Here is a 64,619-nt window from a genome sequence, read left to right on the forward strand (position 1 = left end):
TGAGCGTATAACGTCCGGGTAAACCATCAAAATGACAGATTATTGCCCGCAATAGATTTTTCTAGACTCGTGTATTGTGTCCTCAGGTGCCCGGTTAAAAATTTTGACTGCAATATTTATTGGTTCTGGGAGCGTGATGTAATGTCGCTAAGAAGTATATTTACTGACGGTATCTCAAAACAAATAATATTAAACATTGTGTGATACATTTTATATATAAATAATAATTTACGAAAAGTAAGGAAATGAATTCAATATTTAGAAACATGGACAAGAAAAGTTTACCAAAATTATTCAATAACGAAACATTACTTTGTTGTCAGTGATATATTGTATATTATGCTTTTTCGATATTTAAGTTTAATCGCGATTTGGTCCGAAAGAATGTTTCGTCATAAAAAATAGGGGGGAAAAACTTTAGTATAACGTCCCACGCTTTCGGGGATAAAATGGGTATGGGCGGATAGAGGAGATCCTTCAGATCAAGAATATATATAGATATTGCCGCGGGAAACCTATGGTTTTCAAGATATTTGGGTTTAAAGTTGAAAATTTCGTCTATTTAAAGTACGTATTTTTTCGTTATAGAATGAATTATACAGTTATATTTTTAACTTTTATATCCACTAACACTTCACTAATTCGTTTTTACACATTTTTTTATATTATATCATAAAAAATTGCTTTATTTCAATATTTTAATTATTCTTCAATTTTTGTGATTTTCACAATAACAAGATGGTTGCAAAATGTCAAATAACCAGTGTTACCTTATCGACATCTTTTGTAAGTGAACTGAAAGAAATGAAAACAGATTATACCCCAATTAAAATATGTTGAAATTCCACTCATTTTTAAAATAAAAACTTGAATAATAACTTTTATAATTTATCCTTTTCCACAATTTAAGCACAACTCACTAAACGCGTTTGAATTTTATTTGGCATATATGAAGTAATTAGCAAATGGAAAAAACGAAACGGTACTTTTCTTCAAACAGTAATTATATCCGTTAGAGAGCATTGATGTTAAGGATTATGTTATACCCTCTATGACAATATTACTTTTTCGCGTAGAACTCCTTTTTGCGTTGGCGGCCTACCGGCCGCACTTCAAAAAAAATAACCCTGGTCGATCCAACACCCGGGTGTACTAAGGTCTTTTTGCGTGGAACTCCTTTTTGCGTTGGCGGCCTTCGGCCTCGCTTCAAAAAAAAATAACCCTGGTCGATCCAACACCTGGGTTTATCAAAAGAAGGAAACTAAATGATTTATTAGTGTCCATCAACAATTATGATTCCTGTATCTAGAGTATAATATCTGTTTATTTTATTTTTCTTCGTTTACAAAATATATTAGTATGGCAACACTGATGTTTTGACATTCACAACCATTTTGTTATTGTCAAAATTGATAAAATTGAAGAATGATTTAAATATTGAAATAAAGCTATTTTTTATGATATAATATAAAAAAAATGTGTAAAAACGAATTAGTGAAGTGTTAGTGGATATAAAAGTTAAAAATATAAGTGTATAATTCATTCTATAACGAAAAAATACGTACTTTAAATAGTCGAAATTTTGAACTTTAAACCCAAATATCGTGAAAACAATAGGTTTCCCGCGGCTATATCTATATATATTCTTGATCTGGAAGATCTCCTCGATCCGCCCATACCCATTTTATCACCGAAAGCGTGGGACGTTATTCTAAAGCCGACCCAAAAGGGGATTCAATTCAGCGAGACAGGCACGATTATCTGTAATAAAGGAACCTTTTTATTATTTTGTGAATAGAAAGAATTGAAGATACATATGTTCATTAAATGTGAATTAAAGTTATGGGGTCGGCTTTAGCATACCACCTCACGAGTTCAGGGTTAAAATGGTCATGGGTCGGCTTTAGTATACCGTCCAAGGCTTTCGGGGATAAAATGGGGGTGGGCTTTTGTTTAGCATCCCACGATTTCAGGGTTAAGAGGGGAAGGTTGGATAGAGGATATCCTCCAGATCAAGAATATATATAGATATTGCCGCGGGAAACTTATAGTTTTCGAAATATTTACGTTTAAAGTTGAAAATTTCAACTATTTTAAGTACGTATTTTTGCGATTTAAAATGAATTATACACTTTTTTTTTTCTTTTTTATATCCACTAACACTTGACTATTTATTTTTTCGACATTTTTTTTATTAGATGCTGCAAAAATAGCTTTATTTCCATATTTAAATCATACTTCAATTTTATTAATTTTGACAATAACAAAATGGTGGTGAATGTCAAAACAGCAGTGTTGCCATACTAATATATTTTGTAAACGAAGAAAAATAAAATAAACAGAGATTATACCCTAGATACAGGAAACAACGCAAAAAGAAGTTCTGCGCAAGAAATCTCGATACACCCCAGTGTTGGACCGACCAGGGTTATTTTTTTGAAGCGCGGGCGAAGTCCGCCAATGCAAAAAGAAGTTCTGCGCAAAAAAACCTCGATACACCCCGGTGTTGGACCGACCAGGGTTATTTTTTTAAAGCGCGGCCGAAGGCCGCCTACCCATAAGGGGTTCTACGCGAAAAGAAATTGTTACATCCAGGTGTTGAACCGACCAGGGTTATTTTTTTTGAAGCGCGGCCGAAGGCCCCCAACTCCACAAAGGAAGTTCTACAAGAAAAAGTAATATTGTCATAGAGTGTATAACGTAATATTTAACATCAATGCTCTGTAATAGTTTATTTCTCTAGGTTTTGGATTCCTGTATTTGGGGTATTATCTGTTTTAACTTCTTTCAGTTCAATTACAAAAGATGTCGATAAGGTAACACTGGTTATTTGACATTTTGCAACCCTTTTGTAATTGTCGGAATTAATAGAATTTAACAATAATTTAATAATTGAATTAAACTATTTTTGCACTATATAATGTAAAATAAATGTGTACAAACGAATTAGTGAAGTGTTAGTGGGTATAAAAGTGGAAAATGACTTGTCTATTCGTAAGAAAATAAAACTTTATTTGTCTTACGCTGGGCAGAAAAGGTATGAAGATGTCGATAAGGTAACACTGGTTATTTGACATTTTGCAACCCTTTTGTAATTGTCGGAATTAATAGAATTTAACAATAATTTAATTATTGAATTAAACTATTTTTGCACTATATAATGTAAAATAAATGTGTACAAACGAATTAGGGAAGTGTTAGTGGGTATAAAAGTGGAAAATTACTTGTCTATTCGTAAGAAAATAAAACTTTATTTGTCTTACGCTGGGCAGAAAAGGTATGCGTAAAAGGTACCCACAAAATAAATTGTTGGAAAACATAAATGTATATACTTTTTATAAAAACCAATTTATTTTATATTCCTTAAAGCACATTAAATATAATATATTGTATATACTTCTTATAAAAATCAATTAATTTGATATTCCTTAAAGCACATTAAATATAATATTTGGTATATACTTCTTATAAAAATCAATTTATTTGATATTCCTTAAAGCACATTAAATATGTAGATATAAACAAAACCCAACATACCGACGAATAGAAAATTCATTAGAAAAAGTCTGTGTACATACATATATTTCATAATCTGGAGAACTTTCTCTATCGGTACATACCAATTTTAACCCCAAATTCCGGGGATGCTGTTCTAAAATGTACCCCTCTATTTAATTCTAAGGTATCGAAAAGGCTATAAAGTTTCAATGTCGCAAACAAGATAAAGCAGTTGAAGGGCATCCCAATTTCTATTCCAGTGACGCATTGGTCGTCTATACACTGTTCACCTGAACAATACCCCATACTTCTATCTGCAGTTGCTGTTAATTAATGTACGTGGATGGACAGTCTACCCAGATTTAAGTCAGTCAACAGTCGACGGTTAGCTGTGCGCCACCTATGTTGTTGTTTTCCCACTAAAAGAGCTGTATCGGCGGGGTCTGACCATAAGGAGAAAGGTGTTAGATGAGTGGGGTCCGTTGGGCATGCAAAGAGGTGGTGTCATGCGGATACTCTTTGCATGCTGGACTTATGTATGATATGTCGGGGTCGATTCTGCATAGGTATGTGTTTAACCTGCTACAGTATCCAGAACGAAGATACGCCACCTATCGACAAGCTTGCCTTGTTTGGAACAAAATCTTCTTGATGCATATTGAGACACTACACTCTATGATGAACAAAATACATCAAATACACACGTTATTTGCTATAATATGGGCAACCTGCGTCTAATCTCATCCAAAAGATCTTTGGCAAAGTGCAAGGACTACATGCGTAAAGATATTCTACATTGTTTGTGCGCTGCTAATCAAAATCCGCAAAATTACGATTCTTTTGGCACTGCGATCTGATTGTACGGGCGGATAGAGGATATACACATATACCTGCCTCTGACTTATAGTTTTCGAGATATTTGTATTTAAAGTTCCAAAATTTGTTAAAGTTATGCACGCCCTACACTATGTTTAACACCCTGTCGACCCATTTGTCAACTCATTTGTACACATTAAAATATATCCATAATATAGATTTATTGTGCATTTTTAAAGTAAGTGAATATATTATATATAAGAAATTTGTATTTTTACATTAATGACAAATATCAGTATTGCCACATGCTGTGTTGTGCAAAAATTATCAAAAAATGTTTTGTTGTTGTTGTTGTAGCGGCAAAATTTTGTCGAGTTGACAGTCCTTGGCCGGAAAAAATCCGGATCCGTTCCGGTTACGTAGATCCGAATGTTATGGAAACGGCAAAAAAAAAAGATTTAGTACCCCGCCCTCTCCTCATATAACGGTTATGTTGCAAACTACTAAAACAGAGATGTTGTGGGACAATGGTGCGCTCCGTCAGCGACATTAGTTCCAAACTCTTGACGATGCGATGAGACGATTAAGTCAGCTGCATGCCGCAGTGCATAGCTCCTCTACTGATTCCAAAAGTGCATCATGTGGCGCAATCTCGGAGGACGTAGCTCCTCCAACCAGGTTATGATTATCCATGAAGCGCTCAAAATGTGATTCAAGTGACTTGAGCTCTTGTTGAAAGTGAAACACATCACGACCTTCTATGGCACCTTCCGAGAAACGTGTATGTATGTGCTTTATTGCTTTCACTGTTGATGTACGCTAATTGAGCTCCGCCATGAAACCCCAAAACCGCAATTACAAAACGAAATTAAAAAATATTTGTCCTCACAGGAGGCACCAAAATGAGGAATACTTAATTTACCAGCGGGTAGAGTTCTCAATGCTTTATTGGGATTTGTACAATTGTGAACGGTTTGTTTGACACCAAACTAGAGATGAGTATAATCAGCACCGAGTTACAATCAGAGAAGAGTTCGTACACACATACATGTCCTCCGACATTTATAGGAGTTCAACGGAATTTAAAATACCGTAACTTTAGATATGCGTAAACAAAGACAATTGTAAAGGGAATGAATGATAAACGAGAAATGACAAATATAAAACTTAGATAAGACAGTATTGCCAGATCAAACTTGACATTATTAAAAAAACTTAATCTAATGTAACTAATCCTAAACAATTAATAGCAGGTACCCTAAATACTGTTTTACTATTTTTATGGTAATTCCTTATAAACAGAATATGAGACCAACATACAAATTTAATACACAACGCGCTTTAGATGTCGCGTGTGTATAGCCATTAAATTGATACTTTTATTCAACAATCCACTGATCGAACTTAAGAGTGAGTTATTGGTAGACGATTTATCAGAAATCCATTATGACAACCGTGACGTAGAGTGTAGGCAACAATCAATAATAATGGTTTGAAGATGTTGTTGTCATGGAAACCGTTTACAATTCTTGAACATTTTGCAGGAAATTTTTAATATAGTGGATTGATATACTTAAATTTTGATATCAATCTATGAATATAGTGAAATATTCATATTTCCGATAATTGCATGTCATTTCTTTGCAAAACTATGTGACGTAGAAAAGTGAGAGTGTTTGCAACTAGAAAGCATTTTCATGAGCGTATAACGTCCGGGTAAACCATCAAAATGACAGATTATTGCCCGCAATAGATTTTTCTAGACTCGTGTATTGTGTCCTCAGGTGCCCGGTTAAAAATTTTGACTGCAATATTTATTGGTTCTGGGAGCGTGATGTAATGTCGCTAAGAAGTATATTTACTGACGGTATCTCAAAACAAATAATATTAAACATTGTGTGATACATTTTATATATAAATAATAATTTACGAAAAGTAAGGAAATGAATTCAATATTTAGAAACATGGACAAGAAAAGTTTACCAAAATTATTCAATAACGAAACATTACTTTGTTGTCAGTGATATATTGTATATTATGCTTTTTCGATATTTAAGTTTAATCGCGATTTGGTCCGAAAGAATGTTTCGTCATAAAAAATAGGGGGGAAAAACTTTAGTATAACGTCCCACGCTTTCGGGGATAAAATGGGTATGGGCGGATAGAGGAGATCCTTCAGATCAAGAATATATATAGATATTGCCGCGGGAAACCTATGGTTTTCAAGATATTTGGGTTTAAAGTTGAAAATTTCGTCTATTTAAAGTACGTATTTTTTCGTTATAGAATGAATTATACAGTTATATTTTTAACTTTTATATCCACTAACACTTCACTAATTCGTTTTTACACATTTTTTTATATTATATCATAAAAAATTGCTTTATTTCAATATTTTAATTATTCTTCAATTTTTGTGATTTTCACAATAACAAGATGGTTGCAAAATGTCAAATAACCAGTGTTACCTTATCGACATCTTTTGTAAGTGAACTGAAAGAAATGAAAGCAGATTATACCCCAATTAAAATATGTTGAAATTCCACTCATTTTTAAAATAAAAACTTGAATAATAACTTTTATAATTTATCCTTTTCCACAATTTAAGCACAACTCACTAAACGCGTTTGAATTTTATTTGGCATATATGAAGTAATTAGCAAATGGAAAAAACGAAACGGTACTTTTCTTCAAACAGTAATTATATCCGTTAGAGAGCATTGATGTTAAGGATTATGTTATACCCTCTATGACAATATTACTTTTTCGCGTAGAACTCCTTTTTGCGTTGGCGGCCTACCGGCCGCACTTCAAAAAAAATAACCCTGGTCGATCCAACACCCGGGTGTACTAAGGTCTTTTTGCGTGGAACTCCTTTTTGCGTTGGCGGCCTTCGGCCTCGCTTCAAAAAAAAATAACCCTGGTCGATCCAACACCTGGGTTTATCAAAAGAAGGAAACTAAATGATTTATTAGTGTCCATCAACAATTATGATTCCTGTATCTAGAGTATAATATCTGTTTATTTTATTTTTCTTCGTTTACAAAATATATTAGTATGGCAACACTGATGTTTTGACATTCACAACCATTTTGTTATTGTCAAAATTGATAAAATTGAAGAATGATTTAAATATTGAAATAAAGCTATTTTTTATGATATAATATAAAAAAAATGTGTAAAAACGAATTAGTGAAGTGTTAGTGGATATAAAAGTTAAAAATATAAGTGTATAATTCATTCTATAACGAAAAAATACGTACTTTAAATAGTCGAAATTTTGAACTTTAAACCCAAATATCGTGAAAACAATAGGTTTCCCGCGGCTATATCTATATATATTCTTGATCTGGAAGATCTCCTCGATCCGCCCATACCCATTTTATCACCGAAAGCGTGGGACGTTATTCTAAAGCCGACCCAAAAGGGGATTCAATTCAGCGAGACAGGCACGATTATCTGTAATAAAGGAACCTTTTTATTATTTTGTGAATAGAAAGAATTGAAGATACATATGTTCATTAAATGTGAATTAAAGTTATGGGGTCGGCTTTAGCATACCACCTCACGAGTTCAGGGTTAAAATGGTCATGGGTCGGCTTTAGTATACCGTCCAAGGCTTTCGGGGATAAAATGGGGGTGGGCTTTTGTTTAGCATCCCACGATTTCAGGGTTAAGAGGGGAAGGTTGGATAGAGGATATCCTCCAGATCAAGAATATATATAGATATTGCCGCGGGAAACTTATAGTTTTCGAAATATTTACGTTTAAAGTTGAAAATTTCAACTATTTTAAGTACGTATTTTTGCGATTTAAAATGAATTATACACTTTTTTTTTTCTTTTTTATATCCACTAACACTTGACTATTTATTTTTTCGACATTTTTTTTATTAGATGCTGCAAAAATAGCTTTATTTCCATATTTAAATCATACTTCAATTTTATTAATTTTGACAATAACAAAATGGTGGTGAATGTCAAAACAGCAGTGTTGCCATACTAATATATTTTGTAAACGAAGAAAAATAAAATAAACAGAGATTATACCCTAGATACAGGAAACAACGCAAAAAGAAGTTCTGCGCAAAAAAATCTCGATACACCCCAGTGTTGGACCGACCAGGGTTATTTTTTTGAAGCGCGGGCGAAGTCCGCCAATGCAAAAAGAAGTTCTGCGCAAAAAAACCTCGATACACCCCGGTGTTGGACCGACCAGGGTTATTTTTTTAAAGCGCGGCCGAAGGCCGCCTACCCATAAGGGGTTCTACGCGAAAAGAAATTGTTACATCCAGGTGTTGAACCGACCAGGGTTATTTTTTTTGAAGCGCGGCCGAAGGCCCCCAACTCCACAAAGGAAGTTCTACAAGAAAAAGTAATATTGTCATAGAGTGTATAACGTAATATTTAACATCAATGCTCTGTAATAGTTTATTTCTCTAGGTTTTGGATTCCTGTATTTGGGGTATTATCTGTTTTAACTTCTTTCAGTTCAATTACAAAAGATGTCGATAAGGTAACACTGGTTATTTGACATTTTGCAACCCTTTTGTAATTGTCGGAATTAATAGAATTTAACAATAATTTAATAATTGAATTAAACTATTTTTGCACTATATAATGTAAAATAAATGTGTACAAACGAATTAGTGAAGTGTTAGTGGGTATAAAAGTGGAAAATGACTTGTCTATTCGTAAGAAAATAAAACTTTATTTGTCTTACGCTGGGCAGAAAAGGTATGAAGATGTCGATAAGGTAACACTGGTTATTTGACATTTTGCAACCCTTTTGTAATTGTCGGAATTAATAGAATTTAACAATAATTTAATTATTGAATTAAACTATTTTTGCACTATATAATGTAAAATAAATGTGTACAAACGAATTAGTGAAGTGTTAGTGGGTATAAAAGTGGAAAATTACTTGTCTATTCGTAAGAAAATAAAACTTTATTTGTCTTACGCTGGGCAGAAAAGGTATGCGTAAAAGGTACCCACAAAATAAATTGTTGGAAAACATAAATGTATATACTTTTTATAAAAACCAATTTATTTTATATTCCTTAAAGCACATTAAATATAATATATTGTATATACTTCTTATAAAAATCAATTAATTTGATATTCCTTAAAGCACATTAAATATAATATTTGGTATATACTTCTTATAAAAATCAATTTATTTGATATTCCTTAAAGCACATTAAATATGTAGATATAAACAAAACCCAACATACCGACGAATAGAAAATTCATTAGAAAAAGTCTGTGTACATACATATATTTCATAATCTGGAGAACTTTCTCTATCGGTACATACCAATTTTAACCCCAAATTCCGGGGATGCTGTTCTAAAATGTACCCCTCTATTTAATTCTAAGGTATCGAAAAGGCTATAAAGTTTCAATGTCGCAAACAAGATAAAGCAGTTGAAGGGCATCCCAATTTCTATTCCAGTGACGCATTGGTCGTCTGTACACTGTTCACCTGAACAATACCCCATACTTCTATCTGCAGTTGCTGTTAATTAATGTACGTGGATGGACAGTCTACCCAGATTTAAGTCAGTCAACAGTCGACGGTTAGCTGTGCGCCACCTATGTTGTTGTTTTCCCACTAAAAGAGCTGTATCGGCGGGGTCTGACCATAAGGAGAAAGGTGTTAGATGAGTGGGGTCCGTTGGGCATGCAAAGAGGTGGTGTCATGCGGATACTCTTTGCATGCTGGACTTATGTATGATATGTCGGGGTCGATTCTGCATAGGTATGTGTTTAACCTGCTACAGTATCCAGAACGAAGATACGCCACCTATCGACAAGCTTGCCTTGTTTGGAACAAAATCTTCTTGATGCATATTGAGACACTACACTCTATGATGAACAAAATACATCAAATACACACGTTATTTGCTATAATATGGGCAACCTGCGTCTAATCTCATCCAAAAGATCTTTGGCAAAGTGCAAGGACTACATGCGTAAAGATATTCTACATTGTTTGTGCGCTGCTAATCAAAATCCGCAAAATTACGATTCTTTTGGCACTGCGATCTGATTGTACGGGCGGATAGAGGATATACACATATACCTGCCTCTGACTTATAGTTTTCGAGATATTTGTATTTAAAGTTCCAAAATTTGTTAAAGTTATGCACGCCCTACACTATGTTTAACACCCTGTCGACCCATTTGTCAACTCATTTGTACACATTAAAATATATCCATAATATAGATTTATTGTGCATTTTTAAAGTAAGTAAATATATTATATATAAGAATATATTAATGACAAATATCAGTATTGCCACATGCTGTGTTGTGCAAAAATTATCAAAAAATGTTTTGTTGTTGTTGTTGTAGCGGCAGAATTTTGTCGAGTTGACAGTCCTTGGCCGGAAAAAATCCGGATCCATTCCGGTTACGTAGATCCGAATGTTATGGAAACGGCAAAAAAAAAAGATTTAGTACCCCGCCCTCTCCTCATATAACGGTTATGTTGCAAACTACTAAAACAGAGATGTTGTGGGACAATGGTGCGCTCCGTCAGCGACATTAGTTCCAAACTCTTGACGATGCGATGAGACGATTAAGTCTGCTGCATGCCGCAGTACATAGCTCCTCTACTGATTCCAAAAGTGCATCATGTGGCGCAATCTCGGAGGACGTAGCTCCTCCAACCAGACGATTATGATTATCCATGAAGCGCTCAAAATGTGATTCAACTGACTTGAGCTCTTGTTGGAAGTGAAACACATCACGACCTTCTATGGCACCTTCCGAGAAACGTGTATGTATGTGCTTTATTGCTTTCACTGTTGATGTACGCTAATTGAGCTCCGCCATGAAACCCCAAAACCGCAATTACAAAACGAAATTAAAAAATATTTGTCCTCACAGGAGGCACCAAAATGAGGAATACTTAATTTACCAGCGGGTAGAGTTCTCAATGCTTTATTGGGGTTTGTACAATTGTGAACGGTTGGTTTGACACCAAACTAGAGATGAGTACAATCAGCACCGAGTTACAATCAGAGAAGAGTTCGTACACACATACATGTCCTCCGACATTTATAGGAGTTCAACGGAATTTAAAATACCGTAACTTTAGATATGCGTAAACAAAGACAATTGTAAAGGGAATGAATGATAAACGAGAGATGACAAATATAAAACTTAGATAAGACAGTATTGCCAGATCAAACTTGACATTATTAAAAAAACAACTTAATCTAATGTAACTAATCCTAAACAATTAATAGCAGGTACCCTAAATACTGTTTTACTATTTTTATGGTAATTCCTTATAAACAGAATATGAGACCAACATACAAATTTAATACACAACGCGCTTTAGATGTCGCGTGTGTATAGCCATTAAATTGATACTTTTATTCAACAATCCACTGATCGAACTTAAGAGTGAGTTATTGGTAGACGATTTATCGAGAAAACCATTATGACAACCGTGACGTAGAGTGTAGGCAACAATCAATAATAAATGTTTGAAGATGTTGTTGTCATGGAAACCGTTTACAATTCTTGAACATTTTGCAGGAAATTTTTAATATAGTGGAGTGATATACTTAAATTTTGATATCAATCTATGAATATAGTGAAATATTCATATTTCCGATAATTGCATGTCATTTCATTGCAAAACTATGTGACGTAGAAAAGTGAGAGTGTTTGCAACTAGAAAGCATTTTCATGAGCGTACAACGTTCGGGTAAACCATCAAAATGACAGATTATTGCCCGCAATAGATTTTTCTAGACTCGTGTATTGTGTCCTCAGGTGCCCGGTTAAAAATTTTGACTGCAATATTTATTGGTTCTGGGAGCGTGATGTAATGTCGCTAAGAAGTATATTTACTGACGGTATCTCAAAACAAATAATATTAAACATTGTGTGATACATTTTATATATAAATAAAATTTACGAAAAGTAAGGAAATGAATTCAATATTTAGAAACATGGACAAGAAAAGTTTACCAAAATTATTCAAGTAACGAAACATTACTTTGTTGTCAGTGATATATTGTATATTATGCTTTTTCGATATTTAAGTTTAATCGCGATTTGGTCCGAAAGAATGTTTCGCCATAAAAAAAGGGGATTCAATTCAGCGAGACAGGCACGATTATTTGTTATAAAGGAACCTTTTTATTATTTTGTGAATAGAAAGAATTGAAGATGCATATGTATATTAAATGTGAATTAAAGTTATGGGGTCGGCTTTAGCATACCACCCCACGAGTTCAGGATTAAAATGGTAATGGGTCGGCTTTAGTATACCGTCCCAGGCTTTCGGGGATAAAATGGGGGTGGGCTTTTGTTTAGCATCCCACGATTTCAAGGTTAAGAGGGGAAGGTTGGATAGAGGATATTCTCCAGGGGTCGGCTTTAGAATAACGTCCCACGCTTTCGTGGATAAAATGGGTATGGGCGGATAGAGGAGATCCTCCAGATCAAGAATAGCCGCGGGAAACTTATAGTTTTCGAGATATTTGCGTTTAAAGTTGAAAATTTCAACTATTTAAAGTACTTATTGTTGCGATTTAAAATGAATTATACACTTTTATTTTTCACTTTTATAGCCACTAACACTTGACTAATTCGTTTTTAGAAATTTTTTTTATATTAGATGCTGCAAAAATAGCTTTATTTCCATATTTAAATCATTCTTCAATTTCTACGCAAAAAGGGGTTCTACGCGCAAAGAAATTGTTACATCCAGGTGTTGGACCGACCAGGGTTATTTTTTTTGAAGCGCGGCCGAAGGCCGCCAACGCAAAAGGAAGTTCTACAAGAAAAAGTAATATTGTCATAGAGGGTATAACGTAATACTTAACATCAATGCTCTGTAATAGTTTATTTCTCTAGGTTTTGGATTCCTGTATTTGGGGTATTATCTGTTTTAACTTCTTTCAGTTCAATTACAAAAGATGTCGATAAGGTAACACTGGTTATTTGACATTTTGCAACCCTTTTGTTATTGTCGGAATTAAGAGAATTTAACAATAATTTAATTATTGAATTAAACTATTTTTGCACTATATAATGTAAAATAAATGTGTACAAACGAATTAGTGAAGTGTTAGTGGGTATAAAAGTGGAAAATTACTTGTCTATTCGTAAGAAAATAAAACTTTATTTGTCTTACGCTCGGCAGAAAAGGTATGCGTAAAAGGTACCCACAAAATAAATTGTTGGAAAACATAAATGTATATATTTTTTATAAAAACCAATTTATTTTATATTCCTTAAAGCACATTAAATATATTGTATATACTTCTTATAAAAATCAATTTATTTGATATTCCTTAAAGCACATTAAATATGTAGATATAAACAAAACCCAACATACCGACGAATAGAAAATTCATTAGAAAAAGTCTGTGTACATACATATATTTCATAATCTGGAGAACTTTCTCTATCAGTACATACCCATTTTAACCCCAAATTCCGGGGATGCTGTTCTAAAATGTACCCCTATATTTAATTCTAAGGTATCGAAAAGGCTATAAAGTTTCAATGTCGCAAACAAGATAAAGCAGTTGAAGGGCATCCCAATTTCTATTCCAGTGACGCATTGGTCGTCTGTACACTGTTCACCTGAACAATACCCCATACTTCTATCTGCAGTTGCTGTTAATTAATGTACGTGGATGGACAGTCTTCCCAGATTTAAGTCAGTCAACAGTCGACGTTTAGCTGTGCGCCACCTATGTTGTTGTTTTCCCACTAAAAGAGCTGTATCGGCGGGGTCGGACCATAAGGAGAAAGGTGTTAGATGAGTGGGGTCCGTTGGGCATGCAAAGAGGTGGTGTCATGCGGATACTCTTTGCATGCTGGACTTATGTATGATATGTCGGGGTGGATTCTGCGTAGGTATGTGTTTAACCTGCTACAGTATCCAGAACGAAGATACGCCACCTATCGACAAGCTTGCCTTGTTTGGAACAAAATCTTCTTGATGCATATTGAGACACTACACTCTATGATGAACAAAATACATCAAATACACACGTTATTTGCTATAATATGGGCAACCTGCGTCTAATCTCATCCAAAAGATCTTTGGCAAAGTGCAAGGACTACGTGCGTAAAGATATTTTACATTGTTTGTGCGCTGCTAATCAAAATCCGCAAAATTACGATTCTTTTGGCACTGCGATCTGATTGTACGGGCGGATAGAGGATATACACATATACCTGCCTCTGACTTATAGTTTTCGAGATATTTGTATTTAAAGTTCCAAAATTTGTTAAAGTTATGCACGCCCTACACTATGTTTAACACCCTGTCGACCCATTTGTCAACTCATTTGTACACATTAATATATATCCATAATATAGATTTATTGTGCATTTTTAAAGTAAGTAAATATATTATATATAAGAAATTTGTATTTTTACATTAATGACAAATATCAGTATTGCTACATGCTGTGTTGTGCAAAAATTATCAAAAAATGTTTTGTTGTTGTTGTTGTAGCCGCAGAATTTTGTCGAGTTGACAGTCCTTGGCCGGAAAAAATCCGGATCCGTTCCGGTTACGTAGATCCGAATGTTATGGAAACGGCAAAAAAAAAAGATTTAGTACCCCGCCCTCTCCTCATATAACGGTTATGTTGCAAACTACTAAAACAGAGATGTTGTGGGACAATGGTGCGCTCCGTCAGCGACATTAGTTCCAAACTCTTGACGATGCGATGAGACGATTAAGTCTGCTGCATGCCGCAGTACATAGCTCCTCTACTGATTCCAAAAGTGCATCATGTGGCGCAATCTCGGAGGACGTAGCTCCTCCAACCAGACGATTATGATTATCTATGAAGCGCTCAAAATGTGATTCAAGTGACTTGAGCTCTTGTGGGAAGTGAAACGTGTATGTATGTGCTTTATTGCTTTCACTGTTGATGTACGCTAATTGAGCTCCGCCATGAAACCCCAAAACCGCAATTACAAAACGAAATTAAAAAATATTTGTCCTCACAGGAGGCACCAAAATGAGGAATACTTAATTTACCAGCGGGTAGAGTTCTCAATGCTTTATTGGGGTTTGTACAATTGTGAACGGTTTGTTTGACACCAAACTAGAGATGAGTACAATCAGCACCGAGTTACAATCAGAGAAGAGTTCGTACGCACATACATGTCCTCCGACATTTATAGGAGTTCAACGGAATTTAAAATACCGTAACTTTAGATATGCGTAAACAAAGACAATTGTAAAGGGAATGAATGATAAACGAGAGATGACAAATATAAAACTTAGATAAGACAGTATTGCCAGATCAAACTTGACATTATTAAAAAAACAACTTAGTCTAATGTAACTAATCCTAAACAATTAATAGCAGGTACCCTAAATACTGTTTTACTATTTTTATGGTAATTCCTTATAAACAGAATATGAGACCAACATACAAATTTAATACACAACGCGTGTACTGGATTGATTTACTTAAATTTTGATATCAATCTATGAATATAGTGAAATATTCATATTTCCGATAATTGCATGTCATTTCATTGCAAAACTATGTGACGTAGAAAAGTGAGAGTGTTTGCAACTAGAAAGCATTTTCATGAGCGTATAACGTCCGGGTAAACCATCAAAATGACAGATTATTGCCCGCAATAGATTTTTCTAGACTCGTGTATTGTGTCCTCAGGTGCCCGGTTAAAAATTTTGACTGCAATATTTATTGGTTCTGGTAGCGTGATGTAATGTCGCTAAGAAGTATATTTACTGACGGTATCTCAAAACAAATAATATTAAACATTGTGTGATACATTTTATATATAAATAAAATTTACGAAAAGTAAGGAAATGAATTCAATATTTAGAAACATGGACAAGAAAAGTTTACCAAAATTATTCAAGTAACGAAACATTACTTTGTTGTCAGTTATATATTGTATATTATGCTTTTTCGATATTTAAGTTTAATCGCGATTTGGTCCGAAAGAATGTTTCGTCATAAAAAAAGGGGATTCAATTCAGCGAGACAGGCACGATTATTTGTTATAAAGGAACGTTTTTATTATTTTGTTAATAGAAAGAATTGAAGATGCATATGTATATTAAATGTGAATTAAAGTTATGGGGTCGGCTTTAGCATACCACCCCACGAGTTCAGGATTAAAATGGTCATGGGTCGGCTTTAGTATACCGTCCCAGGCTTTCGGGGGTAAAATGGGGATGGGCTTTTGTTTAGCATCCCACGATTTCAAGGTTAAGAGGGGAAGGTTGGATAGAGGATATTCTCCAGATCAAGAATATATATAGATATTGCCGCGGGAAACTTATAGTTTTCGAAATATTTACGTTTAAAGTTGAAAATTTTAACTATTTTAAGTACGTATATTTGCGATTTAAAATGTATACACTTATTTTTTTTTTTTATCCACTAACACTTGACTAATTAGTTTTTCGACATTTTTTATATTAGATGCTGCAAAAATAGCTTTTTTTCGGGGATAAAATGGGTATGGACGAATAGAGGAGATCCTCTAGATCAAGAACATATATATACAGCCGCGGGAAACTTATAGTTTTCGAGATATTTACGTTTAAAGTTGAAAATTTCAACTATTTAAAGTACGTATTTTTCCGTTTTAAATTGAAATTACGCTTTTACTTTTCACTTTTATAGCCACTAACACTTGACTAATTCGTTTTTAGAAATTTTTTTTTATATTAGATGCTGCAAAAATAGCTTTATTTCCATATTTAAATCATTCTTCAATTTTAATAATTTTGACAATAACAAAATGGTGGTGAATGTCAAAACAGCAGTGTTGCCACACTAATATATTTTGTAAACGAAGAAAAATAAAATAATCAGAGATTATACCCTAGATACAGGAAACAATGCAAAAAGAATTTCTGCGCAAAAAAACCTCTATACACCCCGGTGTTGGACCGACCAGGGTTATTTTTTTTGGAGCGCGGCGAAGGCCGCCAATGCAAAAGGATGTTCTACAAGAAAAAGTAATATTGTCAAAGAGGGTATAACGTAATACTTAACATCAATGCTCTGTAATAAATTATTTCTCTAGGTTTTGGATTCCTGTATTTGGGGTATTATCTGTTTTAACTTCTTTCAGTTCAATTACAAAAGATGTCGATAAGGTAACACTGGTTATTTGACATTTTGCAACCCTTTTGTTATTGTCGGAATTAATAGAATTTAACAATAATTTAATTATTGAATTAAACTATTTTTGCAATATATAATGTAAAATAAATGTGTACAAACGAATTAGTGAAGTGTTAGTGGGTATACAAGTGGAAAATTACTTGTCTATTCGTAAGAAAATAAAACTTTATTTGTCTTACGCTGGGCAGAAAAGGTATTCGTAAAAGGTACCCACAAAATAAATTGTTGGAAAACATAAATGTATATACTTTTTATAAAAACCAATTTATTTTATATTCCTTAAAGCACATTAAATATATTGTATATACTTCTTATAAAAATCAATTTATTTGATATTCCTTAAAGCACATTAAATATGTAGATATAAACAAAACCCAACATACCGACGAATAGAAAATTCATTAGAAAAAGTCTGTGTACATACATATATTTCATAATCTGGAGAACTTTCTCTATCAGTACATACCCATTTTAACCCCAAATTCCGGGGATGCTGTTCTAAAATGTACCCCTCTATTTAATTCTAAGGTATCGAAAAGGCTATAAAGTTTCAATGTCCCAAACAAGATAAAGCTGTTGAGGGCATCCCAATTTCTATTTCAGTGACGCATTGGTCGTCTGTACACTGTTCACCTGAACAATACCCCATACTTCTATCTGCAGTTGCTGTTAATTAATGTACGTGGATGGACAGTCTTCCCAGATTTAAGTCAGTCAACAGTCGACGGTTAGCTGTGCGCCACCTATGTTGTGGTTTTCCCACTAAAAGAGCTGTATCGGCGGGGTCGGACCATAAGGAGAAAGGTGTTAGATGAGTGGGGTCCGTTGGGCATGCAAAGAGGTGGTGTCATGCGGATACTCTTTGCATGCTGGACTTATGTATGATATGTCGGGGTCGATTCTGCATAGGTATGTGTTTAACCTGCTACAGTATCCAGAACGAAGATACGCCACCTATCGACAAGCTTGCCTTGTTTGGAACAAAATTTTCTTGATGCATATTGAGACACTACACTCTATGATGAACAAAATACATCAAATACACACGTTATTTGCTATAATATGGGCAACCTGCGTCTAATCCCATCCAAAAGATCTTTGGCAAAGTGCAAGGACTACATGCGTAAAGATATTCTACATTGTTTGTGCGCTGCTAATCAAAATCCGCAAAATTACGATTCTTTTGGCACTGCGATCTGATTGTACGGGCGGATAGAGGATATACACATATACCTGCCTCTGACTTATAGTTTTCGAGATATTTGTATTTAAAGTTCCAAAATTTGTTAAAGTTATGCACGCCCTACACTATGTTTAACACCCTGTCGACCCATTTGTCAACTCATTTGTACACATTAAAATATATCCATAATATAGATTTATTGTGCATTTTTAAAGTAAGTAAATATATTATATATAAGAAATTTGTATTTTTACATTAATGACAAATATCAGTATTGCCACATGCTGTGTTGTGCAAAAATTATCAAAAAATGTTTTGTTGTTGTTGTTGTAGCGGCAGAATTTTGTCGAGTTGATCCGTTCCGGTTACGTAGATCCGAATGTTATGGAAACGGCAAAAAAAAAGATTGAGTACCCCGCCCTCTCCTCATATAACGGTTATGTTGAAAACTACTAAAACTTCGATAACTCACTGAATAAATGAGCCACAAGCATTAAATTTCACAATCAGGATGGCAGGGAAGGGCTTTGTGTGAGGCATTGTAAAAATTGGAAAACGGGCGTGGTACCGCTCATATTTAAGTGAAATCCCTTACCACAAGAACTGACCGAAACCAAATTTGGTGTGTGATGTTATCCAATTATTGCCATTGTAGACTATGGAAATTAGCGAAATCGGTTGACAACCACGCCTACTTCCCATATAACAAACTTTTAATTCCATCTGATTCTTTCACTTTACAGTACGCAATCAATATACCTAATAAAAATATTTCAAACTTTCGGTTGACTTTATACCGCATAATAATATTGTATCTTCTTGCCTGCGGTTATAAATAATAGATACAATCCTTCCTACTTTTACTTATAATATATACGAAAATTCCGTATACCACTTTACCTTGTGAGAGTTTAAAACGTTCGGTTACACTCGAACATAGACCTTCCTTACTTGTTCAAATGTATTTTGATTGCATGCTTCCTCCAAAAATCTCCTCTGTGCAGAATGTTTCCATGCAGGGGAATATTCAGCGGCTCCACCATATTTCAAATCTATGGTTAAAATTCGGTGCTTGTGGTCACAAATCTGCATATATTGGTGTAGTAAAGAGAAATCTATTATTTTTCCAACAGATGGCGTTATTTATCTGTATCTCGCGTTGTATAAGTTGGATCGGGTTCCGCTAGATGGCGTTAGAAAGATGACGTTCCGTACTAAAAAAGTTTTTCTGACGGTTTTGTTTGAGCGCGCGTCAAAGATGGACACTAGCAAAGAGGAAATACGCTATATTTTACAACTTTTCTTCGATAAGGGCGAAAACAGAGGTCAGGTGGCTGAAAATGTGAATAGTTTATGGTCCTGATACTGTAACAGCTAATCACACGCAAGGCCAGGAAAGTTTTGCTGTATGTTTCGTGGTATTGGCAGGAAATTATCTACTATGAGCTGTTCCCATACGGCAAAACTCTTAACTCGAAACTGTACTGTCAACAATTGGACCATCTGAAGGAAGTAATCGCGCAGAACCGGCCAGCTTTGGCCAATAGAAGACGAAATGTGTCAAGGTCATAGAAGGCCAGCTATAGGCACTGGGGTCCACATATTTAGTACTTAGGGGCTTGAATAGTTTTGGTTCGATTTAGACAATTTTTAGTCACAAGGTGGCATACTTTAAACGTATTATTCACGCAAAGTTTTACCCCGATATAATCATTGTTGCTTGATATGTATAGTGGAAAGTGAAAGAATCAGATGGAATTGAAAATGGTGTTATATGGAAAATAGGCGTGGTTGTAGTCCAATTTCGCCCATTTTTGCACTATAACATAAAAATACGAAAAGAACGTTACGCACCGAATTTGGTTGAAATCGGTTAAACAGATCCCAAGATATTTGTTTTCACCTAACAGTGGGCGGTGCCACACCCACTGACTAATTTTGAACGCGGTTCCTATAAAGTCATCTCATACCATCCCAGAGATAAAATTTAATGTCTCTGGCGTGTTTAGTGCTTGATTTATCGCGCTCTTAGTAGTTTTTAACAGTACCGTTATATGGGGAGTGGGCGGAGTTGCCACCCTTTTTGTAGGTAGAGGTTCTAAAAACATTTGCTTCCAGTGAATTTTGTTATTATAGCATTAGCGGCTTAGGAGATATGCACATTAAACCCATTAGGTGCGGGACCAGGCCCACTTAAAAAAATTTTTTTAACTGCAGATGCCCCTCCCTATTGTGATCCTGTATACCAAATAAGAGTCTTGTATCTTGTTGTGGAGCTTAGTTATGGCAATTTATTTGTTTTTGATTAATGGCGTGTTGTGGGCGTGGCAGTAGTCCGATTACGCCCATCTGCAATACCAACCGTCTCACGGTACCAAGAAACATGTCTACCAAGTTTCATAAAGATATCTCAATTTTTACTCAAGTTAGAGCTTGCACGGACGGACGGACGGGCGGACGTACAGACAGTCCCCCGGATTTCAACTCGTCTCTTCATCCTGATTATTTATATATATATAACCCTATATCTAACTCGATTAGTTTTAGTTGATACAAACAACCGTTACGTGAACAAAACTATTATACTCTGTAGCAACAGGTTGCGAGAGTATAACAATGTATATTCCTATTTTCATTTTTGTGATAACGGGATTTTGGTGTAAGAACAAGTAAACATAGGCTCCATTAAGTCTGCGTTCAGTTAGATTGAATTGGAAATACCGTTACTTCTCAAGAATTTTTTCCTTATTTTTGCGTAGATTCTATTGTGTTTTAATATAATAAGTCGTTTAAAGAGCTCGTGACGCGTTTTAATAATATTTAAAAAAATGGAAACCCAAGCAAAAGAAATAAGTCTGTCGGAAAGAAAAATTATCATTAAGTTGTGAAAAAATGGCGAAAGTTTCAGAAAAACTGGGAAAACTATTGGAAGATTCTTCTGTCCAGCGGGGTCGTAAACAATTAAAAAAAGCCGGAATTTTAACGTCAAAACCGCGATCTGGCCGGCCAAAGTCTTTACTATTTCCGCAGTATGCTTTGGGTCATTATCTTGTTGGAACCAAAACGTCGAAGATAATCCAAGATTCTCTGCACTTTGTTTCAAATTGTGTTTTAAAATGTTCAAATATCACTTATCTATTGTGGATTCAATAAATATAACTAGTTCTTTTATTTTTTTACATTTATTTTTGTCCCTCTGTATTAATTATACTATTTTTTTTGGCATTTTTTAGTTTTGTATTTATTTCTAATTCTCGTGTATATTTCCCATCTTTCACTGGTATTTTCAAACTTTGCAGCTTGATATGCGTTAATCTGTTTGTTTTAAGTATTTTTAAATTTTGGTTAAATCACCTATTGGTCTTACCATACAACTTTTTCTGATATTTTTCTAACTTTAAAATTTTTTTAGAGTCCTAAATTTCAAAAAGGATGCTTGTAAGTTATGCGATACCAGCACTTCCTTCCAATTCATCTCAAGATGGTATCCGAGAAACAATGTTATATAGTGGATCAAAGTTTAAAGGATTTCAAAAGTCTCAAGGAAATTCATATGACGTGGAAGTTGTTCTGCAGGTACTTTAAATTTAAAATTTACAAGGTACAATATTTAAAAAGGCTTGAAATAACCACTGGAAATTGAGTTATAAACCATAATAAGTTGTATCAGTGTACTTCTAATAAGTAGATGCCTGTTCAAAAAATATTACTTTTTATATTTTAGCATATCGATTTGCAAAATTCTTTTTTATGTGGATATTTAAAAATTAATGGACTGACCTTCGAATTTCCAACTCTTACAACATTTTTTGATGGAGAAATTATATCGAAGAAATATCCATTTTTAACCAGAAAATGGGAAGCAGATGAGGATGTTGACAAAGGGCATTGGGTAAGAATGATTAAGAGATTCAATTTTTTCAGTAAACATATGTTTTTACTTGTATAATGGACATATGTACATATACCCGACTGAAGTACGAACACTTATAGGAGATTATTTTTAAATATGATTGAATAAAATTGTATCCAATATATTAGGGATCACCAAACTTTGTCCGCACTTAAAGATTGCACAATTATAAAAGAAGCTGAAAATGCTAGTTTATTTGGTTGCACAATTTATATTATTTTTCGAATTGAGTTAATGTGATTTTACTTAATAAAGTTCTAAAGATATCCATTTTTGTTAAAAATTATCGGAATAAAGTTCGCTGAATGTAGTGTAGGCACGTGCGGAACCGCGTTGTGACGAAGTAGTAGCGCACGGGAGCTGTCACATCGAATTAATGTATAAGCGAACGATTCAATCCTTTTTGTTGGTTGGTGGTGTGAGGCGTCCTCGTGTATGTGTTCTCAGGTGTAGTTTGTACTATTAGTGTGTACTATTAAGGTATGGCAATAATGTACCCGTCATTAGTGTATACAAGTATATGCGAGGGGAGGCTTAGTTCATTTAACCATCCTGGGCCCCCTAGGCGAATATTTTGCCTAGTATTACCTATATTGGCTATATTATGCATTTCGGCGTGCTGCTAATGGAGTAGAAGAGGTCGCAAATATTAGCTGTAAGCAGCAATTTTGGTTTTAATCGATTTGTACAATATTTTGGTATAGGCTTGAGATATGCAACTTTATTGTGACCGTTTGATTTTCAATATTTGGCAATACAATAAGTAGTGATTGTATATACGATTTTTTCTTTTATCGATTTGTTATGCGGATTGTTTATGATTGCCTTTTCTGTATTATCGGCAATTATTTGCAATTTCTTTACTATCGGCTTATGAAGGAATGCGACTCCACGCCTGTTTCAGATATGCTCAGAATGGGTTCTCCTTTGCCCTGGGGTAGGTGATTGGCCGTGAATTGAGAACGGCTTCATTTCGAGTTAGTAACGTGGTAAATTCGTCATAGTTAGATTTGTAAGCTCCTTTTTTTGACGTGGGATTTGAAGCTTTTTGCTTTTACAACTGATTCCCATAAACCACCCCTATGAGGGGCGCTTAGAAAGATGCGACGCTTGCTTTTTGCAAGTCTAGGAGCATCGCTGTATCACCGTTTGAGTATGGCGTTCTCTTATCTTTATTTTTGTGTTGTTCTATAAATTTGAAAATATATTATACTACTCTGAGGGGCTCGGGAGAACGGTAAAATCGTTCAAGGATGTTAGTATCATCCAATATTGTATACTGTGTAGATTTTTCTAGGGCAATTATGTCCCGCATGGACGAGTGTACGTGTGATGGAATATATGTGTGTTACCAGGCTAGAGGAATTTCGGAATCGGAGCAGCGAGATAGTTTATATTTTACCAGGTTGAAATACGTATGTACTGTGAATACTTATTTGGCAATACCACATTGCTGATGATTTTTGAATGAGGATTTTCAACTTGAGTTGGTAATATGAAAAGGGTTTCTTTAACTTGTCCACTTAGTATCCAACCAAAAATAATGTTTTGAGCCAAAAGTGTGTTTGAAATTTTTCTAGATCTATTTGAGCGGGTGTGTTGCATTTTAGATCTGCTAATGTTAGGTGTGAAACCTCTTCCCAATGTTTGCTATTTATATGATAGCTTGGAAGCATGTTTGTAAGTTGCAGTAAGACTTTAGCTTCTGCTTGAATGAGCTTATCCGCTTTGGTGGAAATTAGGATAATGGGGCAGATTTTATTTGAGTTTTGAACTACTCTTTCGCCTATTCCCATTATTTCAAAATTGGCAAATTTTGTTGGCAATTTAAGCATATTTTGTGCCCTAGATGCTATGAAAGATCGTTGTGATCCTTGGTCTATTAAGGCCCTAAGTTTGAACAGTTCTCCTCGGTGCTCGATGGAGACGACTGTTGTGAGTACTACCCTACTTAGAATTTCGCTGTGTTTTTAATGCCTTTGAGAAGCATGGTGCTTCTTGGCAATTTTCGAGATTTGCTTTTGCAATTAAACTGTGGTTCTTTTCTTATAAGCGCTGCTTTGGGGTGAGCTGGCATATGTGCTGTAATGAAGCATTGAGTGGTGTCTTATGATAATAGAAGCAATTGAATTTGCTTTTACAATTTTTATAAGAATGCGCATGTGAGAAGTAGTTTGTACAAACTCTTTTTGTTCCCCCCTGTACATAATTCGCATGACGTTTGTTTAGTCTGTTCAGATGTGAACGACTGAGTTTTGTAAAAGCTTCGACATAATTTGTTTTTGCTACTAGCTTGGGGTCTATTGAATCTTCTTTTTAGGTCGTGTTGAACAATTTTTGTTTTAATTCGTTTTTTTTATCTACCCTTTCAGTGATTTCGTACTGGGTAGTTAGAAAATATTTCATTTGTTGCCACGTTGGGCATTTTTTTTTCGAGATGAGAGCTCCTACAAAAGTAACGATTTTTCTGGTAAAGCCGCGGTGCATATATTTACCAGTATAAAACCGACAAACAATTTGAAACAGGGGATAGTTGTTTGATAAAGTTTATTAGTGTCGTTATTTGTTTATCGACCAATATTCTTTCATTTTCATATCTAGCTTTTAGAGCTTCCTAAGCCAAATTAAAATTATCGTCATTTAGTACGAACTGTTTGACTATTACGTCTGTTTGACCTTTTGTTTTGTATCGGAGGTGATACAATTTCTGTGCTAGTGATAATTTGGTATGGTTGATGTAAACGGCTGTAAACATATCCCTCGGGGTGGATGCCAGAACTTGCCTCTTGATTTTGCACTTGTGGCAGCTCACTTAATTTTGATTTCAAGTACCGATTCAGAGTAATCTCATATCTGTGAAGATAAAATCTAGTTCAGTATCTTGTTAATCTGTTCTGAAATAAATTTAGTATTCTGTTTTGAGCGAAAAGCTCCTGCAGGTGTAGTTTTTTTTTGTCGGTATTAACTATTTTTGTTATATTGTGTTGTTTTTGTTATATATGTGTCAAATTTGACTAAAATTTTCTTAGTATAAACTGATTTAAACGCAGCGATAAATGATAATTAATATAGTATATACGAGTTATTTTTCGGATTAACATTTACTTGCGAAATCAATTTTTTTAATTTGGATTTGTTTTTTTTTAATATTTTGTTGTGATTGTAATTTTAATTTTCTTAATTTATTTTATTAAGAACCGCACTTTAAGTTTAACAATACTTTTTATGTCCTTATGTTGAGGTATTTAGGTACATCCTAATACACGGACTTGTATGTATATATATATATATATATGTGCTTGTGCAATTGAGAGCTCGTTGAAAAGAACAATTCGCTTTTTTTTAGTACGCAATCCTGCTTGTTTGTTGCAAGGGGTATTGCGGGATATTTGCCAATATGGACTACACTGCATATACGTATAATGTTCAAATTACTTCTTTTTGTACCCGCGCTTTTTGTTTTTTGCTTTTTAATTGGCAAAAACATCGAATTTAATAAAAATTTAATTAAAAACAAACAAATTATTCAATATTCGGAGTCATAATATTAGTAACATTATTATTATTTTGGTAAATAGCTATCCCATCTTTTGGCACAGTATCTCGTTTAAATTAAAAAATACAATGGTAATAATTTCCACTTATCTTGGATGATGATTTCGACATCAACTTCGCTGGTAAAAAATCAGAGCGGTTGACAACTTTTCTTTCGAAAAATATGCCAACAGAGAGATTTGTGGCTCCTGTTGAAGATCACTAACAAAAATTGGAAAACAATGAAAATGAAAGAGAACGCGAAATTGAAATTCGCGCCTTGTTCTGTTATACTCTCGCAACCTGTTACTACAGAGCATTATAGTTTTGTTCACCTAACGGTTGTTTGTATTACTAAAACTAATCGAGTTAGATATAAGGCTATATGTTTATATTAGGTAAAGTAAAAAGTTCGTTCGTTTGAGTCACAATCCGCTTCAGAAACGGGTTGATTTTGTTGCGATTCAGCAGCGATTCGCAGATGGAAATTCGGTCCATCATGTTTTTTTGCGTTAGTTCGTGTGGCACCCAAACATCGAGCTTCTTTTTGAATCCAAGGTTATGCAAATGGTTCCAAACGGTCTTCTGGCTTCTTTAGTTGCTCAGCAATTAAATAAGTGCTCACGTGATGGTCTGCTTCCGCTATTTCCATGATTTTATCGCAATTTTCGACGACAAGTCTCCCGACGCGTGGTGCATCTTTGACATCGAAATTACCGGAACGGTACCTAGCAAACCACTTTTGTGCTACACGTTCGTTTACAGTATCGGGCCCATAAACTAAATTAACTTTTTCAGCCGCTGGCTGCTTTTTCGCCTTGATCGAAGAAAAATTGTAAAATATAGCGAATTTTCTCTATGCTGGTGTCCATCTTTGACGTGTGCTCTCAACGTACTGAGTCAATCAATTGAAAGACTGTCAAAGACAAACTTTTAGCGCGAATGAACATGTTTTCAGCGCCGTATAGTATGACATGATGCGGCACGTAACACTAGTACTATGGACAATAAAGCCATCTTTTAGATAAAAACCGAACCTGAACTTTTTACTTGACCTATATAAGGGATCACCAAGCTTTGTCCACAGTCACAGTTTGCACAATTGTAGAAGACACTGAAAATGCTTGTTTATTTGGTTGCACAATTTATATTATTTTTTGATTTGAGTTAATGTGATTTTACATAATAAAGTTATAAAGATATACAATGATTAATAACTAATGGTTCCAAAAGCGAAAAAATATGAAATTAAAGTGACCTTTTAAAAAAAAAAGTGTAATTGTTGACAGCTTAATATTTGATTAAGTTTCTACAAAGTCTCTTAGGCTGTGTGCCAAATGGTAACATTTTGCTGTGCCAAATGGAAAGTAGTTGAAATTCAAAACAAACGCAATTGCGTCGTATGAATGTTTGCCTTGTTATTTAAATAATTAAATATATTCGTAAAATTAACTAAATAAAAATCAAATACTTTACTTGCTGATAACAATATTAATGAAACTGGAAAAAATTAATTAAGTTGAAGATTTGTTATTAATTGAGAAATTTAGGCAACGTGCAGGCCTACTACGGCGCTAGTACATAACAATTTTTTCATCAACTACAAAAATATCATTTTTATTATTTTTACTGAATTCTTTCATCCTAATATTAGTTTGCAATATTTCGGCTAAATAATAAAAGTTCAAAAGGAGTTTACAACTTTCCTTATTTGGAGTATCATTTCTGTATGAAATAGAATAAATAATAACATAAACAAATTAATAATTACGAATTAATAATATATTTTATAACATACTTTTTATGTATGCGGTGTTTTATACAACCTTAGTGGAGAAACTCTTTTTTTCGCAGACTCTATTGTACGAATTCCACTCGATAACTTTGTTGTTGCTTTACATTTAATTTTTTTGACAGAGCAGAAGCGAGCAGAGAAATGGCGAATCGAAAACAGCTAATATTTCACAATATTTAACATATGACTCATCCAATTTGATGAGATCCTCATTCTTGTTCTTCGAAACACGGTGAAATTTAGATTAAACAAGATTAGAAAAGTCTACACTCGAGCTCGTCACAATTATTTCCTTTCGTTATATAAATTAATTTTGTATTCTTTTTTCAGAGCAAATTTGCCGCCTTTTCTGAGTACGAAGAGTCGTTTAATTCGGATAATTTTGACTTTAAAAATTTGGCGAATAGCGACTATGTATTCATGCGATGGAAAGAACATTTCCTAGTGCCGGATCATACGATAAAGGATATAAATGGGGCCTCTTTCGCTGGATTTTATTATATTTGCTTTATAAAATCTAGTGGCAGGGTGGAAGGTTATTATTACCATCGCTCATCAGAGTTATATCAATCTATTGAATTAGAACACATGCCAGAAAATTCTTCCGAAGTGTATGAATTTAGATAAAGTGAAAATTGTAATTTATTTGTTATCATTAAGTCATACAATAAATATTTATCAAAAAAATTCTTTATAGTTAAGTATATTAATTATTTTTTATACTTTGTCTCCTCAGAGAATACTATTTCGGATTCCTTTAGTCAAAAGTGCATAAAACAAAAGATATAAGAATCATATTTTTGATTTATTTTGTGCCTTTCAAAAAAGTAAATCAAGTTTCCCAATTTTTTTACACCCTTATTTCGTTATCTATACTATCGTTAGTAATGTTGGAGTGTTAATATACTTATCTTCAATATCAAAAAGAAATCGTGTAAAAATAATAATTTTATTAAATATGAATAGCTTTAAAGTCAAAATTTGAGATGTCTTTCACTGTCTAACATTTGCCGCAATTTTACAAAAAATTAATTCTAACTTCTTCGTTGCTGATTCTGCTCACGTAATGCTATGAAGGAAAGGTTTCAGCTTTCTTGATCCATGAGGCTTAATGAAGAATTGAGGTGTTTAAAAAATGTTAGCCGACGAGTATATCTGCGAAAATTTCATCGTCGTCGAATTGAAAGATTTAACTTTTAGATTCTAGAAGATTAGTTCTGTCGAATCTACTTCAAATCGAGCAGAGCGTACTTGTAATTCAGTTATTTTTAACATATAATGAATTCATAAATGAATTATATGATATGAACCACAAGCCACTGTACTGTAGCCATTAACATGCATCCAATTCACGTCTGTGTTTTATCGTCATTACTCGGTTGCTTGGTTGGGATGTATTTATAAATACAGTATGCAAAATCCATATTCGTACCCCACTACTTTTACTAAACTAACAGAACTCACTCTTAATTTAATTGAAAGATTCTCCTTAAAAATTTATCAATAAACTAAACAATAGAAGCACTTTTCTAAATGCATAAAACTTTTTTAAATTTAAAACACGGCAGTTAGTTTATGGCAACCATGACGAAATTTATGAGCAAAATTCGTATTCGTACAGCGTCCAATAACAAAGCTGGAATTGTACCGTTACTTTGAAATTCGTCAATTTTCGATGAGAAGTGTCTAATGTTTTCTCTATTTCATCAAATGTGCTACTTTTCGTGTAAAAGAAGTTTAAAGTTTAAAAAATGGGACGCAAATCAAGGGAGTTGACAAATGAAATAAGAAATTTAGTTATAAATTTACATATAGATGGAAAATCTCTTCGAGAAACCGGAAAAACTGTGAAACGGAGTTCCACTATTCAATCGATTATTAAGATATATAAAAATAGCGGAAGAATCAATAAAAAGATTATAAATCAATATCACTTTTGGGAAAGAGTTATTTTCAGTGATGAGTCGAAATTCAACTTGAAGATGTCAGATGAAAGAGTTAAAATATGGAGGGAGGCAAATACCAGCTTGTATAAACAAAATCTTATGCCCACGTTTAAACACGGTGTTTTATCTGCGATGGTTTGGGGATGTGTCAGTGCTTCGGGAATAGAAAATTTGCACTTTATTGATGGAATCATGAATGCTAAGAAGTATATGGATATATTAACAAGAAATCTACACCAACGTGCTAAAAATTGGGTTTAGGGGATCGTTTCATATTCCAGCAGGATAATGACCCCAAACATACGGCATTAGATACAAGACTTTGGATATTATATAACTGCCCAAAATACTTGAAAATGCCTCCTCAGAGCCTAATTGAGAAGTTATGGTCTGTTTTGAAAACTTCACCAAACAATTATACTATTAGAAACATTCCGAACCTAAAACGAGCTTTACGAAAAGAATGGGAAAAGATAACATCAAAACTCACAAAAGAAATTGGTGAAATCGATGTCACGCTGCTTATATGTTGTTTCAAAACAAAGGGGATATCCAAAAAAATAATAATTTTATTATAATAGTTGTACTGTAAATAGTGTACTGTACTGTAATAGTGTACTGTAAATAGTGTACGAATATGAATTTTGCTGTATAAAATATTTTAAATATTCTTAAAAATACGCTATTTTTTTGGAAAAACAGGTTTCTTTATTAAGTTGGAAAATATATACGTTTATACTTGAAATTACATATAAGTTTACTAATTTATTTTGATTATAATTTTTTTATCTGCAAAATTGGTATAAAAGATGTGGTGTACGAATATGATATATTTTTGGAAAAATAAGTTTCTTTAATAAGTTGGAAAATATATACGTTAATACTTGAAATTGCATATAAGTTTAATAATATAATAGGTGTACGAATATGGATTTTGCATACTGTATTTCTCCATACCTCTCTAAATGTAGTCCCAAAATATTATAAGCCATTTCTTGAGCCGATATTTAAAATTCCTTTAAAACTTTGTTTCTGTTGTGCTTGAGTTTTCTTTTTATAAATAAATTTCTAGCATTAAATTACTCCATGTTAATAATTCCGATGTTCCTCTATTTGATTTTGTTTATATTCTTAGGGCTGTATAATTGGTTTGTAAGACCAAATATTTAAACTCAATAAATTTTCGAATTGTCTTACGAGCTGGTGGGGGACGGAAAAGACCTTCATTAAGCTGAGAAATATTTCATTCTAACTTTATTTTATTAAATTAATCTCTTATATACTATTTACAAATCTTACTATCTAATTATTATATATGTATATATATGTGTATATTGCATGCACACCACATGGGGTTGTTTTTAAATACACAACTCAATACATGTGTGTGTGTGTCCATATGTATGTAGCACATTGTTTATGCTGCATGATATGGAAGTGTTTTCAAGTGCACATGTGCACTTGTAATCAATTGTCTAAATGTATATCTTAGGTTACAAATTATCATATGAATGCATATATATTTATGTGTTTGTTTATGTATGTATGTACATTAAATATATATGAACACACATATTTATGATTAGTGGACTGTATTTATTCTTATATTATATTCCTACTATGTAGAATAATAAAACTAAATTTATTGCAACACACCGTCTAAGTGGGGCCCTTTTGGTCCTAATGCGCATGTTCATTTTTGAACAGGGCCGTTTTCTCAATGTCTGGTTAGCAACCATCTGCCAGATAAGTTCTGGTTAACTTAACCGAAAGGAGTATTGGTTAGTTAACGCCGCATTGCCACAGACAATGTCTATTGCTAACCATCTGTCAAATACATTGCCATGGAGGTTGGCAATGCCTTGTGTGAGCATTGTTATCATGAAAAAATCATTATCGAAATGAATAATACAATAACTAAATATAATATAAGCAATGATATTTACATATGCAATTATTAAAATATTTACCATACATTAACGTACGTATGTACATATTGTAACGGATTTCTCGATAAATCGTCTACCTATAATTCACTCTTGAGTTCGATCACTGGATTGTTAAATAAAAGTCCCAATTTAATGTCTATACACTTATCTTTATTTATAATTCCAACAACCTAACGCTTTATCACTTATTATCCAAGGTTACAACTTCTTGCTTATGTCTCAATTGCTCTTTACACGCCAACACTCATGGATAAAATCAGGGATAATGGGATGCCCAACTCTTTCCAGTGTGAGAGCGCCTCAAAATTAGCGTTTTTTATAACATTTTCCAATGTAGCCAGATCGGACAAAATAATAATTTTTGGGAATTTAAATTAAAACACCCATCATTTATTAAGATTAAATATTATTATACATGGATCCGTTAAACATATCCAGAAACTTTTTATACTCTTTTTTTGTGATTTTGTAATATATTAAACAATTGATTTTTGAACTTTCAATACGTAATCAAAAGAATAAATGTATTAGCTCTCAATTAATAAATGTTTATAAAAATTTTCAATTGAAAATGAATACCACTTAACATGACATCACAAAAGATATCATCACATACATTTAAATTTCGCGTTTTCTTTCATTTTCATTGTTTTCCAATTTTTGTTAGTTATCTTCAACAGCAGCACAAATCTCTCTGTTTACATATTTCTGTAGGATTTTAATCTGGCCGTCCGTCTTTTTCCTTTTGCCAAATGGAAGACCTACTGAACTTTGACAGGTAGGTTTTGACGTTTATCAATTGTGCTCGCATTTCCAGTGAGAGACGAGTTGGTCATCTCTTTATCTCTGGATAAAATCATAGATAATAGGATGCCCAACTGTTACCAGTGTGAGAGTGCCTCAAAATTAGCGTTTTTTACAACATTTTCCATTGTAGCCAGATCGGAAAAAATAATAATTTTTGGGCATGTAAATTAAAATACCCAATTTGCTGTTTCCACACTACCCAGGAGGTATGCAAAATGGCGCGTTACCGAAGTTATTTTAGGGTGCTCGGTTCCTCAGTAGGCCTATATCATCCATTATAAACTTATTTGTTTAAAAAAACAAAAGATAACAAGATAAGATGACAAAAAAATTAACTTCATATCACAGAATAAATATAATATTTACAAATATACATATATACAAATGCCTACATTTAAACCCCGACTTCTAATTTTACTTAAAAAAGATCACATTATAATTTTAGAGCCTCTTTGTTCTAGCCTATCTGTTTAAAAAATTTTGTATGATATAATATTGTATGGTAAGTTCACTTATTGTAATCACTAAAAAATAAAGATAAAAACCTATAGGTGTGAAACGCACATAATTTTATTTTTAAAATTAGGGACAGAAAGTGTTTTATTTAAAAATTTAATTACAAAATAAATTTTTATTCCAATGAACTAATATGAATAACTATTTTCGGGTCACAATTTTCACAACACAAAAAGAGCCTAACATCTTTTATTTCATTAAAAAGAATAAAAATTTTGTTTCTAAAACTTTTACAAATGCAACAAACTCCTGAGGTGGCTTCAATAAATTGCATTTGTTTATTTGATTTTGATAAATGAAGATGAATTCGTCCGAAGGAATTTCATCTCCTAAATAAGGTAATGGAAGGGAGCATGAGTGCATTTTGAAAATTTTTAAATAAAGATAGTCGCAAAAGAAACTAAAAGCATTTTCTTTTAAAAAGTGAATTTCTAAAGTACTATCTAAAGTAATTGATATAATGAGGTAGTGTTCAGGCCGTGGTAAGCCTTGAAATTTCTGCCAAGAAAGGACGTACAAAAGTGAATCTTTGCACACATTAAGTAGAATATTATTACTATGTTCCGAAATTACTGTAGCATCAGGTTCTAAAGGTAGCTCCTTTTGTTACTATATTTACATAACGTAAACCGCACGATTTCCTAAATAAACTAGAGAACATGTAAGGCGTTACTCTAGTAATTCCTCTGCTTCTAATTTGCCCAAAAAAATGTTCCATACTGTCCTGACATAGTCGTCTCGTCTTCAAGTATGGAAATCCTGAGTGAGGTAAAAATTGCCACAACCGTCTTAAACTGTTTATATTTAATACCCATCCCTTTAAAAAACTAAAATTATTGGTTGTGTTGTTTTCTAACTCATCTACGACTCGAATAGTTTTTCAAATTTTTAATTCTCATTTAAAAACTAACTGTTCTGGGGAACCTACAAACACTTTTTTAGTGGATACAATAGCCTCAACGAAACTGCTATTCAAAATGTCAAATAATTTATTACAAAAAGAAACGAGTTCCGCGGTATTAATAAATCTCCCACTATTCAAGCTTAAGGCTCCCGAGGTATAAAGGGACAACATACCAGAAGCGACCGTATTACTCAATACCTGAGATGCAAATTTAAACTTCATTTTTTGAAAGGTATTTGGATAAATATGAGCATCGGTAAATTTATGCGTACTCCGATAACTCGACTTAGAGTCGATTTCATAAAAATGAATAATATCCGACCAACTTACGCGACAATTTTTAAAGAAACCCGTATTTTTCATAATTTTGTAAACAGTTACGACTACTTTTTATAATATGGGGGCTATCGTAAAAAAATATATATTTCCTTGCCATTAACATTAAAAAAAGGCCGTGAAATTAGCGAAATTTTGAAAATTGGTGCCCTGGTCGCATGCAAAATGGCAAGGAATTAGTCCTATATTTTGGAGTTGAGTAATGACTTCAAGAATATATTTCTTGAGGACATCCCCTTTGCAGGCTCCTTTAACGAAAAAATAAGCTTATGGGTGGGACCAAGGCTCTCCACCTATACCTTGCACCATTATGGTCATTGCAGTTGAGGCTAATCTCGAAGTGCGATTTTCATCGCCAATCCTGGGAAACGAGGCCAATCGGTAACAACATTTTCCAAAGTAATTTCGGTGGGAAAATCTAATTGGTGCTTTAAGTGACGATAAGCAACTCGCGACAAAAAAAATACACCCAAAGTTATAGTTTTAGAAAAATTGTCATATCGCCGACCGTGGTTAGGGCGATTACTATTTATAAAACTACACCTAATACAAGCACTTAACTGAGGATGAATTTTGCTGCAAACTATCTCAAGAGGATCTGACTCTTCCCTAAATGAACCACTTCTTAACATTTCTCTACATCTTTTTAAATCAATGGCCATTTTTACCAACTGAGCCTTTTAACTTCTATTCTCCTGTTCTTTTTCATCTAATTTTACTTTTAGAATCCTATTCTCTTCCCTCAATTTCTTCTTTCTATCTGTTCCTGCTGTCAGACCCTTACCTGTTTGCGCGTCTTTATCACTACTATTTAATAGTTTCTCCTCAAGAAGTGGAAGGGGCTCTAAAATTATTTCGCAATTTTCCTTTTCTAAAAGCGTAAGGAGCTACCTCGATGCACCGTTTGCATATCGGGAACGGCCCTCGGGCGCAATTTTTTTACATGTCGCATTTTTTCTGAAGAATGCCGTTCAAAAGCAAAAATGTGTTTAGGTGTTTCTTCTTTAAATCTTTCAGAAACACCTAAACGTCTGAGCCAACATTTACGCCTATTAAAAGAAAAAACATAATATAAATACTTAAGTTATAAAATAATATTATATAAAATATATATAATTATATGAGTGCAAAAAGTTGCAAAACACGTAAACTTTTATTTTAATAAAGCCGTATCGATATTTAATTTAGTTAGCTATTCTATAATTATCATAAATATTCAACGATAAGTCGTTGCTTCAAAATAATTTAAGAATGAAATTTAGATAAATCGTAAATTATCGAAACTGATATTTTAACACTTGTTACAATTATTGAAAACTTTTTTATCACTTTCGCACTTAAATATACGCAGAACTACAATTTTACATCCAAAATATTACATATAATGTTATGCGCACAGTCGTTACTTCAAAAAATTAATTATCTAAATTCCAATATATCGAAAGCTATCGAAAGACATTTTCAAAACTTTTACCATTATTTAAACTTTTTTAAATACTCACCGCTCGAGATCCATTCCCTCACATGGAAAATTTAAAGTTTGTCCCTCCTCGCTGCAGCCAGCAACACACTTTCTCCAATTTAACTTTGCTTTTGGCATTTCGGCTGTAAAATAACGCTATAAATTATTAAATAAATGCAAATTTACCTAATAAAAATTAAGATATACTTACAATTTCACAAGCTGCGTGCTGTTTTTCTTTCGTTATTCTTCGTTATAACGGCCGTTACAAATGGAGAGTAAAAATTAAAAATGTTTCCATTCCAATTATAATATTATGGGATTTCAATCTGGCCGTCCTTCTTTTTCCAATTGCTAAACGTCAGACCTCCTAAACTTTGACAGTTGCTTGAGTTCAAGAGGTTTTGACGTTTAGCAATTGCGCTCTCATTTAAAGTGAGAGACGAGTTGGGCATCTCTTTATCTAGAGTGCGCTGTCAAAGTTCAAATTTTTTATAACAGTTGATATTGGTGCCACTTAGGAAAGAAATAAGTTTTGAGATTTTTTAAAGTATTTCTTGAGTATTTTTCGGTTTTCCATATAACAGAAAAATATACATAATTAATATTAGTTTAACGAACTAGATATCCTATATGCAGTCTAAATATACATATGTACATGTTTGTTTGAATCCCAAATGATTTTAAAAATTAACTTTGCGGATGTGGTGCAGCTGTACGGGTTTTCTGGATACCCAGTTTCTGGCACATCTCCTGAATTGATGATGATTTAAAATTTCTCCCTTGGTCAGAATGTAATTCTATTGAAACACCATACCCAATTGTTGATGAATACATCCGCTACTCTTTTTTCTCTTACATTTGCTAAAATAGTCTCTGACTACCAAAACATATTTGTTTCTTAAGTTACTGAAAGGAAATGGACCATGGCAATTCGCAGCTGAATTGTACTGCTTCATCTGACCATGATTCCTGGACCTCTGCCCTTTAGCAGCAATGCACGCGATCCACTTCGTAACTGATTGACGATAACCAACCCAATTAAATCTTTGTTTTAAATTTTCCAAGGTTTTAGTGATACCCATGTGTCCTCCACTATAATCTCTTCTTTGGCCTCAGCTTTCGAGCAATGACTGCATTCCAAATTACACGGACGGCGGGATATTGCATCAGCATTTCCATGACTACTACTTTGGAGTCTCTCAATCCACCATGCCAACTGTGTTTCTGGGTTCCTGAATGGTAGAAGCCATTTAATGCTGCTGTCCTCACCCGAAATCGTTGGCCTTACAGTTATTTCTGAAAATGTTTGATACACTTCACCAACGCCAGTAATTCCCTCCAAGTAACACAATCATTCCTCTCTGGCTTGCTTATTGTCTGGCTGTAACCACTTTCTCATGTCCATCAATGACTTTTGATAGAACGCCTCCTACTGCAAACCCACTAGCATCCGTATCCAAAATAAATTTTTAATAATTTGGAACGAATCGTCGATAATAAGTACACAGTCCACGGAAACTCCGCAATTCATGTATATTTATCTTTTACTGCTTCTATCTTTTCATTAGCTGTGCAAATGCTCTCCGTTGTCACTTTGTGTTCTAAATAGCTTACTTCCTTATTGAAAAGGGAAAACCTTTTTGGACTCAGCTCTATACGTCGCTAGCTATCCGTTGGAAAACCTCTTCCAAATTGCTAAGGCGTTCAACGAAGCTTTTACTCAACACGATGATATCGTAGAGGTATACCAAACAGGTCTTCCAGTGTAATCATTTTAATACCTGGTCCATATTTGTGTTGACATCTGGGACATAGTAGCCAAAATCATGTTTATGTCCATAGCGTTTGACTCTAATTCCAAATAAAATACATATTCTTCAACGTTAATGATTTCCGCATCAATGGCCTCTCGCAACCGTGATTGTAATTCAATTTTTAATCCATTTGTCAACAAACCACGTTGCTCCAGCTCCTTTTTCAGTTGTTGAATCTTCAGATCGTTAAACTTGGCCATTTTCAAATAATTATCTCTTTGGGAATTTATTTGACAATCCCACTTCTGACACCAATTGTAACGGATTTCTTGATAAATCGTCTACCTATAACTCACTCTTGAGTTCAATCGCTGGATTGTTAAAAGTCCCAATTCAATGGCTATTCACTTATCTTTATTTCTAATTCGAACAACTTAACGCTGTATTACTTATTATTGGAGTTTCCAACTTCTTGCTTATGTCACAATTGCTCTCAACACGACAACACTCTAACTAGAACAGGGCCTACTGCACAGTCCGGCAGCCCTTATATAGTAGATTTTTAACAAAACTTCGCCTTTAGAACATTCTGGCAACTACGAATTCGCTGTCTAGTTGGTTCTAGTAGTTTATCGCCGATTCTGACTTGTTCTGGTATTCGTGTTCGCCACAATATGTACTTAATTAATATATTCCAAAGTTCTAAGCTTTGTTTGGTTGAAATGTGTTGTTTCTTCTTCTAATAAATAGTTTCTGTATTTTTTGGAACTGATGTTTGTCTCTCTCAATACTTTCCTTATTCTTTAAGGTTAAAAGTATTTCTGACCGGGGCATCAAGGGATGTATGACATGTTGAATCGGCACACTTGTTTTCTATGCAGATATCTTAAGCATGCACGACCATGTCTGTGCATTTGATACGGAATGAAATCTTGCAAGCCCAAATCATCCCCATTAATTGTATTGTGCCGGTCAATGAAACTTTCAACTTCGCTTGTGTTATTTGTCTCAGTAGCAAACAATGCTATAAAAAATGTTGCAATCCCAACTATCGGATCAAGCCTAAAACTTTCTTCTTCTAAGCATTCCAATCTGCAGGGGAGGATATAAGTTTTTAAGTATATGATGCCGTCAAATTGTTGTATTAGGATGCTGACAAAGTTTTCATTCCTCAAGTATATAGAATTTTTGCGCAAAAAAAAAGGAAATTGCATTTTTAATTTCAACTCGTAGAACTTATAAGTATAGGAGCACGTCCACACGCACAGAGCGACGATCATAGCGTTGTTTTTCAGAGCGTGCAATTTTTCTATAAGATGTCGTGGATATCCTGTTCTTTCTGCAGTAAATCGTTGGATACGACAATTCCTGAGTATCATTGGCGTTTGTAATGCCCATAAGAAATCTACTTTGTCCTTCAATTCCTCTGCTATCCTTACTATTCTCTTGATGAACAGTAAGCAAGTCTCATTCATTCCAAGCTGTACATTTTCTTGATAGGCATTAAGCAGATCTTTTACTGTTGCCACATCTGCAGGATATGTAATAAATGATCCTCTTTTCCAAAAGAAACTTTTATAGCATCTTCCAAACGCGGCAATTTTGTTGAAGAATGTAATTTTTCTTATTTTTTCACTTCAGGCGGTAACCAACACATATTTCGGACCTTGCTTTATCAACAATGCGTACATATCAAAGATATTAGCAACTCGACGTTGACGTTATCGTTATTGTTCTTCTATATTCCTCCTGGTTTGCCTTTCGCTTTTCAACTGACGATTAGCGGGATCCGATCTGTTTCGTTGAACTATTTTTAGCGTCGTTCGCAAGTTGTTGTCTGGTTTAAAATATGCTTACGATGTCTTCTTTTTGGATCATCTCGACGACTTCTCCTCGATGCTGCATCTAGTTTCCTTTCTTCTTCTCTTATAATTGGTTCCACGATTTTGGGGTCCTGCACTGCAGCTGTATAAAGAGGATTCAAGCGCCTGATTTAATGACCTATTGTTTGGGGCTCCTGCTCTGCTGCTGTCGAATCTGTATTAGTTCGCCTGTTTCAAAGTTTCACGCTGTTGTGGTCCTGCTCTGCAGCTATGTGAAGGAGGTTCTGTCATCTAGTAAAACGTACATAACTGTCGTGAGCTCTTTCTTCATCGCGGTACTCCAAATTTGTACTGCGTAATTGTGCAATATAGACAGCGTTCCTCTGTCAAAGCATTGCGACACCTTTGTTTTTGTGATTGCCTAGATACTCGTGGCATTTTTTTGTGCTACACGTTCTTTGTTGGATATTTGTAGTAGCCCTATTTATCATCTGCAAATTCTTTTGTACTTCATGGAATGGTCAAGTTATTCTCGTAGAAATATTAAAGCGTTAGTTACAAGAGTCATTATACGGATTCTTTCTACCTTGGTTATATTTTCTACCTACTCTTCGAACTATGTTTTATTTTGGACCTACCCATCATCAGTTAGAAAGAAAAGAAAATTATTAATAATATATCGGGAAATAGTTGGGGATTTGTTTATGGGCTTCATTATGTGTGTCTATTCTTAACATAATTTTCAACTTATTTTTCCAAATTAGTTAGATGTTTGCACAAGGCAAAACTTTTCGGCAGATATAAGTACATAATTTTTGTTAAAAGCTCAAACAACAAAATATATAGTAAAATAATCATTTGTTTATAATCTATTATATATGTATAAAGCGGTTTATTATTGTCACAATGTTAAATTATCGGATGAATCTTACATTAGTTCCGCTATTTGCATTCATGGCAAATAAAACAATTCGTTCGGAGATTTCTGCGAAAACAGCCGATCAAAAACTTCTTGGAGAGGAGTGTATTGTGTTCCCCGATAATGAAGGGCACAGTTTTCCAAATTGGACAATAGGCGTGGCACCGCCCACATTTAGGTGAAATCACTATCTCTGAACCTACTTCACCGAAATCGGATAGTAACCACCCCACTGCCCATATAACGCAACTTTAAATTCCATCTGTTATTTTCACTTTCGAGTATCCCAGTACAAATCAAGCATTATTTAATATATCGGGATAAATATTTGCACGAATATTTCCTTTAATGTATTGCTATCTCAGGTCTAAAAATTGTCAAAATCAGACCATAACTATTCAAGCCCCCATATACCGGAAACGTGGACCCAAAAGCTTATGGCTGATTTTTTGCTGAATATATCGATCAATCCATGAGATACATACATCATTGAAATTAGGAAAAAATGGTTTTTTGACAATAATATACCCTTGTCAAAAATGGTTTAAATCGGATCAATACTTCCCTTAGCCAATATACTCGTATGTACCTAATATAAAGATTTTCCAACTTCCAGTTGACTTTATACCATATATCGGTCAATGTGAATTATTTTAATAAAATTTAAAAAGCGTGTTTTCTTTGTGCCTAAAATAGATAAAATCGGCGAAAACTTACCTTATCCCCGATATAACTGATAATCACGATTTTCAAACGTCTGCCTGACTTTACTCCATACATATGTTTAAATTTATAAAATTGGTTGAAAATAAGTTCTCAAGTATACCTGGGCAATGTCAAAAATAATGCAATCAGCCCTTCCATTTCTATTTCCCCAACGATTTTAGTATAATTTTCGCTGACCAGAAGTAAAATATAGTAATAAAACCAAATTTGATTGTCATCTATGCACCTTTTCACATTTCTTAATATAATATAATATTTTGCCAACACTTAAAGGTACTTCCTCGGCTTTGATTCTTGGAAGTTGCAAGAGTATGGAATGTTCGGTTACACCCGAACTTTGCCCTTTCTTACTTGTTTTAAGTTCATTTAGTTTGATTACTATCGTGGTAGCTATTGATTCGAAAATAAGTTTACAATATAGCAATTCAGAGTATTGTGCATCTGAGTTTGTAAAATTATGCAATTGCAAATATTTACCATGAACTGTGAACATATTTTGGAGGTTTCTTTGCAACCCATGTTGCATACCATTAATTTACAGCTGATTGGTAAAGAAAAACATTTTATAAAATTTTCACATAAATTAGAAAACTTTTCAATCAATTATACTCGTACTGACTGCGCTGACTTTTTGCCAATGAATTTCCACAACTTTTGAAAATTGGTGCCCTGGTCGCATGCAAAATGGCAAGGAATTAGTCCTATATTTTGGAGTTGAGTAATGACTTCAAGAATATATTTCTTGAGGACATCCCCTTTGCAGGCTCCTTTAACGAAAAAATAAGCTTATGGGTGGGACCAAGGCTCTCCACCTATACCTTGCACCATTATGGTCATTGCAGTTGAGGCTAATCTCGAAGTGCGATTTTCATCGCCAATCCTGGAAAACGAGGCCAATCGGTAACAACATTTTCCAAAGTAATTTCGGTGGGAAAATCTAATTGGTGCTTTAAGTGACGATAAGCAACTCGCGACAAAAAAAATACACCCAAAGTTATAGTTTTAGGAAAATTGTCTTATCGCCGACCGTGGTTAGGGCGATTACTATTTATAAAACTACACCTAATACAAGCACTTAACTGAGGATGAATTTTGCTGCAAACTATCTCAAGAGGATCTGACTCTTCCCTAAATGAACCACTTCTTAACATTTCTCTACATCTTTTTAAATCAATGGCCATTTGGACCAACTGAGCCTTTTAACTTCTATTCTCCTGTTCTTTTTCATCTAATTTTACTTTTAGAATCCTATTCTCTTCCCTAAATTTCTTCTTTCTATCTGTTCCTGCTGTCAGACCCTTACCTGTTTGCGCGTCTTTATCACTACTATTTAATAGTTTCTCCTCAAGAAGTGGAAGGGGCTCTAAAATTATTTCGCAATTTTCCTTTTCTAAAAGCGTAAGGAGCTGCCTCGATGCACCGTTTGCATATCGGGAACGGCCCTCGGGCGCAATTTTTTTACATGTCGCATTTTTTCTGAAGAATGCCGTTCAAAAGCAAAAATGTGTTTAGGTGTTTCTTCTTTAAATCTTTCAGAAACACCTAAACGTCTGAGCCAACATTTACGCCTATTAAAAGAAAAAACATAATATAAATACTTAAGTTATAAAATAATATTATATAAAATATATATAATTATATGAGTGCAAAAAGTTGCAAAACACGTAAACTTTTATTTTAATAAAGCCGTATCGATATTTAATTTAGTTAGCTATTCTATAATTATCATAAATATTCAACGATAAGTCGTTGCTTCAAAATAATTTAAGAATGAAATTTAGATAAATCGTAAATTATCGAAACTGATATTTTAACACTTGTTACAATTATTGAAAACTTTTTTATAACTTTCGCACTTAAATATACGCAGAACTACAATTTTACATCCAAAATATTACATATAATATTATGCGCACAGTCGTTACTTCAAAAAATTAATTATCTAAATTCCAATATATCAAAAGCTATCGAAAGACATTTTCAAAACTTTTACCATTATTTAAACTTTTTTAAATACTCACCGCTCGAGATCCATTCCCTCACATGGAAAATTTAAAGTTCGTCCCTCCTCGCTGCAGCCAGCAACACACTTTCTCCAATTTAACTTTGCTTTTGGCATTTCGGCTGTAAAATAACGCTATAAATTATTAAATAAATGCAAATTTATCTAATAAAAATTAAGATATACTTACAATTTCACAAGCTGCGTGCTGTTTTTCTTTCGTTATTCTTCGTTATAACGGCCGTTACAAATGGAGAGTAAAAATTAAAAATGTTTCCATTCCAATTATAATATTATGGGATTTCAATCTGGCCGTCCTTCTTTTTCCAATTGCTAAACGTCAGACCTCCTAAACTTTGACAGTTGCTTGAGTTCAAGAGGTTTTGACGTTTAGCAATTGCGCTCTCATTTAAAGTGAGAGACGAGTTGGGCATCTCTTTATCTAGAGTGCGCTGTCAAAGTTCAAATTTTTTATAACAGTTGATATTGGTGCCACTTAGGAAAGAAATAAGTTTTGAGATTTTTTAAAGTATTTCTTGAGTATTTTTCGGTTTTCCATATAACAGAAAAATATACATAATTAATATTAGTTTAACGAACTAGATATCCTATATGCAGTCTAAATATACATATGTACATGTTTGTTTGAATCCCAAATGATTTTAAAAATTAACTTTGCGGATGTGGTGCAGCTGTACGGGTTTTCTGGATACCCAGTTTCTGGCACATCTCCTGAATTGATGATGATTTAAAATTTCTCCCTTGGTCAGAATGTAATTCTATTGAAACACCATACCCAATTGTTGATGAATACATCCGCTACTCTTTTTTCTCTTACATTTGCTAAAATAGTCTCTGACTACCAAAACATATTTGTTTCTTAAGTTACTGAAAGGAAATGGACCATGGCAATTCGCAGCTGAATTGTACTGCTTCATCTGACCATGATTCCTGGACCTCTGCCCTTTAGCAGCAATGCACGCGATCCACTTCGTAACTGATTGACGATAACCAACCCAATTAAATCTTTGTTTTAAATTTTCCAAGGTTTTAGTGATACCCATGTGTCCTCCACTATAATCTCTTCTTTGGCCTCAGCTTTCGAGCAATGACTGCATTCCAAATTACACGGACGGCGGGATATTGCATCAGCATTTCCATGACTACTACTTTGGAGTCTCTCAATCCACCATGCCAACTGTGTTTCTGGGTTCCTGAATGGTAGAAGCCATTTAATGCTGCTGTCCTCACCCGAAATCGTTGGCCTTACAGTTATTTCTGAAAATGTTTGATACACTTCACCAACGCCAGTAATTCCCTCCAAGTAACACAATCATTCCTCTCTGGCTTGCTTATTGTCTGGCTGTAACCACTTTCTCATGTCCATCAATGACTTTTGATAGAACGCCTCCTACTGCAAACCCACTAGCATCCGTATCCAAAATAAATTTTTAATAATTTGGAACGAATCGTCGATAATAAGTACACAGTCCACGGAAACTCCGCAATTCATGTATATTTATCTTTTACTGCTTCTATCTTTTCATTAGCTGTGCAAATGCTCTCCGTTGTCACTTTGTGTTCTAAATAGCTTACTTCCTTATTGAAAAGGGAAAACCTTTTTGGACTCAGCTCTATACGTCGCTAGCTATCCGTTGGAAAACCTCTTCCAAATTGCTAAGGCGTTCAACGAAGCTTTTACTCAACACGATGATATCGTAGAGGTATACCAAACAGGTCTTCCAGTGTAATCATTTTAATACCTGGTCCATATTTGTGTTGACATCTGGGACATAGTAGCCAAAATCATGTTTATGTCCATAGCGTTTGACTCTAATTCCAAATAAAATACATATTCTTCAACGTTAATGATTTCCGCATCAATGGCCTCTCGCAACCGTGATTGTAATTCAATTTTTAATCCATTTGTCAACAAACCACGTTGCTCCAGCTCCTTTTTCAGTTGTTGAATCTTCAGATCGTTAAACTTGGCCATTTTCAAATAATTATCTCTTTGGGAATTTATTTGACAATCCCACTTCTGACACCAATTGTAACGGATTTCTTGATAAATCGTCTACCTATAACTCACTCTTGAGTTCAATCGCTGGATTGTTAAAAGTCCCAATTCAATGGCTATTCACTTATCTTTATTTCTAATTCGAACAACTTAACGCTGTATTACTTATTATTGGAGTTTCCAACTTCTTGCTTATGTCACAATTGCTCTCAACACGACAACACTCTAACTAGAACAGGGCCTACTGCACAGTCCGGCAGCCCTTATATAGTAGATTTTTAACAAAACTTCGCCTTTAGAACATTCTGGCAACTACGAATTCGCTGTCTAGTTGGTTCTAGTAGTTTATCGCCGATTCTGACTTGTTCTGGTATTCGTGTTCGCCACAATATGTACTTAATTAATATATTCCAAAGTTCTAAGCTTTGTTTGGTTGAAATGTGTTGTTTCTTCTTCTAATAAATAGTTTCTGTATTTTTTGGAACTGATGTTTGTCTCTCTCAATACTTTCCTTATTCTTTAAGGTTAAAAGTATTTCTGACCGGGGCATCAAGGGATGTATGACATGTTGAATCGGCACACTTGTTTTCTATGCAGATATCTTAAGCATGCACGACCATGTCTGTGCATTTGATACGGAATGAAATCTTGCAAGCCCAAATCATCCCCATTAATTGTATTGTGCCGGTCAATGAAACTTTCAACTTCGCTTGTGTTATTTGTCTCAGTAGCAAACAATGCTATAAAAAATGTTGCAATCCCAACTATCGGATCAAGCCTAAAACTTTCTTCTTCTAAGCATTCCAATCTGCAGGGGAGGATATAAGTTTTTAAGTATATGATGCCGTCAAATTGTTGTATTAGGATGCTGACAAAGTTTTCATTCCTCAAGTATATAGAATTTTTGCGCAAAAAAAAAGGAAATTGCATTTTTAATTTCAACTCGTAGAACTTATAAGTATAGGAGCACGTCCACACGCACAGAGCGACGATCATAGCGTTGTTTTTCAGAGCGTGCAATTTTTCTATAAGATGTCGTGGATATCCTGTTCTTTCTGCAGTAAATCGTTGGATACGACAATTCCTGAGTATCATTGGCGTTTGTAATGCCCATAAGAAATCTACTTTGTCCTTCAATTCCTCTGCTATCCTTACTATTCTCTTGATGAACAGTAAGCAAGTCTCATTCATTCCAAGCTGTACATTTTCTTGATAGGCATTAAGCAGATCTTTTACTGTTGCCACATCTGCAGGATATGTAATAAATGATCCTCTTTTCCAAAAGAAACTTTTATAGCATCTTCCAAACGCGGCAATTTTGTTGAAGAATGTAATTTTTCTTATTTTTTCACTTCAGGCGGTAACCAACACATATTTCGGACCTTGCTTTATCAACAATGCGTACATATCAAAGATATTAGCAACTCGACGTTGACGTTATCGTTATTGTTCTTCTATATTCCTCCTGGTTTGCCTTTCGCTTTTCAACTGACGATTAGCGGGATCCGATCTGTTTCGTTGAACTATTTTTAGCGTCGTTCGCAAGTTGTTGTCTGGTTTAAAATATGCTTACGATGTCTTCTTTTTGGATCATCTCGACGACTTCTCCTCGATGCTGCATCTAGTTTCCTTTCTTCTTCTCTTATAATTGGTTCCACGATTTCTCCAAATTTGTACTGCGTAATTGTGCAATAGCGTTCCTCTGTCAAAGCGTTCCTCTGTCAAAGCATTGCGACACCTTTGTTTTTGTGATTGCCTAGATACTCGTGGCATTTTTTTGTGCTACACGTTCTTTGTTGGATATTTGTAGTAGCCCTATTTATCATCTGCAAATTCTTTTGTACTTCATGGAATGGTCAAGTTATTCTCGTAGAAATATTAAAGCGTTAGTTACAAGAGTCATTATACGGATTCTTTCTACCTTGGTTATATTTTCTACCTACTCTTCGAACTATGTTTTATTTTGGACCTACCCATCATCAGTTAGAAAGAAAAGAAAATTATTAATAATATATCGGGAAATAGTTGGGGATTTGTTTATGGGCTTCATTATGTGTGTCTATTCTTAACATAATTTTCAACTTATTTTTCCAAATTAGTTAGATGTTTGCACAAGGCAAAACTTTTCGGCAGATATAAGTACATAATTTTTGTTAAAAGCTCAAACAACAAAATATATAGTAAAATAATCATTTGTTTATAATCTATTATATATGTATAAAGCGGTTTATTATTGTCACAATGTTAAATTATCGGATGAATCTTACATTAGTTCCGCTATTTGCATTCATGGCAAATAAAACAATTCGTTCGGAGATTTCTGCGAAAACAGCCGATCAAAAACTTCTTGGAGAGGAGTGTATTGTGTTCCCCGATAATGAAGGGCACAGTTTTCCAAATTGGACAATAGGCGTGGCACCGCCCACATTTAGGTGAAATCACTATCTCTGAACCTACTTCACCGAAATCGGATAGTAACCACCCCACTGCCCATATAACGCAACTTTAAATTCCATCTGTTATTTTCACTTTCGAGTATCCCAGTACAAATCAAGCATTAGTTAATATATCGGGATAAATATTTGCACGAATATTTCCTTTAATGTATTGCTATCTCAGGTCTAAAAATTGTCAAAATCAGACCATAACTATTCAAGCCCCCATATACCGGAAACGTGGACCCAAAAGCTTATGGCTGATTTTTTGCTGAATATATCGATCAATCCATGAGATACATACATCATTGAAATTAGGAAAAAATGGTTTTTTGACAATAATATACCCTTGTCAAAAATGGTTTAAATCGGATCAATACTTCCCTTAGCCAATATACTCGTATGTACCTAATATAAAGATTTTCCAACTTCCAGTTGACTTTATACCATATATCGGTCAATGTGAATTATTTTAATAAAATTTAAAAAGCGTGTTTTCTTTGTGCCTAAAATAGATAAAATCGGCGAAAACTTACCTTATCCCCGATATAACTGATAATCACGATTTTCAAACGTCTGCCTGACTTTACTCCATACATATGTTTAAATTTATAAAATTGGTTGAAAATAAGTTCTCAAGTATACCTGGGCAATGTCAAAAATAATGCAATCAGCCCTTCCATTTCTATTTCCCCAACGATTTTAGTATAATTTTCGCTGACCAGAAGTAAAATATAGTAATAAAACCAAATTTGATTGTCATCTATGCACCTTTTCACATTTCTTAATATAATATAATATTTTGCCAACACTTAAAGGTACTTCCTCGGCTTTGATTCTTGGAAGTTGCAAGAGTATGGAATGTTCGGTTACACCCGAACTTTGCCCTTTCTTACTTGTTTTAAGTTCATTTAGTTTGATTACTATCGTGGTAGCTATTGATTCGAAAATAAGTTTACAATATAGCAATTCAGAGTATTGTGCATCTGAGTTTGTAAAATTATGCAATTGCAAATATTTACCATGAACTGTGAACATATTTTGGAGGTTTCTTTGCAACCCATGTTGCATACCATTAATTTACAGCTGATTGGTAAAGAAAAACATTTTATAAAATTTTCACATAAATTAGAAAACTTTTCAATCAATTATACTCGTACTGACTGCGCTGACTTTTTGCCAATGAATTTCCACAACTTTTGAAAATTGGTGCCCTGGTCGCATGCAAAATGGCAAGGAATTAGTCCTATATTTTGGAGTTGAGTAATGACTTCAAGAATATATTTCTTGAGGACATCCCCTTTGCAGGCTCCTTTAACGAAAAAATAAGCTTATGGGTGGGACCAAGGCTCTCCACCTATACCTTGCACCATTATGGTCATTGCAGTTGAGGCTAATCTCGAAGTGCGATTTTCATCGCCAATCCTGGAAAACGAGGCCAATCGGTAACAACATTTTCCAAAGTAATTTCGGTGGGAAAATCTAATTGGTGCTTTAAGTGACGATAAGCAACTCGCGACAAAAAAAATACACCCAAAGTTATAGTTTTAGGAAAATTGTCTTATCGCCGACCGTGGTTAGGGCGATTACTATTTATAAAACTACACCTAATACAAGCACTTAACTGAGGATGAATTTTGCTGCAAACTATCTCAAGAGGATCTGACTCTTCCCTAAATGAACCACTTCTTAACATTTCTCTACATCTTTTTAAATCAATGGCCATTTGGACCAACTGAGCCTTTTAACTTCTATTCTCCTGTTCTTTTTCATCTAATTTTACTTTTAGAATCCTATTCTCTTCCCTAAATTTCTTCTTTCTATCTGTTCCTGCTGTCAGACCCTTACCTGTTTGCGCGTCTTTATCACTACTATTTAATAGTTTCTCCTCAAGAAGTGGAAGGGGCTCTAAAATTATTTCGCAATTTTCCTTTTCTAAAAGCGTAAGGAGCTGCCTCGATGCACCGTTTGCATATCGGGAACGGCCCTCGGGCGCAATTTTTTTACATGTCGCATTTTTTCTGAAGAATGCCGTTCAAAAGCAAAAATGTGTTTAGGTGTTTCTTCTTTAAATCTTTCAGAAACACCTAAACGTCTGAGCCAACATTTACGCCTATTAAAAGAAAAAACATAATATAAATACTTAAGTTATAAAATAATATTATATAAAATATATATAATTATATGAGTGCAAAAAGTTGCAAAACACGTAAACTTTTATTTTAATAAAGCCGTATCGATATTTAATTTAGTTAGCTATTCTATAATTATCATAAATATTCAACGATAAGTCGTTGCTTCAAAATAATTTAAGAATGAAATTTAGATAAATCGTAAATTATCGAAACTGATATTTTAACACTTGTTACAATTATTGAAAACTTTTTTATAACTTTCGCACTTAAATATACGCAGAACTACAATTTTACATCCAAAATATTACATATAATATTATGCGCACAGTCGTTACTTCAAAAAATTAATTATCTAAATTCCAATATATCAAAAGCTATCGAAAGACATTTTCAAAACTTTTACCATTATTTAAACTTTTTTAAATACTCACCGCTCGAGATCCATTCCCTCACATGGAAAATTTAAAGTTCGTCCCTCCTCGCTGCAGCCAGCAACACACTTTCTCCAATTTAACTTTGCTTTTGGCATTTCGGCTGTAAAATAACGCTATAAATTATTAAATAAATGCAAATTTATCTAATAAAAATTAAGATATACTTACAATTTCACAAGCTGCGTGCTGTTTTTCTTTCGTTATTCTTCGTTATAACGGCCGTTACAAATGGAGAGTAAAAATTAAAAATGTTTCCATTCCAATTATAATATTATGGGATTTCAATCTGGCCGTCCTTCTTTTTCCAATTGCTAAACGTCAGACCTCCTAAACTTTGACAGTTGCTTGAGTTCAAGAGGTTTTGACGTTTAGCAATTGCGCTCTCATTTAAAGTGAGAGACGAGTTGGGCATCTCTTTATCTAGAGTGCGCTGTCAAAGTTCAAATTTTTTATAACAGTTGATATTGGTGCCACTTAGGAAAGAAATAAGTTTTGAGATTTTTTAAAGTATTTCTTGAGTATTTTTCGGTTTTCCATATAACAGAAAAATATACATAATTAATATTAGTTTAACGAACTAGATATCCTATATGCAGTCTAAATATACATATGTACATGTTTGTTTGAATCCCAAATGATTTTAAAAATTAACTTTGCGGATGTGGTGCAGCTGTACGGGTTTTCTGGATACCCAGTTTCTGGCACATCTCCTGAATTGATGATGATTTAAAATTTCTCCCTTGGTCAGAATGTAATTCTATTGAAACACCATACCCAATTGTTGATGAATACATCCGCTACTCTTTTTTCTCTTACATTTGCTAAAATAGTCTCTGACTACCAAAACATATTTGTTTCTTAAGTTACTGAAAGGAAATGGACCATGGCAATTCGCAGCTGAATTGTACTGCTTCATCTGACCATGATTCCTGGACCTCTGCCCTTTAGCAGCAATGCACGCGATCCACTTCGTAACTGATTGACGATAACCAACCCAATTAAATCTTTGTTTTAAATTTTCCAAGGTTTTAGTGATACCCATGTGTCCTCCACTATAATCTCTTCTTTGGCCTCAGCTTTCGAGCAATGACTGCATTCCAAATTACACGGACGGCGGGATATTGCATCAGCATTTCCATGACTACTACTTTGGAGTCTCTCAATCCACCATGCCAACTGTGTTTCTGGGTTCCTGAATGGTAGAAGCCATTTAATGCTGCTGTCCTCACCCGAAATCGTTGGCCTTACAGTTATTTCTGAAAATGTTTGATACACTTCACCAACGCCAGTAATTCCCTCCAAGTAACACAATCATTCCTCTCTGGCTTGCTTATTGTCTGGCTGTAACCACTTTCTCATGTCCATCAATGACTTTTGATAGAACGCCTCCTACTGCAAACCCACTAGCATCCGTATCCAAAATAAATTTTTAATAATTTGGAACGAATCGTCGATAATAAGTACACAGTCCACGGAAACTCCGCAATTCATGTATATTTATCTTTTACTGCTTCTATCTTTTCATTAGCTGTGCAAATGCTCTCCGTTGTCACTTTGTGTTCTAAATAGCTTACTTCCTTATTGAAAAGGGAAAACCTTTTTGGACTCAGCTCTATACGTCGCTAGCTATCCGTTGGAAAACCTCTTCCAAATTGCTAAGGCGTTCAACGAAGCTTTTACTCAACACGATGATATCGTAGAGGTATACCAAACAGGTCTTCCAGTGTAATCATTTTAATACCTGGTCCATATTTGTGTTGACATCTGGGACATAGTAGCCAAAATCATGTTTATGTCCATAGCGTTTGACTCTAATTCCAAATAAAATACATATTCTTCAACGTTAATGATTTCCGCATCAATGGCCTCTCGCAACCGTGATTGTAATTCAATTTTTAATCCATTTGTCAACAAACCACGTTGCTCCAGCTCCTTTTTCAGTTGTTGAATCTTCAGATCGTTAAACTTGGCCATTTTCAAATAATTATCTCTTTGGGAATTTATTTGACAATCCCACTTCTGACACCAATTGTAACGGATTTCTTGATAAATCGTCTACCTATAACTCACTCTTGAGTTCAATCGCTGGATTGTTAAAAGTCCCAATTCAATGGCTATTCACTTATCTTTATTTCTAATTCGAACAACTTAACGCTGTATTACTTATTATTGGAGTTTCCAACTTCTTGCTTATGTCACAATTGCTCTCAACACGACAACACTCTAACTAGAACAGGGCCTACTGCACAGTCCGGCAGCCCTTATATAGTAGATTTTTAACAAAACTTCGCCTTTAGAACATTCTGGCAACTACGAATTCGCTGTCTAGTTGGTTCTAGTAGTTTATCGCCGATTCTGACTTGTTCTGGTATTCGTGTTCGCCACAATATGTACTTAATTAATATATTCCAAAGTTCTAAGCTTTGTTTGGTTGAAATGTGTTGTTTCTTCTTCTAATAAATAGTTTCTGTATTTTTTGGAACTGATGTTTGTCTCTCTCAATACTTTCCTTATTCTTTAAGGTTAAAAGTATTTCTGACCGGGGCATCAAGGGATGTATGACATGTTGAATCGGCACACTTGTTTTCTATGCAGATATCTTAAGCATGCACGACCATGTCTGTGCATTTGATACGGAATGAAATCTTGCAAGCCCAAATCATCCCCATTAATTGTATTGTGCCGGTCAATGAAACTTTCAACTTCGCTTGTGTTATTTGTCTCAGTAGCAAACAATGCTATAAAAAATGTTGCAATCCCAACTATCGGATCAAGCCTAAAACTTTCTTCTTCTAAGCATTCCAATCTGCAGGGGAGGATATAAGTTTTTAAGTATATGATGCCGTCAAATTGTTGTATTAGGATGCTGACAAAGTTTTCATTCCTCAAGTATATAGAATTTTTGCGCAAAAAAAAAGGAAATTGCATTTTTAATTTCAACTCGTAGAACTTATAAGTATAGGAGCACGTCCACACGCACAGAGCGACGATCATAGCGTTGTTTTTCAGAGCGTGCAATTTTTCTATAAGATGTCGTGGATATCCTGTTCTTTCTGCAGTAAATCGTTGGATACGACAATTCCTGAGTATCATTGGCGTTTGTAATGCCCATAAGAAATCTACTTTGTCCTTCAATTCCTCTGCTATCCTTACTATTCTCTTGATGAACAGTAAGCAAGTCTCATTCATTCCAAGCTGTACATTTTCTTGATAGGCATTAAGCAGATCTTTTACTGTTGCCACATCTGCAGGATATGTAATAAATGATCCTCTTTTCCAAAAGAAACTTTTATAGCATCTTCCAAACGCGGCAATTTTGTTGAAGAATGTAATTTTTCTTATTTTTTCACTTCAGGCGGTAACCAACACATATTTCGGACCTTGCTTTATCAACAATGCGTACATATCAAAGATATTAGCAACTCGACGTTGACGTTATCGTTATTGTTCTTCTATATTCCTCCTGGTTTGCCTTTCGCTTTTCAACTGACGATTAGCGGGATCCGATCTGTTTCGTTGAACTATTTTTAGCGTCGTTCGCAAGTTGTTGTCTGGTTTAAAATATGCTTACGATGTCTTCTTTTTGGATCATCTCGACGACTTCTCCTCGATGCTGCATCTAGTTTCCTTTCTTCTTCTCTTATAATTGGTTCCACGATTTCTCCAAATTTGTACTGCGTAATTGTGCAATAGCGTTCCTCTGTCAAAGCGTTCCTCTGTCAAAGCATTGCGACACCTTTGTTTTTGTGATTGCCTAGATACTCGTGGCATTTTTTTGTGCTACACGTTCTTTGTTGGATATTTGTAGTAGCCCTATTTATCATCTGCAAATTCTTTTGTACTTCATGGAATGGTCAAGTTATTCTCGTAGAAATATTAAAGCGTTAGTTACAAGAGTCATTATACGGATTCTTTCTACCTTGGTTATATTTTCTACCTACTCTTCGAACTATGTTTTATTTTGGACCTACCCATCATCAGTTAGAAAGAAAAGAAAATTATTAATAATATATCGGGAAATAGTTGGGGATTTGTTTATGGGCTTCATTATGTGTGTCTATTCTTAACATAATTTTCAACTTATTTTTCCAAATTAGTTAGATGTTTGCACAAGGCAAAACTTTTCGGCAGATATAAGTACATAATTTTTGTTAAAAGCTCAAACAACAAAATATATAGTAAAATAATCATTTGTTTATAATCTATTATATATGTATAAAGCGGTTTATTATTGTCACAATGTTAAATTATCGGATGAATCTTACATTAGTTCCGCTATTTGCATTCATGGCAAATAAAACAATTCGTTCGGAGATTTCTGCGAAAACAGCCGATCAAAAACTTCTTGGAGAGGAGTGTATTGTGTTCCCCGATAATGAAGGGCACAGTTTTCCAAATTGGACAATAGGCGTGGCACCGCCCACATTTAGGTGAAATCACTATCTCTGAACCTACTTCACCGAAATCGGATAGTAACCACCCCACTGCCCATATAACGCAACTTTAAATTCCATCTGTTATTTTCACTTTCGAGTATCCCAGTACAAATCAAGCATTAGTTAATATATCGGGATAAATATTTGCACGAATATTTCCTTTAATGTATTGCTATCTCAGGTCTAAAAATTGTCAAAATCAGACCATAACTATTCAAGCCCCCATATACCGGAAACGTGGACCCAAAAGCTTATGGCTGATTTTTTGCTGAATATATCGATCAATCCATGAGATACATACATCATTGAAATTAGGAAAAAATGGTTTTTTGACAATAATATACCCTTGTCAAAAATGGTTTAAATCGGATCAATACTTCCCTTAGCCAATATACTCGTATGTACCTAATATAAAGATTTTCCAACTTCCAGTTGACTTTATACCATATATCGGTCAATGTGAATTATTTTAATAAAATTTAAAAAGCGTGTTTTCTTTGTGCCTAAAATAGATAAAATCGGCGAAAACTTACCTTATCCCCGATATAACTGATAATCACGATTTTCAAACGTCTGCCTGACTTTACTCCATACATATGTTTAAATTTATAAAATTGGTTGAAAATAAGTTCTCAAGTATACCTGGGCAATGTCAAAAATAATGCAATCAGCCCTTCCATTTCTATTTCCCCAACGATTTTAGTATAATTTTCGCTGACCAGAAGTAAAATATAGTAATAAAACCAAATTTGATTGTCATCTATGCACCTTTTCACATTTCTTAATATAATATAATATTTTGCCAACACTTAAAGGTACTTCCTCGGCTTTGATTCTTGGAAGTTGCAAGAGTATGGAATGTTCGGTTACACCCGAACTTTGCCCTTTCTTACTTGTTTTAAGTTCATTTAGTTTGATTACTATCGTGGTAGCTATTGATTCGAAAATAAGTTTACAATATAGCAATTCAGAGTATTGTGCATCTGAGTTTGTAAAATTATGCAATTGCAAATATTTACCATGAACTGTGAACATATTTTGGAGGTTTCTTTGCAACCCATGTTGCATACCATTAATTTACAGCTGATTGGTAAAGAAAAACATTTTATAAAATTTTCACATAAATTAGAAAACTTTTCAATCAATTATACTCGTACTGACTGTGCTGACTTTTTGCCAATGAATTTCCACAACTTTTGAAAATTGGTGCCCTGGTCGCATGCAAAATGGCAAGGAATTAGTCCTATATTTTGGAGTTGAGTAATGACTTCAAGAATATATTTCTTGAGGACATCCCCTTTGCAGGCTCCTTTAACGAAAAAATAAGCTTATGGGTGGGACCAAGGCTCTCCACCTATACCTTGCACCATTATGGTCATTGCAGTTGAGGCTAATCTCGAAGTGCGATTTTCATCGCCAATCCTGGAAAACGAGGCCAATCGGTAACAACATTTTCCAAAGTAATTTCGGTGGGAAAATCTAATTGGTGCTTTAAGTGACGATAAGCAACTCGCGACAAAAAAAATACACCCAAAGTTATAGTTTTAGGAAAATTGTCTTATCGCCGACCGTGGTTAGGGCGATTACTATTTATAAAACTACACCTAATACAAGCACTTAACTGAGGATGAATTTTGCTGCAAACTATCTCAAGAGGATCTGACTCTTCCCTAAATGAACCACTTCTTAACATTTCTCTACATCTTTTTAAATCAATGGCCATTTGGACCAACTGAGCCTTTTAACTTCTATTCTCCTGTTCTTTTTCATCTAATTTTACTTTTAGAATCCTATTCTCTTCCCTAAATTTCTTCTTTCTATCTGTTCCTGCTGTCAGACCCTTACCTGTTTGCGCGTCTTTATCACTACTATTTAATAGTTTCTCCTCAAGAAGTGGAAGGGGCTCTAAAATTATTTCGCAATTTTCCTTTTCTAAAAGCGTAAGGAGCTGCCTCGATGCACCGTTTGCATATCGGGAACGGCCCTCGGGCGCAATTTTTTTACATGTCGCATTTTTTCTGAAGAATGCCGTTCAAAAGCAAAAATGTGTTTAGGTGTTTCTTCTTTAAATCTTTCAGAAACACCTAAACGTCTGAGCCAACATTTACGCCTATTAAAAGAAAAAACATAATATAAATACTTAAGTTATAAAATAATATTATATAAAATATATATAATTATATGAGTGCAAAAAGTTGCAAAACACGTAAACTTTTATTTTAATAAAGCCGTATCGATATTTAATTTAGTTAGCTATTCTATAATTATCATAAATATTCAACGATAAGTCGTTGCTTCAAAATAATTTAAGAATGAAATTTAGATAAATCGTAAATTATCGAAACTGATATTTTAACACTTGTTACAATTATTGAAAACTTTTTTATAACTTTCGCACTTAAATATACGCAGAACTACAATTTTACATCCAAAATATTACATATAATATTATGCGCACAGTCGTTACTTCAAAAAATTAATTATCTAAATTCCAATATATCAAAAGCTATCGAAAGACATTTTCAAAACTTTTACCATTATTTAAACTTTTTTAAATACTCACCGCTCGAGATCCATTCCCTCACATGGAAAATTTAAAGTTCGTCCCTCCTCGCTGCAGCCAGCAACACACTTTCTCCAATTTAACTTTGCTTTTGGCATTTCGGCTGTAAAATAACGCTATAAATTATTAAATAAATGCAAATTTATCTAATAAAAATTAAGATATACTTACAATTTCACAAGCTGCGTGCTGTTTTTCTTTCGTTATTCTTCGTTATAACGGCCGTTACAAATGGAGAGTAAAAATTAAAAATGTTTCCATTCCAATTATAATATTATGGGATTTCAATCTGGCCGTCCTTCTTTTTCCAATTGCTAAACGTCAGACCTCCTAAACTTTGACAGTTGCTTGAGTTCAAGAGGTTTTGACGTTTAGCAATTGCGCTCTCATTTAAAGTGAGAGACGAGTTGGGCATCTCTTTATCTAGAGTGCGCTGTCAAAGTTCAAATTTTTTATAACAGTTGATATTGGTGCCACTTAGGAAAGAAATAAGTTTTGAGATTTTTTAAAGTATTTCTTGAGTATTTTTCGGTTTTCCATATAACAGAAAAATATACATAATTAATATTAGTTTAACGAACTAGATATCCTATATGCAGTCTAAATATACATATGTACATGTTTGTTTGAATCCCAAATGATTTTAAAAATTAACTTTGCGGATGTGGTGCAGCTGTACGGGTTTTCTGGATACCCAGTTTCTGGCACATCTCCTGAATTGATGATGATTTAAAATTTCTCCCTTGGTCAGAATGTAATTCTATTGAAACACCATACCCAATTGTTGATGAATACATCCGCTACTCTTTTTTCTCTTACATTTGCTAAAATAGTCTCTGACTACCAAAACATATTTGTTTCTTAAGTTACTGAAAGGAAATGGACCATGGCAATTCGCAGCTGAATTGTACTGCTTCATCTGACCATGATTCCTGGACCTCTGCCCTTTAGCAGCAATGCACGCGATCCACTTCGTAACTGATTGACGATAACCAACCCAATTAAATCTTTGTTTTAAATTTTCCAAGGTTTTAGTGATACCCATGTGTCCTCCACTATAATCTCTTCTTTGGCCTCAGCTTTCGAGCAATGACTGCATTCCAAATTACACGGACGGCGGGATATTGCATCAGCATTTCCATGACTACTACTTTGGAGTCTCTCAATCCACCATGCCAACTGTGTTTCTGGGTTCCTGAATGGTAGAAGCCATTTAATGCTGCTGTCCTCACCCGAAATCGTTGGCCTTACAGTTATTTCTGAAAATGTTTGATACACTTCACCAACGCCAGTAATTCCCTCCAAGTAACACAATCATTCCTCTCTGGCTTGCTTATTGTCTGGCTGTAACCACTTTCTCATGTCCATCAATGACTTTTGATAGAACGCCTCCTACTGCAAACCCACTAGCATCCGTATCCAAAATAAATTTTTAATAATTTGGAACGAATCGTCGATAATAAGTACACAGTCCACGGAAACTCCGCAATTCATGTATATTTATCTTTTACTGCTTCTATCTTTTCATTAGCTGTGCAAATGCTCTCCGTTGTCACTTTGTGTTCTAAATAGCTTACTTCCTAATTGAAAAGGGAAAACCTTTTTGGACTCAGCTCTATACGTCGCTAGCTATCCGTTGGAAAACCTCTTCCAAATTGCTAAGGCGTTCAACGAAGCTTTTACTCAACACGATGATATCGTAGAGGTATACCAAACAGGTCTTCCAGTGTAATCATTTTAATACCTGGTCCATATTTGTGTTGACATCTGGGACATAGTAGCCAAAATCATGTTTATGTCCATAGCGTTTGACTCTAATTCCAAATAAAATACATATTCTTCAACGTTAATGATTTCCGCATCAATGGCCTCTCGCAACCGTGATTGTAATTCAATTTTTAATCCATTTGTCAACAAACCACGTTGCTCCAGCTCCTTTTTCAGTTGTTGAATCTTCAGATCGTTAAACTTGGCCATTTTCAAATAATTATCTCTTTGGGAATTTATTTGACAATCCCACTTCTGACACCAATTGTAACGGATTTCTTGATAAATCGTCTACCTATAACTCACTCTTGAGTTCAATCGCTGGATTGTTAAAAGTCCCAATTCAATGGCTATTCACTTATCTTTATTTCTAATTCGAACAACTTAACGCTGTATTACTTATTATTGGAGTTTCCAACTTCTTGCTTATGTCACAATTGCTCTCAACACGACAACACTCTAACTAGAACAGGGCCTACTGCACAGTCCGGCAGCCCTTATATAGTAGATTTTTAACAAAACTTCGCCTTTAGAATATTCTGGCAACTACGAATTCGCTGTCTAGTTGGTTCTAGTAGTTTATCGCCGATTCTGACTTGTTCTGGTATTCGTGTTCGCCACAATATGTACTTAATTAATATATTCCAAAGTTTTAAGCTTTGTTTGGATGAAATGTGTTGTTTCTTCTTCTAATAAATAGTTTCTGTATTTTTTGGAACTGATGTTTGTCTCTCTCAATACTTTCCTTATTCTTTAAGGTTAAAAGTATTTCTGACCGGGGCATCAAGGGATGTATGACATGTTGAATCGGCACACTTGTTTTCTATGCAGATATCTTAAGCATGCACGACCATGTCTGTGCATTTGATACGGAATGAAATCTTGCAAGCCCAAATCATCCCCATTAATTGTATTGTGCCGGTCAATGAAACTTTCAACTTCGCTTGTGTTATTTGTCTCAGTAGCAAACAATGCTATAAAAAATGTTGCAATCCCAACTATCGGATCAAGCCTAAAACTTTCTTCTTCTAAGCATTCCAATCTGCAGGGGAGGATATAAGTTTTTAAGTATATGATGCCGTCAAATTGTTGTATTAGGATGCTGACAAAGTTTTCATTCCTCAAGTATATAGAATTTTTGCGCAAAAAAAAAGGAAATTGCATTTTTAATTTCAACTCGTAGAACTTATAAGTATAGGAGCACGTCCACACGCACAGAGCGACGATCATAGCGTTGTTTTTCAGAGCGTGCAATTTTTCTATAAGATGTCGTGGATATCCTGTTCTTTCTGCAGTAAATCGTTGGATACGACAATTCCTGAGTATCATTGGCGTTTGTAATGCCCATAAGAAATCTACTTTGTCCTTCAATTCCTCTGCTATCCTTACTATTCTCTTGATGAACAGTAAGCAAGTCTCATTCATTCCAAGCTGTACATTTTCTTGATAGGCATTAAGCAGATCTTTTACTGTTGCCACATCTGCAGGATATGTAATAAATGATCCTCTTTTCCAAAAGAAACTTTTATAGCATCTTTCAAACGCGGCAATTTTGTTGAAGAATGTAATTTTTCTTATTTTTTCACTTCAGGCGGTAACCAACACATATTTCGGACCTTGCTTTATCAACAATGCGTACATATCAAAGATATTAGCAACTCGACGTTGACGTTATCGTTATTGTTCTTCTATATTCCTCCTGGTTTGCCTTTCGCTTTTCAACTGACGATTAGCGGGATCCGATCTGTTTCGTTGAACTATTTTTAGCGTCGTTCGCAAGTTGTTGTCTGGTTTAAAATATGCTTACGATGTCTTCTTTTTGGATCATCTCGACGACTTCTCCTCGATGCTGCATCTAGTTTCCTTTCTTCTTCTCTTATAATTGGTTCCACGATTTTGGGGTCCTGCACTGCAGCTGTATAAAGAGGATTCAAGCGCCTGATTTAATGACCTATTGTTTGGGGCTCCTGCTCTGCTGCTGTCGAATCTGTATTAGTTCGCCTGTTTCAAAGTTTCACGCTGTTGTGGTCCTGCTCTGCAGCTATGTGAAGGAGGTTCTGTCATCTAGTAAAACGTACATAACTGCCGTGAGCTCTTTCTTCATCGCGGTACTCCAAATTTGTACTGCGTAATTGTGCAATATAGACAGCGTTCCTCTGTCAAAGCATTGCGACACCTTTGTTTTTGTGATTGCCTAGATACTCGTGGCATTTTTTTGTGCTACACGTTCTTTGTTGGATATTTGTAGTAGCCCTATTTATCATCTGCAAATTCTTTTGTACTTCATGGAATGGTCAAGTTATTCTCGTAGAAATATTAAAGCGTTAGTTACAAGAGTCATTATACGGATTCTTTCTACCTTGGTTATATTTTCTACCTACTCTTCGAACTATGTTTTATTTTGGACCTACCCATCATCAGTTAGAAAGAAAAGAAAATTATTAATAATATATCGGGAAATAGTTGGGGATTTGTTTATGGGCTTCATTATGTGTGTCTATTCTTAACATAATTTTCAACTTATTTTTCCAAATTAGTTAGATGTTTGCACAAGGCAAAACTTTTCGGCAGATATAAGTACATAATTTTTGTTAAAAGCTCAAACAACAAAATATATAGTAAAATAATCATTTGTTTATAATCTATTATATATGTATAAAGCGGTTTATTATTGTCACAATGTTAAATTATCGGATGAATCTTACATTAGTTCCGCTATTTGCATTCATGGCAAATAAAACAATTCGTTCGGAGATTTCTGCGAAAACAGCCGATCAAAAACTTCTTGGAGAGGAGTGTATTGTGTTCCCCGATAATGAAGGGCACAGTTTTCCAAATTGGACAATAGGCGTGGCACCGCCCACATTTAGGTGAAATCACTATCTCTGAACCTACTTCACCGAAATCGGATAGTAACCACCCCACTGCCCATATAACGCAACTTTAAATTCCATCTGTTATTTTCACTTTCGAGTATCCCAGTACAAATCAAGCATTAGTTAATATATCGGGATAAATATTTGCACGAATATTTCCTTTAATGTATTGCTATCTCAGGTCTAAAAATTGTCAAAATCAGACCATAACTATTCAAGCCCCCAGATACCGGAAACGTGGACCCAAAAGCTTATGGCTGATTTTTTGCTGAATATATCGATCAATCCATGAGATACATACATCATTGAAATTAGGAAAAAATGGTTTTTTGACAATAATATACCCTTGTCAAAAATGGTTTAAATCGGATCAATACTTCCCTTAGCCAATATACTCGTATGTACCTAATATAAAGATTTTCCAACTTCCAGTTGACTTTATACCATATATCGGTCAATGTGAATTATTTTAATAAAATTTAAAAAGCGTGTTTTCTTTGTGCCTAAAATAGATAAAATCGGCGAAAACTTACCTTATCCCCGATATAACTGATAATCACGATTTTCAAACGTCTGCCTGACTTTACTCCATACATATGTTTAAATTTATAAAATTGGTTGAAAATAAGTTCTCAAGTATACCTGGGCAAAAAATACACCCAAAGTTATAGTTTTAGGAAAATTGTCTTATCGCCGACCGTGGTTAGGGCGATTACTATTTATAAAACTACACCTAATACAAGCACTTAACTGAGGATGAATTTTGCTGCAAACTATCTCAAGAGGATCTGACTCTTCCCTAAATGAACCACTTCTTAACATTTCTCTACATCTTTTTAAATCAATGGCCATTTGGACCAACTGAGCCTTTTAACTTCTATTCTCCTGTTCTTTTTCATCTAATTTTACTTTTAGAATCCTATTCTCTTCCCTAAATTTCTTCTTTCTATCTGTTCCTGCTGTCAGACCCTTACCTGTTTGCGCGTCTTTATCACTACTATTTAATAGTTTCTCCTCAAGAAGTGGAAGGGGCTCTAAAATTATTTCGCAATTTTCCTTTTCTAAAAGCGTAAGGAGCTGCCTCGATGCACCGTTTGCATATCGGGAACGGCCCTCGGGCGCAATTTTTTTACATGTCGCATTTTTTCTGAAGAATGCCGTTCAAAAGCAAAAATGTGTTTAGGTGTTTCTTCTTTAAATCTTTCAGAAACACCTAAACGTCTGAGCCAACATTTACGCCTATTAAAAGAAAAAACATAATATAAATACTTAAGTTATAAAATAATATTATATAAAATATATATAATTATATGAGTGCAAAAAGTTGCAAAACACGTAAACTTTTATTTTAATAAAGCCGTATCGATATTTAATTTAGTTAGCTATTCTATAATTATCATAAATATTCAACGATAAGTCGTTGCTTCAAAATAATTTAAGAATGAAATTTAGATAAATCGTAAATTATCGAAACTGATATTTTAACACTTGTTACAATTATTGAAAACTTTTTTATCACTTTCGCACTTAAATATACGCAGAACTACAATTTTACATCCAAAATATTACATATAATGTTATGCGCACAGTCGTTACTTCAAAAAATTAATTATCTAAATTCCAATATATCGAAAGCTATCGAAAGACATTTTCAAAACTTTTACCATTATTTAAACTTTTTTAAATACTCACCGCTCGAGATCCATTCCCTCACATGGAAAATTTAAAGTTCGTCCCTCCTCGCTGCAGCCAGCAACACACTTTCTCCAATTTAACTTTGCTTTTGGCATTTCGGCTGTAAAATAACGCTATAAATTATTAAATAAATGCAAATTTATCTAATAAAAATTAAGATATACTTACAATTTCACAAGCTGCGTGCTGTTTTTCTTTCGTTATTCTTCGTTATAACGGCCGTTACAAATGGAGAGTAAAAATTAAAAATGTTTCCATTCCAATTATAATATTATGGGATTTCAATCTGGCCGTCCTTCTTTTTCCAATTGCTAAACGTCAGACCTCCTAAACTTTGACAGTTGCTTGAGTTCAAGAGGTTTTGACGTTTAGCAATTGCGCTCTCATTTAAAGTGAGAGACGAGTTGGGCATCTCTTTATCTAGAGTGCGCTGTCAAAGTTCAAATTTTTTATAACAGTTGATATTGGTGCCACTTAGGAAAGAAATAAGTTTTGAGATTTTTTAAAGTATTTCTTGAGTATTTTTCGGTTTTCCATATAACAGAAAAATATACATAATTAATATTAGTTTAACGAACTAGATATCCTATATGCAGTCTAAATATACATATGTACATGTTTGTTTGAATCCCAAATGATTTTAAAAATTAACTTTGCGGATGTGGTGCAGCTGTACGGGTTTTCTGGATACCCAGTTTCTGGCACATCTCCTGAATTGATGATGATTTAAAATTTCTCCCTTGGTCAGAATGTAATTCTATTGAAACACCATACCCAATTGTTGATGAATACATCCGCTACTCTTTTTTCTCTTACATTTGCTAAAATAGTCTCTGACTACCAAAACATATTTGTTTCTTAAGTTACTGAAAGGAAATGGACCATGGCAATTCGCAGCTGAATTGTACTGCTTCATCTGACCATGATTCCTGGACCTCTGCCCTTTAGCAGCAATGCACGCGATCCACTTCGTAACTGATTGACGATAACCAACCCAATTAAATCTTTGTTTTAAATTTTCCAAGGTTTTAGTGATACCCATGTGTCCTCCACTATAATCTCTTCTTTGGCCTCAGCTTTCGAGCAATGACTGCATTCCAAATTACACGGACGGCGGGATATTGCATCAGCATTTCCATGACTACTACTTTGGAGTCTCTCAATCCACCATGCCAACTGTGTTTCTGGGTTCCTGAAT

General features: G+C 34.3%; 1 protein-coding gene, 1 long non-coding RNA gene and 4 pseudogenes across 7 annotated transcripts; 1 reads left to right on the forward strand and 5 right to left on the reverse strand.

The window, feature by feature from the left end:
• Positions 1-5,894: 5,894 nt before the first annotated feature.
• Positions 5,895-28,596, forward strand: LOC106620596 (glucose-induced degradation protein 4 homolog). 6 transcript variants are annotated; one of them, XM_070109612.1, is made up of 4 exons: positions 5,895-6,249; positions 22,084-22,247; positions 22,396-22,563; positions 28,244-28,595. In XM_070109612.1, the coding sequence occupies exons 2-4, from the start codon at positions 22,104-22,106 to the stop codon at positions 28,538-28,540; spliced, it is 609 nt and encodes a 202-aa protein (XP_069965713.1). In that variant the 5' UTR covers positions 5,895-6,249; positions 22,084-22,103; the 3' UTR covers positions 28,541-28,595. The 6 variants fall into 6 exon arrangements, with proteins under 6 accessions (XP_069965713.1, XP_069965717.1, XP_069965718.1 ...); XM_070109616.1 differs by lacking the exon at positions 5,895-6,249 and adding an exon at positions 13,355-13,503 and having other exon boundaries at positions 28,244-28,596; XM_070109617.1 differs by lacking the exon at positions 5,895-6,249 and adding an exon at positions 13,355-13,490 and having other exon boundaries at positions 28,244-28,596.
• A 2,023-nt stretch (positions 28,597-30,619) lies between these two features.
• On the reverse strand, positions 30,620-39,134 carry LOC138857289 (uncharacterized). The gene is made up of 3 exons (XR_011396396.1): positions 36,045-39,134; positions 35,874-35,976; positions 30,620-32,897 (listed from the first exon to the last, which is right to left on the reverse strand). It is a non-coding gene; the product is annotated as an uncharacterized lncRNA (long non-coding RNA).
• Positions 33,194-35,439, reverse strand: LOC138857298 (uncharacterized; annotated as a pseudogene).
• Positions 39,135-41,785: 2,651 nt separating the features above from the next.
• On the reverse strand, positions 41,786-43,054 carry LOC138857329 (uncharacterized; annotated as a pseudogene).
• A 5,733-nt stretch (positions 43,055-48,787) lies between these two features.
• LOC138857330 (uncharacterized) lies at positions 48,788-50,056 on the reverse strand (annotated as a pseudogene).
• Positions 50,057-55,789: 5,733 nt separating this feature from the next.
• Positions 55,790-56,552, reverse strand: LOC138857331 (uncharacterized; annotated as a pseudogene).
• Positions 56,553-64,619: the final 8,067 nt, after the last annotated feature.

The sequence above is a fragment of the Bactrocera oleae genome, chromosome 5, assembly GCF_042242935.1.
Source record: "Bactrocera oleae isolate idBacOlea1 chromosome 5, idBacOlea1, whole genome shotgun sequence".
Taxonomy (NCBI): Eukaryota; Metazoa; Arthropoda; class Insecta; order Diptera; family Tephritidae; genus Bactrocera; species Bactrocera oleae.

Bases quoted from the DNA above. Each gene is read 5' to 3' on its own strand.
- LOC106620596 (XM_070109612.1), top strand. From the start codon at position 22,104: ATGCTTGTAAGTTATGCGATACCAGCACTTCCTTCCAATTCATCTCAA. The intron at 22,248-22,395 runs GTACTTTAAATT...TTTATATTTTAG, and splicing joins ACGTGGAAGTTGTTCTGCAG to CATATCGATTTGCAAAATTC. The intron at 22,564-28,243 runs GTAAGAATGATT...TTCTTTTTTCAG, and splicing joins ATGTTGACAAAGGGCATTGG to AGCAAATTTGCCGCCTTTTC.